General features: G+C 50.5%; 1 protein-coding gene and 1 pseudogene across 1 annotated transcript; both read left to right on the top strand.

Annotated features, from left to right (window-relative positions):
* Window positions 1-5,816: 5,816 nt before the first annotated feature.
* On the top strand, window positions 5,817-8,263 carry LOC131559698 (serine/threonine-protein kinase pim-1-like; annotated as a pseudogene).
* A 23,716-nt stretch (window positions 8,264-31,979) lies between these two features.
* On the top strand, window positions 31,980-42,503 carry LOC131560224 (PHD finger protein 7-like). The gene is made up of 10 exons (XM_058808888.1): window positions 31,980-32,010; window positions 32,450-32,470; window positions 33,088-33,267; window positions 33,368-33,646; window positions 41,043-41,134; window positions 41,220-41,321; window positions 41,612-41,736; window positions 41,813-41,975; window positions 42,065-42,171; window positions 42,386-42,503. The coding sequence occupies exons 1-10, from the start codon at window positions 31,980-31,982 to the stop codon at window positions 42,501-42,503; spliced, it is 1,218 nt and encodes a 405-aa protein (XP_058664871.1).
* Window positions 42,504-70,944: the final 28,441 nt, after the last annotated feature.

The following is a 70,944-nucleotide window of genomic DNA, read 5'->3' as shown; positions in this document are numbered from 1 at the left end:
CTGGGGCTTTGCTGTTGTTTACATCAGACTCAGTCCCTGAGAGGTCTTCAACAACTTCTCAAGAAATCAAAATTAAATTTAAACTCCAAATTTTCTTGAAGTTTTAATGGGTCCCACAGAGGGACATGACTGAGAAAGTGTCCCCAGGTTCCAGTCAGAGCAGAACATTGGAGGCAGTGATGACAGCTGGGGATAAACAAGGCCAAGATGTCTCTGGTGCTGAGCACACCTGGATGTGTTTGAGGAATGCAAAGGGCCAAGGCCTGAGCCCCAGCCCCTGGCCAGGCAGATCCTGTCCCTCCCTTCTTGCTCAGGGCTCTTCCTGGGATGGGCACTGGCATGTGGGGATGTGCAATGGCAAGGGCAGGAGCATGGGGTGGGCCCTGCCAGGCTGCTGAGCAGGGACAAGGAGGCAATGAGGCCTCAACCCTGCAAGGGTCACTTGTCTCCTGCTCCTGCCTCAGATCCAGGCCCAGCAGCCATGGCCAAAGTGCTGCCCAAGTTGGCTCTGGCAGGGCTGTCTTGCAGCTGCTGCCCATCCCTGTGCCCTGTGCAGCCCAGGCTGTCCCACGGTGTTCCTGCCCTGCGCCTCTGTCCCTGCAGGCTGTCAGCATCCCCCGGCTGCCCCACCTGGCTGGCCCCTTCCTTTGCTGACAGCTCTGCCTCCTGCCTGCCTCTGCCTGCCCACAAAAAGCCTGGGGCTAACATAGACTCCTTCTGGTGAATGTGTTGTGCCATAGCCCTGCTCTGGGAGGGAAATTCCTTTCTCTTTGTTCCTAATCTGGGCTTTCCAGCCAGACGTGTCTGTTCTTGCAGCTTTTGTCTGAAAGCAAACTTTGGATATTTGGGAAATTTTGGAGATGGAATTCCATTTCAGCCATGGGTGCCTGGACCAGAATGACAGTTCTTCTCTACAGGAAGGAAAGGGCAGAGCCCCAGTATTTCAAAGGCTGATTAGAGGCAGCCCCAAGGAGGCCAAGGCCAGCCAGACCTGTTTGTCTTGGCTACCTTTGTCTAGGAGCAATCCTTGGATGGAGGGAATTTGGGAGGCCAAATCCCAGTTTTGTCCATGGCCACCTGGATGAGAAGGACAGTTCTTTTCCATAGGAAGGGAAGTACAGAGCCCCAGTGTTTCACAGGTAGGTGAGTGCTGGCCCTTAGGAAGCCAAGGGAACCTAGACAGTCCTGACAGCTTTTGTCTGAGAGCTGTCCTTGGATATAGGGAATTTTGGAGGCAGATTCCCAATTTTGGTTTTGGACACCTAGACTTGAAAGATGCTTTTTCCATGGAAAGAAAAGCTTGGCCCCCCAGTGTTTTGAAGGCAGATGAGAGGTGGCCCCCAAAATGCTCAAGCCATCATGAGCTATCTGTTCTGGCAGGTTACATGTGGGACAATCTTTGGACTTAATCAAATATGGAGGTAAAATCCCAATTTCAGCCATAAACCCTTGGATAAGGAGAGTTCTTTCCCACAAGAAGGAAAGCACAGAACTCCAGGGCTAGATGAGAAGCAACTCTCAACATGACAAGGTCAGCTGGACCAATCAAGCCAAGCCAATCAGAATTTTTCCATTTTCTTGGATCCCTGGGGCCCTGCAGCATCACAATGTCCACTTGGTTCCATGAGACCCTGTAGTATCACAACAGATCTTTGTTTCCATAAGGGCCAGCAATACCACAATGGTCTCCTTCGCTGTTCAGTGGCACAATGGCCCCTTGCTTCCATGAGGCCTTGCAGTGTCAAAATGCTTTCCTTGGTTTCATGGAACAGCGCAATGGCACAATGGCCCCTTGGTTCCTTAGGGCTACCCACGATCACAGTGGACCCTTGGTTCCTGAGGGTGTGGCTGTGTCACACTGGCTCCTTGCTGCCATGAGGCTCTGCAGTGTCACAAAGAGCTCCTTGGTTCCACAAGGCCCTGCAGAGCCCCTTGATTCAACAAGGCCTCAAAGTGCCATAATGGTCTCCAGGATTCCATGAGGCCCCACAGTGTCACCAGGGCACCTTGCCTCCATGAAGCCCTGATGTACGGAATGGCCCATTGATTCCATTGGGCTCCTCACTGTTACATGAGTTCCTAGTTCCACGAGCCCTGTAGTGTCACAATGGTTTCCTTGGTTTCACAGAGTCAGAATGTCCCCATGGTGTCATGGAGCCCCACTATGATCCCCTTGATTCCATAATGCCCTGCTGTGCTACAATGAGCCCTTGGTTAAATGAGGCTCTGCAGTGTCACAATGGCCGCCCTTGGTTCCAGTGAGTCCTGAAGTGTCATAATGGTCTCCATGGTTCCATGAGGCCCCAGAAAGTCACAATGGACTTTTGACTCCATAAGTTTCTATGCTGTAAAAAACAGTCTCCTTGGTTCCACAGTGTCATAATGGATCCTTTTTTCCATTAGGTGCCTGGCCTCCCAAAGCCTCTCAGAGACCTTCTTCCCCCAAGGTCCCCAACAGCCCTTCATGGCCCCTCAGAGAATCTCATGGCCCCTAAAAACTCCTCCTGGCCCCTCAGGACCCCTCACAATTCCATCACAGCCCCTCACAGCCCCTCATGGCCCCTCACAGCCCCAGGCCTGGGGCTCCTCCCAAAGGAGAAGGGGTCGGGCCCTGATTGTTCTCCATTCATTTCAGTCCCTTCACAGCAACGAGTGCAGAAAGGCTGAAATGGAGCCTTTCCCCAGCGTTTCCCTCGGGGTTAACTGCGGGCTGAAGCTCTGTGCTGGCCCCGGCCCCAGAGCCACCATCCCTGCAGCCGCCAGGCCTTTGCTGTCCCCCCGTGTCCATTCCCTGTCCCCGAGTCCCGCCCGGCTCTGGCAGCAGCAGCAGCCGCAGCACAGGGGGCGCCGGCCCGGCCCAGCCGGGGCTCCCGGCCAGGAGCAGCAGCAGCGCCGGCCCCTTCCCGCCTGCTCCTGCCTCGGCTGCCAAGGGCTTTTTCCAGCTCAATTCTGGAGCAGACCAACCAGCACCCACACACAGCCCAGACTGCTCAGGGCCCGACTGTGCTGCCCCGAGCCAGCCCTCAGAGGAAGAAAGGATCAGGTTCCAGCACTGTTTTCAGCACTGTTTTACTCACCCTGAGCTGATGGCAGGAGGCTGCTGCTGCCTTTGCCTTGTGAATTGGAGATCCTGGCTGCTCTTGCCACTATTCTGCTTGCCACTTTAAATTTATCTGTAAAACTGCAATTGCCTTTTTTGATCAGCTCTACTCTGAGCACTTTCATGATGATGAATGTGGGAATCCTTAAAATCAGAGGGTTTTGGGAAACCTGCAAAAGGCGGGCCTCAGAGACAGCAGAACTGTGATTAGAGCTAAGCGGTAGCCATAAGATTTGTTAGCAGAAAAGTTATATTAGAAGTAGAAAGTAAGGACAAATAGAACAATGGTTGGTGTATTAACGCTTGTCTAGAATAAATCCCTAAGCCACAGAGATATTAGGAAGTTCTAAGCTTAATAATGGAGATCTGTGCATTGTGTTTAAAGGCTCACAAGCAGATATTGTATACAAAACAAGCAACCATTGTTTTAACCAAAGGAACCTGTGCTTACAGTGGTTGGATAGAACTACTGTCAATATGCTTTTTCTTTTTGTGATTGGTCAAAAAACTTTTCAACTAAGTTGTAACATTAAGTTCTTTGTCTGCTGCCAAGGACACGAGGTGCTGGCATCTTCCCATTGTCATAACCATGCAATGAGACTGATGCTGGAAAATAAACAGCTCGATACACGTTCCTCAGCAGTCTCCTCCTGTTGGTGATTTGTACATAGCCCGCGGCCAGCAATAGCTGAAGTCAGGCTTTTGGTCCCAGGCATCAGGATTAGCAGATCTTGAAATGCTCACAAATCCCTGAGCACAAAGTCAAGGAGAATTAAAGCCACACAGGCAACATTTGCAGTGCTCAAACACAGCCCTGTTGCCACTGCTGAAATAGAATCAACTGACAGAGGCCATCACAGAAATTGCCTCTTGAGAGTCAAATCAAATGAAAAAATCCACCAGGAGAAAGAGAACACAGAACCTCTTGACTCTCTCCATCGCTTCTTCCAAGCAGCAGCAGCAAATGGAGATGTGCAGAGGTATTTCCAGCTGCTGCTGATCCCAGCTGGAGCCCAGCCTGCTGCCCAGTCCCAGTGGGAAGCTGAGCCCAGCCCGGGGAGCTCCCGCAGTGTCGGGAGCTCAGCGCACACGGGCCCAGGCCCACAGCCCCGGGCACGGCCGCCCATTGCGGGGCAGTGGCGCAGACGGAATGTCCTACGGCCCAAACCTCCTGCTCCTGCCACACAGCACCAGCGCTCTCCCCCTCCTCCTCCTCTCCCAGCACAGCACAAATTCCAGCTGGGAGGAGGCTGCCCCAGAGAGGGCTCAGGCTCCTTCTTCAGCCTCAGCCTCCCTGCACAGGAACAGAGCTCAGGGTTCCCATTTCATGCGGAATCTGGGATGAAAATGGACTTGTTAGGAAGGACAAAAGCAGAGGAAATGGATTGGAAATTATTAGGAAAAATGATCCTTTGTACAGGCAAAGCTCACTAAGTCATTCCCTGCATTTCTCCTTTTCAGATTCTTTCAGTCATCTCCTGAGAGATCCAGCTTTTTCTGGTGCCTTTCATGAACCGACTGTACTCTTGATTTATATCAAAGCATGAGATGTAGAAACATCTGAACTGAACACTGAAACAAATTCTGTCAGCCCATTTTCATCTTCTACATCACTTTCAAGATGTCCATGGGGGTGTTGGAATGATTATCCCACAGCTCTCCATTTCTGGCTGCAGGCTCTGGAGATTCTTTCTCTGCATTCAGTCAGGCTTGCACTCCCTAACAATTCCTGATAGCCCCTCATGTTTTCTTTGGGTAGAATAGTAACAATGAAAACCTTACCAATGGCACAAATGCCCAGCCCACAATGAAAAAAAAAAGAAAAAGCTGTGAAGTTCTTCAAACATTTGTCCTGCTTTGCTGCAAGAGTTGTGCTGCATACATGGTGCGGAAAGCCAAAGGCAGCTGCAGTTGGTGGCACATCTTGTGACAGAAGCGTACCTCATTCTCCAGGAAAGGTTCTTAGAAAGAGCAAACAGGACTGTGGACAAGATTCTGGAAGAACTGAAACAGATTTTAGGAAATGAAATGAAAACAGAAAGAAACAATCTGAGATGTTTAACTCTATTTGTAGTAGTGCTCCCCTTAGCACTACTTCTCCATCCTATTAATTCCAAATGGATCTCACCTCTAAGATCCATGACTTGGCATGTTTTAGACACTAAAATACCATGAGCTATGCACAGTTTGCCTTTCCCTGGTTTTTTTTTGTTTTTTGTTTTTTTGGTTTTTGTTTTTTGTTTTTTTATGGAAAGCAATGCTGTTCAGGTAAATGCAGTGCATGGGTCAGGTAAAAATTTTGAATTCAGTGAACGGGCTCCAATAATGTTTGACCCTCAGCAGGGAAAATGCACAGCAGTGACCGAGGGGATTCCTGTGCCACTGTGCAGGAGTCCAGACTCTGGGTCTTGGCTGAACACAGCAAAGTTCCCATGTTTGGACAGGCTCAGGGGCGGCCCCCAGGGAGTGCGGGCTCAGCGCAGGAGCAAGCAGGCTACGGACAAACAGACACGGGGACAAACGGCCCCAGGGCTTCAGTTGCAACGGCAGCAGCAGCAGCAGCATCGGCAGGGAAAGCAGCAAAAACAGCAAAAAAAAACGAAAGAAGCGCCTTTGTCGACTCCCTCACGCTTCTCCTCTCCCTCTCCCACAGTCCCGCACCCTCTCCCACTCTCCCTTTCCTGGTGTCCCCTCCTCTCCCAGTCTCTCTCTCCCCATGCCTGGCTGGGCCATACCCCCGGCCCACCCCTGACCCCGGGCAGGGCTGCCCGGTGCCCAGCCCCGGCCGCCCCTCCGTGGTCTCGCCTCGGGCCAGCTCTGGCCGTGCCTGCGGTGGCGCTGCTGGGCGGGCATCAGTGCCTGGTGCTGGGGCGGCATCGCCTTCCTTTGCCTCCGCCTGGCCTGAGCCCAGCCCCGAACCCGGCCCCGGCTCCTCCCGGGGCCCGCGGAGCACACACGCGGCGCCGCCGCTCCCGCCGCCTCCGCTGCCGCTTCCCCGGCCCAAGCTCCGCCGCTCGGCAGCGCGGTCGCCGGCCCCGAGCCTCCCGTGCCGCGTTCCCGGGAGCGAACGCCTGGGCATGGCCGGCCCGGGGCGGGTGAGGGGCGCTCGGGGGCCGTTGCTGGCCCCGGGCCGAGCGCTGACAGCCGCGTCCCGCCCGCAGGGAAGACGCAGCAGGGCCTGAAGGAGCAGGACAGGCTGGGCTTGCTGCTGGGGCGCGGCGGCTTCGGCAGCGTCTTCGCGGCCACGCAGCTCTCGGAGGGCGCCCCGGTGAGCGGTGGCCAGCGGCGGGTGCAGGCGGAGGAGGCGGAGGGAGGATGGGGCTGAGCAGGGCGGGCGGTGAGCTCACCCCGCTACTGCCCTTGGCTTGCAGGTGGCCATCAAAAGGGTGCCACAGAACCGCGTACGGCACTGGGGCGAGCTGGTGAGTGAGCGGGACCAGCAGCAGAAGCCGGGGCTGCCGGCCGGGGATGAGCCGAGATCCGGCAGGGTGGAAGCTGCCAGGACACCCCGGGGAGAGCGGGCGTGGGGCCAGCGCAGGGCGCAGAGCATCCCGGGCTGGATGAGGGCTCCCCGAGCCCCGGCACAGCATCAGCCCCACTGACGGCATCGTGCTCCTCCCGCAGCCCGACGGCACCAGCGCACCCCTGGAGATTGTGCTGCTGGCCAAGGTGTCCACTGGCTTCCCTGGTGTGGTCCAGCTGCTGGAGTGGCTTGAGATCCCCAACAACATCGTGATGGTGCTGGAGCACCCAGAGCGCTCTCAGGACCTGCAGCATTTCATTCGGGCACGGCGGTTCCTGCCCGAGGAGGTGGCGCGGGAGCTGTTCCGCCAGGTGCTGGAGGCCGTGTGGCACTGCACCAGCTGCGGGGTCCTGCACCGCGACATCAAACCAGAGAACATCCTGCTTGACCTGGACACCAGCCAGGCAAAATTGATCGACTTTGGCTGTGGCATCTACCTGCAAGACACAGCCTACACTCACTTTGCAGGTGAGCCCATGCAGGGGTGTGCTCCCTGTCCCGGCATCTCATGGCCCAATATCTCACAGCCCAAGCTGGGTGTGGCAGTGGGGATTCCCCCTTTTGCTGCCCTTCATGGCACTGAGATTTCAGCTGAGTGCTTTTGAGCAGGGCTGAGTGGGGAGCCATCTTCCAGCTGTGGTGGCAGCCTTTGCCCACCACTGTGCCCAGAACTGGGGCTGGGGCAGGCAGCCCAACAAAAACACCCGTTGGTGGGGGTAGCAGAGAGGCAGGGGCAGAACATGTGCCCCAGCCGGTTTTGTGTGCAGGTGAGAAAGGGCTTGGACTGCTTCACTCACCTGGTTTGTTTTGGGTTCATAATGTTTTTTGCTGCAATGCAGATAGGGAGGATGAAGGCATGGTTTTTCCCAGCACTGAGTGGGTTCCTCCTTGTCATGGTCAGGCCTTGCCATGGTTTCCACTTTCCTCTTCCATCACCAGTGGCTTCTTTCCCAACCCCAAGTCTTTACACAAGTCCCAGGTGCTGGTGAGAGGGCAGTGGGTCACCCTGTGTGCCACTGGGGCAGCCCCCACATGCCCTGAGATGCTGGGGCCAGGCTCTGGGAGCAGCAGCATCCCCCTGATGAACTCCATCTGTATTCCATAGGAACACGGTCATACAGCCCCCCAGAATGGAGCCACTTTGGCCGGTACTATGGCAAGCCAGCTACCATCTGGTCCCTGGGCATCCTGCTGCACCAGATGCTCTGCGGGGAGCACCCTTTCAGGAGGGGCCAGAACATCAGCTGGGACCATCAGCTCTCATGGCCACAAGGGCTCTCTCAAGGTGGATCCTCATCTCTGGGCACGGGGGGAATCCCAGTGCTGGGAGACAGCAGTGGGCTCGTGAGCATCCTGCACTGGCAGCTGCTGAGGAGGTGGCACATGTCCTGCTCTCCTCCAAAACAGGGAGTTGATGGGAAAGTTCAGGCCGAGCTTTGAGCACATCCAGCATGGCCTGGGCATGGGAATAGTGGGACAAAGCCAACAGGAGCCTTCTCCAACTGCCCAGTGGTTTCTGGTTTCTCTGCCCAGAGTGCCAAGATCTGATCAGGCAGTGTTTATCCATGCTGGACTTGGAAAGGCCCTCATTAGAGGATCTATTCTGTCATCTTTGGATGCAGGATATTTATCTGCCGTAGAAGAAGGGAGAGAGCCACAGGCACACTGTGATGCAGGGCCCTGGCAATTTACAGGTGCACACATGTCTTGGTGATAACGAGCAAAGGAACCCAGACTTTTTTGTCCTGCCTGTGCCACTGCCCAGGGCTCATCAGATGGGAACACACAGCCCTTGTGCTGGAGCTGAGCTGCTCTGCCCAGCACTGGTGGCTGCCATCTGAGCTGGTTTTGCTTGTCCTGGTTCCCTGACAGCTGGGGCCCTGGGCAGAGCCCTGAGAGCCTGATCTGCCCCCAGGGAAGGAGAAGCAGCCCCTGGAGAAGCTGTACCAGGTGGGGCTGCTGCTGCTGGGGACAGTGAGTATGACATCAAGGATGACAACCTCTTCCTGGACCTGGCCACTGGCCAGCTGAAGATGATGGACTTGGGTTCTGGCACCTTCTTCAAAGCCAGGCTCCACAGGGAATTTGTAGATGAGTCCACACACAGGGGGATGCTCCCAGATTTGGGCATTGCACAGCCCGGTTGGGAACCAAAGGTTTCCCCTTTGCTGGGGTGGATGCAGCAGATCCTTCAGTCGGCTGCCCAGCTGCTTTTGGCAGGGCTGGGAGGATGGGCTGGGGTGGGTACGAAATGGGAGTGGGCTCCTGGCCCTGCCAACAGCCCCCAGCACCCCCCATGCCCCGGGCTGGGGCTGGGGCAGCCAGCCCGACACAAAAAACCCCCATGGTGGGAGCAGAGGTGGGACTCCAGAACCTGTGCACAGCTGCTTTGCTGTGCAGGCAAGGAAGGGCTTGGGCTGCTCCACTGCCCTTGTTTGCTTTGGGATCACCGTGATTTTGGGGGGCAGTGCAGGGGGGAAGGGAGAAAGTGTGGGCTTCCCTTACCTGTGGGTGGGTTTTTCCCTGGCATGCAGGGGTTGGGCCTTCCTCAAGGCCCTGGCAGAGATAAGAGTTTTTACCTTTCTTCTTGTTTCCCCTTTTTGTCTGTAATCTATTTTCAATAATTCGTTCATTTGTTTTTGTAGGGGAATCATTCTAAGTGGGCTCCAGCCTTGATCAGGAAGTGCTTGGGAGCAGCTGTGGTGTGGATGGGCTGTGCCCTTAGAAGGCTGAGGCCATGGTTTGGGACCAGCTTTTCTTCCAGCGGGGGATGGTGTGAGGTGGGTCCCCGTTTGCTTGACATGGTGGGATCAGAGCTTTTGGGAGCTGGCAGCGAGCACAGGAGCATCCTGCTCTGGCCAGCTGCTGAGGAGGTGGATGTGCCCTGGCTGGCTGCAGGCTGGGCACATGTCCTGCCCTCCTGCTCTGTGCCAAAGGAAGAAGGCATGGGCAGCTCTGGGCACCGCTCTGAGCACAGCCAGCATGGCCTGGGCACCACGGGCAGCTGGGACAAGGGCACAGGAGCCTTCAGCTGACGGGCGGTTTCTGCTTTCTGTGCTTGCAGCCAGGCTCTTCAGGTGCTGAGGCTGCTCTGGGCTCTGCCAGGGCTCTGCTGGAGCTCAGCACCAGGCCAGCCAAAGAAGAAATCGTGTGACCTGCATCACAGACTTGCTTGAGCATTTTGGCACAGCACAGCTCAAGTGTGCAGAGTGTACACCTCCAAGGTAAAACATGACACCCCCCAAAAAATAAACTTGTTCAATAACTTCTGAAATGAATCTGGGATGACCCCAAATGACATTTTTCAGCTTGCTGAAGCTGTAGCTCAGCCCTTCTTTGAACTGTTCTCTACCTCCCAGCTGCCTTTTACTTCCCAACTGCTCCCTCTTTTCCTGCAGTGAGTTCCCAGCCCATTGCAGTCTCCATCACACTGTTGCCTTCCTTGATGCCCCTCACCCCAAGGAAGGCTGAGCCCCAGGCTTAGGGACTCATCCTGTCACTGGCTGAGGAGCAGTAATGTCTCAGAGGTCCAGTGGGATTTTAGTGTCATTCAGAGCCACTCTCCAGCCCTCAGCTCTCCTCACTGCTGAGCTCCCACTCCTTTTTCCTCATCCTTGCAGCAGGATGAGCTTTGTGAATCCCCTTGAGCCTCCCCACTCTTCCCAGCCCATGTACTCCCCTCAGTTAGGCTGAAGCTGAAGCTTCTCAGTCTCCTGTGGCACACCAGTCCAGTTCCCTGTGCGGGGAGCCCCAGTCCCAGAGCACAGCACACAACAGTGCAGTCCAGGCTGGAGCAGCTGCCCTGCAGCCCTGGCTTGGCTATTTGTGGCAAGGAAATGCTCCCTGTTCCCAGCTGTCCCTGCAGGATGGCCCCAGGGCAGAGCCCAGCCAGGTTCCCACTGCAGCCCCTGGAGCTTGGGGCAGACAGTGCTCCCAGAGCTGAGGTTCCTGGGCAGCACCCGGAGCTGTGCCTTGTACTCTGTGGCCGTGTGTCACAGTGCAGGCTGGCTCATGCTGTGTGAATGTACCAGCCCTGGTTTACTGCCAGGGGCCTCGCCCAGTCACATCTCTCCCAGGGCTGCAGCATTTTACTGGCCAGAATCTAACAAGGCATAGGGATCAGAGCAATGAAAATATCCAGACTGGGTTTTTCAAAGGCCCTTTAGAAGGAAGAGCTTGAGAATAAACACTCTCTGTTTGCCATGTGAGCATCGGGGTCAGTGCTCTGTCCTTCTCCAACCCACTCTCCCCCAGCCAACGTTACAGCCACCCATTCCCTCACACATCCCCCTCGTGCCTTCCCACTGCCATGTCCTGTCAGGGTTTCCCAGCCCCTTGTCCCTTCCTGGCCCCATCCCCTCAGGCTCTGCCCCAGCCCGGCCAAGCTGCCCGGCAGCAGCGCCGCAGCCCCACAGCAGCTGCAGAGCAGCCCCATCCAGAGGCACCTGGGAGCCCTCAGCACTGCAGCCAGCAGCACACGGGCAGGAGGACATGGATGGCGCTTCCTGCCTGGCACAGGGCTTGTGGCCATCTCCAGGCACCGCTCTGGCAGGGATCCCTGCGGCCCTGGCCCCTGCCTACCCACTCTGTCACCAGCACAAAGGCTTCAGCAGAATCACCAAAGGCCAAGGGGCTTCTGGCCATTTTCCTTGCAACACTGCACGCCTGGGCAGCTTGCTGAGCACAAGCATCCTTTTCCCCCTTTAGGGCCTCATCACCCCTCAGCCTGCTGTGCTGCTGTGCACAATGTTCCTTTTTCACCCTTTCCTGCCTCTTGCCCTGCAGACCCCAGGTAGCAAAGGAATGCTCCTGGCAGTCTGTGTATCATAACACATTCTAAAATTTATTTATTTATAATAGAGATAAAAAATGGGAAAGAAGAAAAGAAAAATCTTAAAGAAAAGGAAAACTCCCCCTTGCTCATGTGGTCCCAGCAAAGAGTGCCTCTCAGATCAGCTCTCTGCAGATCTCCTGCAGAGCAGCCAGCAAAGCCCCGACAGACAAAGCCGAGTCTCCCATTCCCTGCGCAGCTGATCTTGCAGTCTCTGGAAGATGGAATATTGCCCACATGTTATTGGCCGGAGGACATGCAGTGTTCCAAATGCCAGCTATGACACGGCACTGCTGGTGTCCTCCCTCAGGCATTCCAGGGCTGCAAGAGAGAAGAACAGAGCCACGGTCAGAAGCTGGAGGTGCGATGAGCCGAGGAGAGCTCCCCTCAAGGGCCATCCCAGCCGGCTCTTGCCATTGCCAGGAGGGAGCAGGGACCAAGGGGATCAGCCCTGCTATAAATGATCAATCGAAAGCCAGATTATCAAAAATGCAAAAATATTTTTTTTATCTTTATGTGCCCAAAATACGATCCTCAAAACCATCACAGCCAAAGAGACAGCGTTGAGCCCGGGATCGGTGCTGGGTAAACCTCTGGATCCGACCTCTATCACATCAGATCCCCCCGTTCATGAGAGTCACTTCCAGCGATGAGATTTTACACAGTTTATTTGCCCGAGGCGAAGGAGTCCTAATTTCTTTTGCAGCTCTTCACATTCATAGTTTGGGTCTTTCACTGTGCAGAGCTGGATAAAGGCCGTGTCCTGGTTGATCGCCAGCGTTGATTGCGTTTGAGGAAGTCATGTATTCACATGTATGTTCTTGGCGTGGCTATCTTGATTGATGTTATTTGCAGGACGATGATTGCTCTTAGGCAGTTTCTGAGGACTCGAGATACCAGTGATCATCTTCTGGAAGCGTGTATTTTTACGCTAAAGTGTTGATCGTTATCTTAGCCCTGTCTGGGAATCCTTAGAATCTGAATAGGCATCCTCTCTAAGGCTGTGTGTGGTCAGAGACACATTTGGATTTCACAATCTTTATAAAATACATTCTTTGATTCTCTACTTCTACCCTCCACCTTTAAGTGTCTCCTACAAAGAGAAAAACTTTATTAGATCCTTATTCCATGTTCTCCTTGTGGGATTCCCTGATAACCAGTATTATTGTTCAAACTAGTTTTGACCTGTTTTTCAAATTTTGCCAAGAATTCGGCAGCGTTGCTTGCACCCTTTCTCTCTCCCAAGCTCATGATCTTGGATGTGTTGTTTCCAGAAGCCAACTCTGGGTCCATGGGTACTATTGCTATCTGCATACCCCGTACCACGGAATTAATCAGTCTAATAGAACAGAATCACAGAATCACAGAATTTCTAGGTTGGAAGAGACCTTTAAGATCATCGAGTCCAACCCATGTTCTAATACCTCAACTTGATCATGGCACCAAGTGCCACATCCAGTCTTTTTAAACGCATCGATGGATGGTGACTCCACCACCTCCCTGGGTAGATGATTCCAGTATTTGACCACTCTTTCTGTAAAATACTTCCTCCTTAATTCTAGCCTGTATCTCCCTTGGTGCAACTTGAGACTGTGTCCTCTTGTTCTGTCTGTTGTTGCCCGGAGAAAGAGACCGACCCGCAGCTCACCACAGCCACCCTTCAGGAAGAGAGTGATAAGGTCACTTCTGAGTCTCCTTTTCTCCAGGCTGAACAACCCCAGCTCCCTCAGTCGCTCTTCATATGGCTTGTGTTCCAAGCCCCTCACCAGCCTCATTGCTCTCCTTTGGACTCGCTCAAGCATCTCAATGTTCCTCCTAAACTGAGGGGCCCAGAACTGGACGCAATACTCCAGGTGAGGCCTCACCAGTGCTGAGTACAGGGGAAGAATGACCTCCCTGCTCCTGCTGGCCACATCATTCCTGATACTGGCCAGGATGCCATTGGCCTTCTTGGCCACCTGGGCACACTGCTGGCTCGTGTTCAGCCGACTGTCACCAGCACCCCCACGTCCCTTTCCACCTGAGCACTGTCCAGCCACACCGTCCCCAGCTTGGAACATTGTAGGGGGGTTATTGTGGCCAAAGTGCAGGACTCAGCACACGGACTTATTGAACTTCATCCCATTAGATTCTGCCCATCCATCCAACCGTTCCAAGTCCCTCTGCAAAGCCCTCTGTCCCTCTAACAGTTCAACACCCATTCCCAGCTTAGTGTCATCTGCAAATTTGCTAATGAAAGACTCTAAACCCTCATCCATGTCATCAATAAAAATATTAAACAGAACTGGCCCCAGCACAGACCCCTGAGGGACACCACTCGTGACTGGCCGCCAGCTGGATGCAGCACCATTCACCACCACTCTCTGGGCCCGGCCATGCAGCTAGTTTCTAACTCAGCAGAGTGTTCCTGTCCAAGCCATGGCCTGCCAGCTTGTCTAGGAGTATGCTGTGGGAGACAGTGTCAAAGGCCTTGCTGAAATCCAAATAAACAGCACCTACAGCATTCCCTGCATCCACTAGGCGGGTTACCTGGTCATAAAAGGTGACCAGGTTGGTTAAACATGATCTACCCCTCCTAAACCCATGCTGACTGGGTCTGATACCCTGGCCATCCTGTAAATTCTATGTGATGGCACTTAATATTAACTGATCCATTATTTTGCCAGGTACTGAGGTCAGGCTGACTGGTCTATAATTACCAGGATCCTCCTTTGCACCTTTTTGTGAATGGGTATCACATTGGCCAGCTTCCAGTCATCCGGAACCTCACCAGTTAGCATGGACTGTTGGTAAATGATGGAGAGTGGCTTTGCAAGCTCATTTGCCAGCTCTCTCATTACCCTGGGGTGGATCCCGTCTGGTCCCATAGATTTATGAACATCCAAGCATTTCAGTAGTTCTATGACAGCCTCCTCTTGGATAATGTGGGGACCATTCTGCTCCCTGACACCACCAACCAGCCCAGGCAGGCAGGTGTCTTGAGGGCAAGTCATCTTCCCACTAAAAACTGCGGCAAAGTAGGCATTAAGCACTTCTGCCTTCTCCTCATCTGCAGATACTAAGTTCCCTCTCTTGTCCAATAAAGAACAAAGGCTGGTCTTACCCTTCCTTCTAGCATTATTGTGTTTATAAAAACATTTTTTATTATCCTTTTCAGAAGTCACCATTCTAAGTTCAAATTGAGCTTTGGCCTCCTTGATTTTTTTTCTGCATGCTCTAGCAGCCTTCTTGAATATTTCCTTAGAGACCTGACCCTCCTTCCAACTCTGATACATCCTCTTTTTATTCTTGAGTTCCTCCAAAACCTTCCTGCCCAGCCAGGCTGGACGTTTACCCCGTTGACTGATCTTTCGGCACACAGGGATGGTCTGTTCCTGTGCCCTCAAGATCTCTGTTTTGAGGCATGCCCACCCTTCCTGAACTCCTTTGTTTTTAAGGGCTGCTTCCCAAGGGACACTCTGAATAAGTCTCCTGAACAGGCCAAAGTCTGCCCTCCGGAAGTCCAATGCAAGAGTTTTACTGGTGCTCTTCCTGACTTCACCAAATATTGAGAACTCTATTGTTTCATGATGACTCTGCCCCAAGCGACCTCCAACCACTACATCTCCCACCAGCCCATCTCTATTTGCAAACAGCAGATCTAACATAGTTCCTCCCCTGGTGGGTTCACTCACCAGCTGCGACAAAAAGTTGTCCTCCATACATTCTAAGAATTTCCTGGACTGCCTCTTTATTGCTGTATTGAGTTCCCAGCAGATGTCTGGTAGGTTGAAGTCACCTACAAGAACAAGGGCTGATGATCTTGAAACATTACCTAGCTGCTTATAGAATAAGTCATCTACCCCTTCTTCCTGGTTGGGTGGATGATAACAGACTCCCAGTAGGGTGTCAGCCTTGTTGGCCTTCCCCTTAATTCTTACATATAGACATTCAACTCCATCTGCCTTAGTTTCAATTTCCATGGCATCGAAAGTCTGCTTAATATAAAGGGCCACCCCTCCACCTTTTCTTCCTTTCCTGTCTCTTCTGAAGAGCTGGTATCCATCCAGTGCAGTACTCCAGTTATGCGAGTCATCCCACCATGTTTCAGTGATGGCAACTACATCATAGCTCTGCAGTTGCACCATGGCCTCCAGCTCTTCTTGTTTGTTGCCCAAACTGCGTGCATTGGTATACACACACCTCAGCTGGGCTACTGACTTCAGCCCTAACTTAGCCTTGCAACCCTTGGGCCTGCTTCCAGTTAGCTCAGCTTCTTCCACTTCCCCCTTCAAACCTAGTTTAAAGCCCTCTCAATGAGGTCTGCCAGTTCATGAGCTAAAAACCTTTTGCCCTTAACAGAGAGGTGTACCTCATCCTGTTCCAGCAGAGAAGATGCTGTAAAAGTTTCACCATGATCAAAGAATCCAAAATTTTGCCAACGACACCAACCCTTAAGCCACTTGTTGATGATGCGGATTCTCCTGTTTCTTTCATCATTTTCCTCCACCACCAAAGGGACTGAGCATAACACTACCTGTGCTCCTGCCCTATCAACTACCTGACCCAGTACCCTGAAGTCCTTTCTAATTGCCTTGACACTTCTTTTATCAATCTCATCACTGCCAGCCTGGAGTATCAGCAGTGGGTAATAATCAGAGGACTGAATCAGCCCAGGAAATCTCTCAGTGATATTTTGCACCCGGGCCCCAGGGAGGCAACAGACTTCCCTGTGGGATGGGTCTGGTCGACATATGGGGCCCTCAGTTCCCTTCAGGAGGGAATCACCTATTACGATTACCCTTCTTTTTTTCTTGATGTTAGAGGTAGTGATCCGTCTTGCAGATGAATCATAACTGGGGGGTTCACTGGGCAGACAATTTTCTCATTTTCTCCTAAATCTTCTAGTTGGGTTTCTAGATCTAGGACCTCATATCTATTCTGAAGTGGTACCTGGTTGGATGATGGGGATGGGGAGGACTTTTTGTTATAACCTCCCCGAATGGGGACCCATTTCCACTCCTCTTCATCTACCAGGTGCCCTTCTATTGCCTGAGAGGGGCAGGCATATAAGTCCTCAGTCTCTTGGTCAGAAGCCTCCCTTAAAGATGGTAGGGCTGAACTCCACCAGTCTATTTCCCTTTCACTTTCCCTGATACTCCTTAACCTTTCAACTTCCTCCCTAAGCTCAGCCACCAGTGAAAGGAGGTCATTCACTTGTTCACACCGCAGGCAGATCTCCTCCACAAGACTCCCTGAAATCACCGATAAGCACAAACACTCTGGGCATGGATGGGTCTGTACAGACACATCCTTTTTGGAGGGCTCAACTTGGTCACTTATTGTCGGGAGTTTAGTTCAAGCATGGCTTAAAGAAAAAGGCCATGAAGCCATGCAATTGAGAGAAAAGTAACAGGTAGTTGTGAAGCAGTTCCAAAAGCAGTTCCCAGCCTGATTTCTATAAACAATTCCTTCTCCGTATCTGATGTTTGTGCTTGTCTGACTGCCTGTTCCTTGACCCTGCCTTGGGATCGATACACCAAATCCCTCTGTCCAATTTACATAATTTGACCCTCATGCCGTTTCTCCAACAGTACCTGCCAGGCTCCTTGATGCACTCCTCCGGGGCTTGGTATGCTGAGGGTTTCCCATCCCCTTGCTCAACTCGGACCACCTGAGTGCAACTTCCACACTCATCTGCGGAGCTCTCGTTTCCACCTCTCATTGTGACCTCAGTGTGCAGACTCTGCATCCCGCATACGACTAGGCTCAGGCCAATCAGGATTCCCACCAGGCGTACTCCTCTGCCCTTCCCTCCTCCCCCTGGGGTGCCACCAGCGGCGAGGAAGACCATCTTCGTGGCAGCAGGAGTATTCTTCGGGGAGCACATTCTCTGACCTAGCCGCATACCTCCTTTTAAAGGCGCCTCACCGTGAAACCTTGACAGCATCTGAGCTGCACGGTACCTTGATTGATTTCCAGCACTCCACATCCAGAACCTCTGCCTTTGATCTAAGCTTTCCATGCACTCTGTTCTGAAAAATCTGAAACCACTCCTGTAAATCTAATTCAATGATTCCTAGGCTTGTGGCTAGGGTTAGGATTTGGTCAGTCAGCTCAAGCTCCTTCTTCAGACACTGAGTGCACAACCCCTTCGGCCTCTGTCCCCTTCTACAGTGTACTACAAACACCTCCTGACAATATTCGCACTTGAAATGTACAAATGGATAGCATACACAGTCAGACAGTATACAACCTATCCGCTCGCCGTTGGTTGGAGTTGGAGTTTGAGTTTCAAGTTGCCTGGGGAAGAAGTGACCCTCCACTTGGGCGCTTCCTCCTGGTGTTCGACTTTCTTCACCCTAGACACGTGTGTCCAGCCTTTCTCCGCCGTCCAAATGGCTGTGTCTGTTGTCAGGAGCACAAGGAAAGGACTTTCCCAGTGAGGAGAGAGGGGTACAGCTTTCCACACTTTCACAAGCACTCTGTCATCCGGTTGAATTTTGTGGATAGCAAATCCCAGAGGAGCACTCTGAGATACTATCCCTTGTTTTCTTAGTTCCTGGAAGTTTTTGTGTATCACAACCAAATACGGTTGAATCTGGCTGTCCTCAAGTCTGGGGTGTCCCACTGGCATCCCATGTTTATATGGCATTTCATATAGCATCTCGAAGGGTGAGAGCCCCATCTCTGAATGAGGCATTTTCCTGATAATAAGCAAGGCTAAAGGTAGGCATTTTGGCCAGGACATCCGAGTTTCTAAAATTAATTTACACAACTGTGCTTTCAAGATCTGATTCATGCTTTCCACCTATCCTGCGCTCTGGGGATGCCACGGAGTGTGGTATTCCCACCGAATGCCTAGCGCCTCTGCCATCTGCTTAGTAATTTTTGACGTAAAATGAGTTCCTTGGTCCTAATAAATGTAATTCACCACCTCATATCAGGGCACAATTTCCTCCAGCAATTTCCTGGACACTGTCTGAGCCATTGTCTGTGGACTGGGGAAAGCTTCCACCCAATGGGTCAATTTGTCCACGATTACAAGCACAAATTTGAACATCCTCACTTTGGGGAATTCAGTGAAATTGACTTGAATCCTTTCAAATCATCGATACGTGATGGGGTGACTCCCGAGGATGGCCTTAGTCTTGTTAATTTCTGGTAAATCAGGCATCCTTGTACCTCTTGTTTGGCCAATTCATAAACTTCCCTGCACCTGAAAAATTTCAAAAATTATTCTGCCAGGGTCTCTGCCCCTCAGTGTGTTCGCTGGTGCAGTTTCCTCAAAATCCTTCTGGTAAAACATTTAGAGACTAGTTCTCTCCCATCTCGTAAATTCCACTTTCCTTCCTCCAGTTTCCCCCCAATCTTCTCATAGCTTTCAATCTCATTTTGGGAGGGTTGAGGAGGGTTGTCTGGGACCTTGAACCCTTCCATCTCCAGGGTACTTACCATCATCAGTGCTGCGGTCTTGGCTTCCTGGTCTGCCAAATTGTTTCCTGTGTTCGGAACTGCATCCCTGCCTGGTGTCCTTTCACTTGGAAAACTGAAATTTCCTCTGGCCCCCTTACTGCTTCCAAAATTTGCCGGATCAGTTGTCCATGCATCAGTCCTTTGCCCCATGTGTTGACCAACCCCCTTTCTTCCTAGATTTTCCCAAATGTGTGAATCACCCCAGAGGCATACCTAGAGTCTGTAAAAACTGTTCCCTTCTTCCCCTTCAGTCCTTCCAAGGCTCTCAGAACTGCATACCGTTCACAAGCCTGTGCTGACCAACTGGCACTCAGGGGACCTGCTTCAATCGCTTTTCCCATTTGTCCATCCATGACTGCGTATCCTGATCTCCTTTACCCATCAACCACCCTGCTTGATCCATCCACAAACCATTTTTCTCCTTCATCTAGCTCTTCCTCTTCTAAATCCTATCTGATCTTTGTTTGTAATTCAACCACCTCCACGCAACTGTGAACAAGCTCCTCTGAAGCTTCCCCAAACAAAAACTGCACAGAGTTCTGCGCAGTCATTGTCCGCAATTCCAAATCCTGTGAGTGAATCAAAATGGCCTCATACTTCAACAACCTTACATCAGTGAGCCATTTATCTGCCTTCTGCTATAGTATGCCCTGCACATTATGTGGTACAAATACTACCAATGGTGCGCCGAAGGTGGCCTTCTTATCTTCCTCTACCAGCAATGCTGCGGTGACTATCGCCTGCAAGCAGGTGGACCAGCCTCTGCTGACCAGGTCCAAAAGCCTCGACAAGTAACCTACTGGTTTCCTGACCCCTGCCCAGTCCTGTGTAAGCACCCCATGTGATGTGTGACTGCTCACGTCCACAAACAACTGAAAGGGTCCTCTGGTCTCTCAGTTTCAACGTGGATTGGCTCTATGTCCAACCTCCCAGCTTCCCCGTGGACATACCAAAACTTTGGATCTATTTTCTCCTCATCCTGGACAGTGAGTTTATACATCCTCACCCTGAGCTGGGAATTCTCCACTGCGAAGCTGATTTCTAGGGCAACCATCATGTCTCGCCCCAGCAAATTGAATACCGTATCCCATATCAATAATATGTTTCCTGTATGTTTTTTGTTCTCCATTTCTATTTCTACATCTTTTATGATTGGGACCTCAAAGAGTTCCCCTTTTGTCCCGATTACCATCATGGAATTGTCGCTCAGGGAGCACCCCTGCAGCAGCTGCTGCACAGCTGTCTGTTCTGTCCCTGAGTCTACCATAAACCACATCTCCTGCCTGTGGGGTCCTACTTTTAATTTTATCAAGGGCTCCCTCGGTGTTCTGGACCCCAAACTGAAAAGCCCCTGGCACCCCTAATCTTCCTGAAACATTGCCTGGTCCTTGGCTTTGTTGGGACAATTCCTTCGGATGTGTCCCTTTTGCTTACAGTAATAGCACTCAAAATCTCTCCTCTGATCATTTGATCCTTTCCCTTGGGAAGAGTTCTGCTTCTTTGCCTGCGCCTTCTTTGCCGTTTCTCTGTCCTGCTCCTGTTTTTGTGCTTCCCTTACCGCAGCTACCAATATCTTAGCTTGAATCTTCTGTTTCTCTTTGTCTCATCTCATGTAGACTTTTTGGGCTTCCCGAAGCAGTTCCTGCAACCCCTTGTCCTGCCAACCATCTGTCTTATCTAGCTTTTTCAGAATGCCTTCCCAGGATTTTGCCACAAACTGAGTTTTTAGCAAAACCGCCCCGATTGGAGAATCGGGATCCGTCCCTGAATACATTCTCAAACACTTGCAGAGCCTCTCCAACCATTCCATGGGAGTTTCACCTTTCCCCTGGCACTCCCTGAGTACCTTGCTCATGTTCTGTCCCTTGGGTACGGCTTCCCTGATACCCTGAATTATCATATTTCTCAAATTTATCATTTTCTGCCTCCCCTTCTCCATCTGGGCATTCCAGAATGGTTTCTGGTTTGGCCATCTCTCATTCCCGCTTTCCCCAGTGGTGTTTCTCTTTTCCCAATCTATGATCGCGGCTTGTCTGATCATGTCCCTCTCCTAATTGTTGAACAGCGATCTCAGGATCACTTGGAGATCCTCATAGGTGTAGGTGCTGGTCCCTAGAAATTCATCTAGCCTTTCCACCACCCCCAAAGGATCATCCATTAATTTTCCCATCTCTTTCTTGAACATTCTCACATCTCTGGTATCAATTGGCACATGTATGAAGCCGATCACTCCAGGAGCCGTCGGCACCTCCGTAAAGGGAAGAAGCCAGGCTTCTCTTCCTCATCCCCACTGTCTCCCATGGTTGCCCTCCTCGTTCACTGCCTCGTTTGATGGGCCAGGGGAGAGCTGGTTTTGGGGATGGTTACCTGTTTTGGGAAGGGTTGGCGGCAGCGGTTGCTCACATGGGAGCGGAGGTGCCGCCGCTTGTTCACATGGAGGAGAGGCGCTGCAGCTGGCCCCGGTGGGAGCGGCAGTGCCGAGACCTGACCCAGTGGGATTGCTGCCTCTAGAGGCAATGCAGGCATGGGTGGTGCCTAAGCCAGTCCGGGCTGGGGCAGAGGAACAAGGTAGAGAGGTGGAAGATTGTCAAAGGGTTCCCATTCCTTTCCCCTCTTTGCCGCGTGTCGGAGGGTTCATACTGGGTATAAACTCATACAAGCGTACCTCCACATCTCGGCATACTCGATTTCCTCAAAACCCTGCGGGCGGCAATCAAATACGTGATCATACAAGGACTCGCAAGTCCATGCCTCAAACGTGCTGAACACCACCCAAACCACGTATTTTCCAATCTCCTTCCCTCCCCATTTTTCCATACAAAAGTTTTCTCCTTGTGTAAGCATTCAAAAACACATAATCACAGGGATTATATGCGGTGCTTTTTATTAAAGAGCTCTGGGAATCGGGGTATTACCCAAATCTGATTCCGACCATACATCCAAAATGATCATGTTTTTACACTCTATCATTACATACCTTTCATGTTAATTATTAAACTTATATTGTTCTATTGTATACATAAATTTAGCCCCTCTCTGAATTTCCAACATAGTTTCTCATTATTCTTCTTATAGTTATATAATAATTATATTTAATTACTAAACAATCATCAAGTCTAACAATTATATAATTTTTCATACTGCTTACGCAGGTGCAGTTGATCTGGGAAAGCACAAAGCCTAACATTTTAGATTCTATCTTTAACTTTTTCCAGGGCTCCACTATCATTCTCCCTGCTTTGAAAGCATTTTCACTTCACTATAGGTGTAAATGTTTTCATTTGATACTGTCCTTTATTCCTCAGTTCGTACTTGGTTCTTCAAATCCAGGGTTGATGTAAATGTTGTCGTGGATGCTGTTACGAACTGGAGAACCAGAAGATGGTGGGCGTGGATCTCGTGTTAGTGCCTTCATTATCCTCTGGTTCCAGGACGTTTTCTTCTGTATCTCTCCCTTTAAGACGCTGTAAACTAACCAAATTGCTAAGAATACAGTTAGTAAGATTATCACACTCTCAATGATAGATTTAATCCATGAACTCACATTCCACCCTAATCCTTTAAAGATTTTTCCTAACTAGCTTGTAGCCAAATCCTTTTGCTCTTCTTGTGCTTCATGCTCTATTTGTTTCAACTGATTGATGTCATATTCTACATCTGCAGTTACATTTGGGATATGAATGCAGCAATGATCAACTCGTCCCTTTAAAAATCCACATACTCCATGCTCTTTCAGGAGTAACATATCTAGGACCAATCAATTTTGTAAAGTCATTTTTGTGGTGGCTTGTAATTGTATATTCAATTCTTTAAATCCTTCCCAGGTGACTTTTGCCAGTCTATCTACCTGACCTGTAAGTTTGTAGAGCATCTCTCTACTCTGATAGTTTGCTATAGGACCAAGCAATGACTCTAGGGCCCATCCAAATTTCACTCCACTAAAGGGTTTTTGCCAAGTGTCATCTGGATCTTCATTGTCTAGAACTTCTCGTCTTGCTCTTATCTGCAGAAGTTCGTGTTTTCCATTAAATGGGGACTTTTTCCAAATTGGACATAAGATTGGGAGGCCTAAAGTAATCTCCTTTACTTTCCCATCTACAGGCAGATATATTGTCCAGGTACCATCACTTGCTGCCCACACAAATTGTCCTGGACCTCGGACTGTAACCCTGGTACACCCTGTAATTACTCTATAATTCACTCTGCCTTGTTTATGTTTAATCTCTCTGCAAGCACAACCAGTTTGTAGGGCTATTGCCAGGGGTGGCATCTGTTTTATCTCTTCATCATCCGAAGTGCAGTCGTAAGTTTTATTACATGCCCACCAACTTACTTTGTCTGCCCTCGTTCTGCTACTAGTGTCAGTGTTCGTTATTGCTGGATCTGTTTCATTCTCGGGGCCTTCCCACTTAATACACCAAGGGGTGTTTGCCATATATTGGAATCTTTGAAGAATACTCACAGACCACACACTGTCCCAAGGTTCTATCTGATCTTTCCTATCCTTGGCCTCACATTCCCATACCAGAGTTGTTTCTGTAACTTGCCTCAATTCGGGTACCAGTTTACATGTAATTGTTTTGTTCTTTTGTATTTCAGGTAGTTTTGATGTTATGATTCCCCAATTTACTGGGTCTCCTGCTGCCTTTGGTATTGGCAGACAGGCAGTTATTTGGCTGGTGTTTTGCATTTTGGCAAAATCTTTGACTAATCCGATCATTACATTCTCAGCCCGAACTGCATTAGAAACCTTTATCACTTGTGTTTCTGTTTGTACCTCTCTCTTCATTCTAGAATGAAGAGTGGTTGGTTGATCATTTTGCATTCTACATCCCAAAGATATTAATAACCATAACGTTAGCACAATTACTGATAGCATTCTGAAAGCCATTGAACACGTCTTATCTGCAGCCTTTGTTCATTCCAGAGTTTATACAGTCCGTGATCCAGGATGGACTTTCTTCACTCGGGTATAGTGGATCCAGGGTTCCACGCCGGCTACTTTGACTGCTGTAAAGGTGGTCAGTAGTACCTGATGGGGTCCACTCCACTTTTCTTTCAGCGGTTCCTCATTCCAGTTCTTGATGTACACCTCGTCTCCTGGATGTATGTTATGTACTGGGTTCTCGAGAGTCAGTGGTCTGTTCCACACGAGGATACTCCGGAGCCGAGCTAAAGTTTTCCCAAGAGACAGAACATAATTATATGCTTCCTGATTTCCTGTGATATGTACATTAGGGTTAGGCTCAGGAGATTCATATGGTTTCCCATACAATATCTCATAAGGACTGACTGACATCCCACTCCTAGGCTTTATCCGAATCCTCAACAGTGCTATTGGCAAAGCCTGCGGCCACTGCAATTTGACTTCTTGGCATATTTTAGTGATTTGCCTTTTTAGTGTCTGATTCATCCTCTCTACCTGTCCACTTGACTGGGGTCTCCACGGTGTGTGGAGATCCCAATTTATCCCCAGCAATCTACTTACCTCTCTTACTACTGTAGCTATGAAATGGGGTCCCCTATTTGATGATACCCCTAGGGGTACCCCAAACCTGGGAATAATCTCCTGTAGTAACCACTTAACTGTTTCCTTTGCTTGGTTCGTGCAACGGGGAAGGGCTTCTGGCCACCCAGAGAATGTGTCAACCCCCACTAACAGGTATTTGTATCCTCGAGTCCTTGGTAGTTCTACAAAATCTACCTGCCAATAGTCTCCTGGCTCTATTCCTATCCGAATTCTTCCTAGCTGTGCCTGTCGCCTGGCTACTGACTTGTTTTTCAAGCAGATATCACATTTTGACATTACTGATTTTGCCATTGTTAACATCCGTACTGAAATTAAACTCTGCTTTAGCAATTTTACCAATGCCTCTGCTCCCCAGTGACATTCGTTATGTTTAATTTGTAGAACTTCTCTCATTATCAAGGAGGGTACCCCTATTTGTCCTTGTGCAGTTACATACCATCCCTCTGAATTCTTTTGTGCATTTAGCAAACGTGCCAGTCTCTCATCTTCTACTGAATATTTTGGTTTTGGAGGCAAATTGAATTGGGATACATTAAGCCTCAAAGGTATCAATGCCATTGTTTTTTGTACCTCTCGAGCAACGTGTCGGGCTGCCCAGTCTGCCTTTTGATTTCCCTCACAGATTTTGGGGTACCCTGATTGGTGTGCTTTGCAGTGAATGATTGCTACTTGTTCAGGTTTTTGTACTGCCTTTATCAATTGCAGGACTGCATCCTGATGTTTAATGTGTGAACCCCGAGAAGATAACAGTCCTCTTTCTTTCCACAGTTCTCCGTGTACATGCACCACTCCAAAAGCATATTTTGAGTCAGTCCAGATATTTACCTTTTTCCCTTCACTTAATTCTAGTGCCCTGGTTTAAGCAACCAGTTCTGGCCTCTGGGCAGATGTATTTGGTGGTAATGCCTTTGCCTCCACTACTGTATTGACTGTTGTTACCGCATATCCAGCGTATCTGATTCCATTTTCCACAAAGCTGCTCCCATCTGTAAACAGCTCCCACTCCGGCTGCTCTAGTGGGACGTCTTTCAGGTCTTCTCTTGCTGAACAGGTGTACTCTATTGCTTCTACACAGTTGTGTTCTAATGGGTCTTCTTCAGTTGTGGTACCTAGGAACAAAGCTGGATTCAAAAGGTTAATTGTTTTTAATGTGACATCATCCTGCTCAGTCAGGACTACCTGGAATTTCATCATCCTGCTGGGAGATAGCCAATGGCCCCCCTTTTGTTCTAAGACAGTGGTTACCATGTGTGGTACATAGACATCTATGTGCCTTCCCATAGTAAGTTTCCTGGCTTCTTGTATCAGGATCACAGTAGCTGCGACTGCCCGCAGACATGGGGGCCACCCAGCACTTATGTTGTCGAGTTGTTTGGAAAAGTAGCCCACTGGCCTTTTCCAGCTTCCCAGACGTTGTGTCAGGACTCCTAGTGCTAGGCGCAGCCTTTCATGTACAAACAGCTGAAAATCTTTAGACAGATCAGGTAACCCTAATGCTGGAGCAGTTGTCAGTGCTTCCTTTAATTTTAGGAAGGCTTCTTTCTGTGGTTTGCCCCAGGTGAATGGCTGTGTCTTCTGAGCTTCATACAGGGGTTTCGCAATCAGTCCATAGTCCATGATCCACAAGAGACACCATCCTGCTATCCGAGGAAGACTCGCAGCTCATGTAAATTCTGGGGCTCTGGAATAGCACAAATAGCTTGGATACGGTTAGTACCTAGTTTTCATTGCCCTTGTGAAATTTCACATCCCAGGTGAACCACAGTCTGTTGTGCGATTTGTGCCTTTCCTCTGGATACTTTATAGCCTCCCATCCCCAGTGAATTTAAAATCTCAATGGTTACCTTTATACAGGTTGCTCTTTCTTCTGTAGCTATTAGTATATCATCAACATACTGCAACAATAAGTATTGGTCTCTTGGTACTTGCCCATTTTCAGTCCAAATCTCCAGTTCCTTTGCCAGTTGGTTTCCGAATAGGGTCGGTGAGTTCTTTTTGTGTCCAGGTGAGCTGGGTCTTTCTTCCATTCCCTGGGTTTTCCCACTCAAAGGCAAATAGTTTCCTACTTTCTTTGTCAAGGGGGATGCAGAAAAAGGCATCTTTTAAATCAATTACGGTAAACCATTTATATATCTCCTTTACAGATGTTAGCAATGTATAAGGATTTGTTACCACTGGATAAATGTCCTTTGTTATTTTATTTATTGCTCTCAAATCCTGCACTAATCTATATTCACCATTTGGCTTCTTTCCTGGAAATATTGGTGTATTAAATTCTGATTCACATTCTTCTAAAATTTGGTATTTCAAGAATTTCTCAATAATCTTTACTATTCCTTGCCGTGCTTCTGGTTTTATGGGATATTGTTTGACTTGTACAGCCCTTGCCCCTTCTTTTAACTCTACATGCACTGGTTGTGCAATTTTAGATTTCCCTGGTATATCCGTCTCCCATACAGAGGGAATCACTGCATCTGCTACCTCCCTAGGGATAGAGGGGACAGGTTTTTCTTTGATCATTAATATCTGTCCCGTCTTTGATTCAGGTATTTTCATTATAAGTTCTCCATTTTCAAAGGTTATTACCGCATCAAGTTTTGCTAGCAAATCTCTCCCTAAAAGCGGAATTGGACACTCAGGTACATATAAGAATTCGTGTGTCATGACCTTATTTCCAAAACACAAATTTAGGGGTTGCAGGAAAAGACCGTTTTTCCTCTTTCCCTGTAGCGCCGACTATTGTCGTTTCCTTGTCCCCAATTTGTCCTTCCAAATCATTCAATACAGAAAAAGTAGCTCCCGTATCTATTAGAAATCTGACCTCTTTATGCCCTAACTGTATATTTACAACAGGTTCCTTAACTTGTTCTCCCGGTTCTAGGTCTAGTCAGCTGGTATACTCCCCCAGGACCATCTCCTTGGTAGCCTGCTGGAACTGATTGCCCTGGTCAAACTGGTTATTCAAACTTGGGCAATTTCGCTTCCAATGCCCCTCCTGCTTACAATATGCACATTGATTCAGGCTTAACCCCTGGGTAACTGGTCTCCTACCCCGACCATTCCTGTTATGCCCCCTGAAATTTGGGTTCCCTCTCCCCTGTATTACTGCCAAAAGATTCTGCTGCTGCCTTTTACTAGCTTCTTTTTCCCGATTGTTATATACTTTCCAGGCGACCTCGAGTAACTTATCCAAATTCCTTAATTCTTCCCCTTCTAATTTTTGCAATTTTCTACGAATGTCATCCTGTGATTGGCCCAAGAATATGAGAGCAAGCTGAACCTTTGCTTGCTCTGTATCTATTTGGAGGTCTGTATATTTCCTTGCTACCTCCTTAAGCTTCTCCAAAAATGCAGTGGGAGATTCCTTCTTTTCCTGTCGAACCTCATATAGTTTGGACCAATTTATAGTTTTGGGCACAGCATTCTGAACTCCTATTAGGATCCACTCTTGGTATTTCTGTACTCTCCTCATATCACATGATAAATTAGGGTCCCAATTTGGATCCTCAATTGGGAAATTCACATCTAAGTTCCCTGTTACCAGCCCATTTCTAATATCTTCTCTTGCCCTCTCTTTGGCTGCCTTAAGTACCATTTCTTTTTCAGTAGAATATATCAGAGTATCTAATATCACCTGTATGTAATCCCAGTCAGGATTTTGCGTTTTCAAAACCATTTTTACTACACGTGCCACTTTATCAGGATTTTCTCTATAAGATCCGTCTGACTGTTTCCAAATAACTAAGTCTGACGGGGAAAAAGGCACTTTTACAAATACTGGCCCTTCCACTCCGACACCTTGTCACAAGGGGGCAATCACAGTCCATTTTTGTTTCCTTATGCCATCTCTATGCACAACTGGAGCAAGCTTTGCCCGACCCCGGGTTCTATGAGCTATTGGGGTCACTGATTCATTACCATCGCTACCTTTTTCACTCACATACCTCTTTCCCCTTTCTATCACAGTTAGGTTTTGCTCATCTTCCAAGGAAGAGGGATCGGGTGATGATGGGAGAGGAGGATAAAGAGGGAAAGGTCTACTAGATGAGACAGGTTCAGGGGTAGGTGGGTGAGGAGCAGGTAGTGGGATAGGGACAGATGAAACAGGTGGGATAGGGTTAGGTTCTCTTGTTCCTATTGGCGCTACTTGTAAATCAATATCTGTATAATTTTCCCTACTCGAGCTTTCTCTTAACGCCAAGTGTTCTAAACAATGTTCCTCACAAACCCCACACTTTGCAGATGTTTTAACCATTAATAATCCACATTCATTCTGCCATTCTGGCTTTCCCCGTAAGCAGAAAAACAGATCAACATATGGGACTTCATCCCATTTTCCTTCTTGTTTACAAAACGACATTAACTGCGAAATAGTGTTATATTGCAGAGTACCGTATTTTGGCCATTTTTCACCATTCTCCAAGGCATATTCTGGCCACCATGAATTACAATAATCAATCAACTTAGTTTTACGTAATCCTTCCCCAAAGTTACCTTGTTTCCAATGTGCTAATAAGCACCCCAAAGGAGAATTTTGTGGGATAGCGGTGTTACTGCCCAAAATCCCTTTAAGTTTCTCCATTTCAAAAATACCACAAATGCCGAACCTGCAACACTTTCGCGATTGTCTTACGGAACGGCGCCTAGGCTTACACCAACAGGAATTCCTTTAGCCCAACCAAGCGTAGCTTTCGCTGCGACTTATTGGCAGGCATCCAAACCAAAGTAAAAAGCACCTTACCTTTCTCCCGGGGATGTTTGTGAGCGGCGGAAGCGTTCGCGGCCGATGGGCTCCCTGAGAATCCCTCGGTGCCGGCTGGAGCGTGATCGAGTCACGATCTCGCTCAGCAGCACACACAAGGGTCCCATCTTCGGGTCACCAAAATGTTAGCGTTCAAAAACACATAATCACGGAGCGATTATATGCGGTGCTTTTTATTAAGAGCTCTGGGAATCGGGGTATATTCAACCCAAATCTGACTCCGACCATACATCCGAAATGATCATGTTTTATACTCTATCGTTACATAACTTTCATGTTAATTATTAAACTTATATTGTTCTATTGTATACATAAATTTAGCCCCTCTCTGAATTTCCAACATAGTTTCTCACTATTCTTCTTAAGGTTATATAATAATTACATTTAATTACTAAACAATCATCACATCTAACAATTATATAATTTATCATACTGCTTACGCAGGTGCAGTTGATCTGGGAAAGCACAAAGCCTAACATTTTAGATTCTATCTTTAACTTTTTCCAGGGTTCCACTATCAAGTACATTATATGAACATTTCACAATGTGCTATTTCACGTAATTATCTGAGTTATTCTCATAATTGTCACTTAGTTACACAAATAAAGGCATTAGCTACTTTTGCAATAATTAATGTTGTAATACACATCACATTGTCTCTATCTTGATCTTTTGTGAGAGCCTAAACTATAATATATTTATCATGCTATAAATATATATTCTACACAGGGATTAGGTTAAAAAGGCTGACAAACTGTGGTCTATCAAAAGCAGTTAAAAAGTGATTACAAACTGTATCATATCAAAATAATTTGCAATAACCAATATAGTAGTGAAAGCCAGTGACTACACTGTCATTCACAACAGGGGGAAGGTGTACTGAGGAGTTTATTTGACTTCTCCTTATCCTGCTCTGATTTTGTCAGCAATAAATTCAACTCATATCTCTAATTCCGAGGCAGTTTTACCAGTGACAGGATTTGATGAGTGATCTCTCCTGGACCTTGTCTCAACCCAGGAACCCTTTGCTCAATTTTCTCTCCCATCCAGGTGCGGAGGGCAGTGAGAGAGTGGCTGTGGTGGGTGCCGGGCATCCGGCCACTGTCCATGCACGGCAAGGCAGGGAGGAGGAGGAGGAGGGTCCAGGTCAGGCTGTTGAGCAGATTGGTGTGGGATTTGCAGTAATGCTGGAGCTCTCTCAGTCCCTTGGGCACAGGGACAAAATTATATATTGCTGCATTTCCAGACTGGTTTCCCCACAGCTGCCCCTGCAGGGTGGGTTTCTAGCCTGCCCTGCTCTGAATACCATTAAAGGCCCTCGCAGAGCCACTGCTTGGGCTCCCATCAGGGTTTCTACTTTTTGCAGAGCTGAGGAAACCACAGGCAGGCCTTTTTCCTGCAAAGAATTCTTACATCTGCAGCAGCTCTAGAGCTGCCAGAATCAAAGCCAAGGGGGCAGGGGGACCCTCAGGTGCTGGCTGCCACCTGGGGCTGGCCAGAGCAGGGCTGGGCAACGGCCATCCCTGTGCAGTGGAGCTTGGCCATGGCTAGGACCCACCCTTGGATGGCCACTGGCTTCAAGGAGCAGGAGTTTGGGAGCTCCTTCCTGACCAGGGCTCTATTCCTCAGCTGCTCTTGCCAGCTCAGATCCTGCAGGGGATGAGCAAGAATGGAGAAGTCTGGAGCCCCCCGGAGCTGCCATCCCCCAGGACAGGACCCTCTTGTCCAGCATGTGTCCCCTCTGGGACCGGATCCCCCCAGGACAGGAGACCCCTGGATGTGCTCCCCAGGAAAGACCCTTCCCCCACCACCATGTGACACTCAGCACAAACAGCCTCTTCCTTCTGCTGCAGGAAAGTGAAAATGTTGGGGAGGCATAGCCAGATACCCTCACACCTCACAGCCTCCCCAACCCTCCCTGCAAACCCCTCAGTCTTGCTTGCCCCACCCTGGGATTCCCCCAACCCATTCTCTGCTCAGGGCCTGCTCAGGATCATCAAGCCACATACTCAGGGGGTTGTGAAATTGAGGGATAAAATTATGGAAATGGAAATGAAGAAAGGGCAGAGTCACTGGGTGTGTGGGGACACCGACCCAGTGTCCCTTGGAATCTGTCTGAGGCAACCCCCAGGCCTCCGGCACCTTGTGGGGGATGAGCTGGCTCTGGGTCACCCCAAAATCTGAAGCACCCCATAAAGTAGCTGAGACCCACGGGCTCACCCAGCCACTGCCCATCCCTGGCACCCTCATTCCCCTGGAAAACCATGGGACCCCCATCCCTTATGTCCCACCCTCTCTGCAACCCCCATCTCAGTACTGACATTGCCCAGGATCTCCATGGTCAAGCGCCCCATTCCCGAGGAACCCCCTCCTGTTAATTCCAACCCCTGAATTCTCCCTTCCCCCAGGACCTTGGTTCTCTCCAGGACCATGGCCTAAACCATGACAGACCCCCATTCCCAGGGACACCATTCCCCTGGGATCCCTCATTCCCCTGGACACACAGCCCTGGCTCCTCAATCCTCAAACCCTCTGAGCCCCCCAGTCCTGCAAACCCCATGTCCCACCATGTCACCCCCAGCCTTGTCCCCATCCTGTCCCCACCCTACCCACAGCCTGTCCCCAGCTTGTGGCCACCCTGCCCCCACCAAGGGCTACCTACACGTGGGGACAAAACGTGACCTTGCTTCCTTCCACTGGATTCAAAGAGAAGCCAGCCAGGGGAGCGGTTGCCACAGCAATGAGTGACAGCCAGTGCACATGGCTGGGGACACCGGGATGGCCGGCAAGGTGACGCTGCTCCTGTGGGGTGAGTGCCCCAGGCACGGGCCTGACACCCTGGGGATGGGGAGGGCAGGGGGTACAGGGGGGCTGCAGGGTCCCCTGAGGCCCCCAATGCCAGCAGAGCCAGAGCATGAGGTGACCGGAGCCATGGGGTGGCCGAGGGGATGGAAACAAGGGACAGGAATGTAGGGACAAAAATGTTGGGGCAAGGATTTGCAGAGGCCTCATGGGCCTGGTGGGGGTGACCTGTGCCAGCATGGGGTGACCATGGCGTCCCCAGTTCAGGAGTGTCCACAGTGTGACCCAGTGTCCTGCCTGAGCAAGGAGTGCCCGCAGTGTCTCTGTCCCCAAGGGGTCTATGTCACACAAGGGCACTTTGGGGACAGCCCCCATCCCCCATACCCCATGTGGTGCTTTCCCCAATGGTGCCACCCCCATCCAGCCCTGTCCCTTCTCCCTTCCAGCCCAGACCCTCAGCCTCACTGGTGAGTCCTCGGGGGATGCCATGGCCCCACCCTGCTGTCCCCAGCCCCACACTGGCCCTGGCAGGCTGGTGTCTCCTGTCACCCACAGGTGCCCAGACCACCCAGCTCCTGGTGGAGCCTCCCTGGAGGCCAGCGGTGCTGTGGGACCGGGTGACACTGACCTGCCAGGGCTCGGGGACTGCCTGTGCCACCACCCGGTACAAGAACAGGCAGTGCTGGTGGCAGGAGGGACAGCACCGCCTCAGTGTCACCGAGAGAGGAACCTACACGTGTGACAGACTGAGAACCGGGCTCAGCCTCCCTGTGACAGTCTTAGATGATGAGGGGGATCTTTAAAGATCAGCATGGCTCCTGAGAGGACAGGGTGAGCTCCGCTCCATGAGTGGCCTCACATCCCTCGTGTGGCAAGGGCCTGTGACCTGCACACAGGGACATCCCAGTGCACCCCAGAGCACCCCAGAGCACCCGGATGTCCCCAGTGCTATTGGCACCCACCTCAGCCCGGTCTCATCAGTGAGATGTGACCTTCCTGTCCCACAGACCCACTGGTGCTGCAGGTGCCAGCACAGGCACTGCTAGAGGGGCACACCTTGACACTACACTGCCAGTGCCGGCAGGACAACCATTCACCAGGGTGCAGTTTTACCGAGAAGAGAAGGATCTCGGGAGGTCCCTAAAGGGGACCACGCTGTCCCTTTCACCTCTGCAGCTGCACCACAGTGGCCGCTACAGATGTGAGGGCTTGGTGGGGTCCTGGCAGTCACGGCTAGCAGCACCAGTGACAGTGAAAGTGCACAGTGAGCACCCCTGTGGCTGAAACTCCAATATCTTGACAATCCCAAAGCCACTTCCCAGCAGACTCAGAGTCACAGTCCTCACCTCCCCTCACCTTCCCAGAGCTCTTCACGGTGCCGGTGCTGGAGGGTCCCCCCGAGCTCACTGTAGGTTCCCCCCTGACTCTGAGCTGCCTCAGCACCCCCAGCCCCCTGCGTCCCCGAGCCCCTCTCCTGCATGTGTTCTACCAGGACAGGCAGGTGGTGGGGGACCCACAGGGTCCCCGCAGCTGCTGGTGCCCACCATGGGGGTGTCCCAACTGGGGAATTATGTCTGTGAGGTGCAGTGTTGGGGCAGGGGCCGTGTGGAAGAGCAGCACCCGGCTCCGCGTCACGGTGCACAGTGAGTGAGTGGATGGGCACGGGGAGCCCCCACAGATGCCTCAGGTCCCCCACCCTGCCTGGAACCCCCCAGCCCTCCCTGACGCCTGCTCTGGGCCACCCAACCTTTCCCAGATCACTCCCTGGCTCCCAATATCCTTTCTCAGGTCCCTCCCTGGGACCTCCAGCCCCTACATGGGTACTCCCATCCTTCTCTGACACCTTTGCTGTCTCCTGCAATCCTTGCTGCAGGTCCCTCCCAAGGTTCCCCTATTCCTGGCTCGTGTTTCCCTCCATCCCTCATTGGGTCCCTGTGGGAACTCAGCACATTCCTGATGTGCAGAGTTACCAAGACAACCCTTGGGGGGCTCGGAGGTCCTGGAACGTTGCCAGAAGTGTTTGGTGGTTAGACTTTGATCCTGCACAGGAAACAACACCTATATGAGGATGGGAGGATCACACGGGGATAAATGCTGAAGGGATAGATTAATTATAATGTGAAAACACAAGTTTTAGAATCCCCATACAGGGGGGTTCTAGGAGACAAAATGGAGGAATTAGGGCGTGTCCTGAACTTCTTCTTCTTCTTCTTGTCATCCATCTTCGGTGGTGTCCTGGTTTAGGACAAATTAGGGGAAATCTCCAAAAGGGAGCCCCCCAAAACAAAACAAACCTCCAACCACCCCTCCCCCAACACCGGGTTCGGGAAGGAATTTCTCGGAGGAGCAAAGTGGAAAACAAAACCTATTTATTTACAAGTAACAAAAGAACACTCCCCAACACAAGAAAAGAAAAGAAAACAAAACAACAGACTGTGTGTTGAGAGGGCGCGGCGCTTCTCTGCAAGCTTCGGGTGTCCTGGACGTCTCAGGTCAGGTCCGGAGCCGGTCCAGTATCTTCAGGGGAGGGTAAGAAAGAGGGAGCAAGAGAAAAGAAAAAAAACAGCACAAAAAAGCAGAAAGCAAGCAAGCAAAGCGGCTAGCCAAGCCAAGCAGCAAAAGCCAAAAGCAAAAAGGCCTGGTCAAACACTCCCTCCTCTCTTCCCCGCCCTGCCGCAGCAAGACGGCCGGGGGGGGGGGAAGAGAGAAAAGGCACAGCTGCCAGACACAACACACGATATTGGGATAAAGGCTGTCAACCCACGACACTCCACCCCTTATCCCATATCGTGAATATACAATAAAAACTTTCATTTCACTTACTCACACCTTTGACACTTACGCATTCCTCTCATCTTACTTGCTCAGACCTTTGACACTTACAGTTTCCTTCTGTCTCACATTCAACAAACAATGACATTCATATATGAGTCTCATCCCACAATCAGGTCTCCCTGAGGTACACACCGTGTTGTTCCATCTTTCTGCATTATCCACCATGTATAACCTGGTCCTTGAGCAAAGACAATCCCACGGATGGGTTTGTCTGTACTCGAGGCAGGGTTGATCCATACTGTCTTTCCCAACAAACCTCTGACATGGGCCACTGGGGCTTTATCCCCATCTACTATATTAAGGAGCTCACACTGAGCAGGACCCGCTCGGTTGGTGGAACCTCGAGTGTTAACTAACCAGGTAGCCTTTGCCAAATGCTGCTCCCAGTTTTTTAAAGACCCCCCACCCAATGCTTTTAAGGTGGTTTTTAACAATCCATTATACCTTTCCACTTTCCCTGCAGCTGGTGCATGATAGGGGATATGGTATATCCACTCGATGCCATGTTCCCTAGCCCAAGTATTAATAAGATTGTTTTTAAAATTAGTTCCATTATCCGACTCAATTCTCTCGGGAGTACCGTGCCTCCAAAGGACCTGCTTTTCAAGGCCCAAGATAGTGTTACGGGCTGTGGCATGAGACACAGGGTAGGTTTCCAACCATCCCGTGGTGGCTTCTACCATGGTCAGTACATAGCGCTTGCCCTGGCGGGTTTGAGGCAGTGTGATGTAATCAATCTGCCAGGCCTCCCCATATTTGTACTTAGACCACCACCCCCCATACCAGAGGGGCTTCACCCGCTTGGCCTGCTTGATGGCAGCGCACGTCTCACAGTCACGAATAACCTGAGAGATACTGTCCATGGTTAGATCCACCCCTCGGTCTCGTGCCCACTTATAGGTGGCATCTCTACCCTGGTGGCCTGAGGCATCATGGGCCCATCGTGCTAAGAATAACTCTCCCTTATGCTCCCAGTCGAGATCTATCTTCAACTCCCCTATCTTTGCAGCCTGATGTACTTGCTGGTTGTTTTGCTGCTCTTCATTAGCTCTACTTCTGGGGACATGGGCATCTACATGGCGAATCTTCACAGGTAACTTCTCTACCCGAGTAGCGATATCTTTCCACTCTTCCGCAGCCCAAATTGGTTTTCCTCTTCGCTGCCAGTTCGCCTCTTTCCATCTCTTCAGCCATCCCCATAGAGCATTGGCTGCCATCCAGGAATCGGAATACAAATAGAGCCTTGGCCACCTCTCTCTCTCTGCAATACCTAGGGCCAGTTGAATAGCTTTGATTTCAGCAAATTGACTGGATTCACCCTCTCCTTCAGTAGCCTCTGCAACCCGTCGAGTGGGACTCCACACAGCTGCTTTCCACCTCCGTTTCATCCCTATGACATGACAAGAACCATCGGTGAATAGAGCATAACGTGTTTCTTCTACTGGTAACTGATTGTATGGCGGAGCTTCCTCAACCCGGGTCACTGGCTCTTGTTCCTCATCTGCGACACTAAAGCTTTCACCTTCAGGCCAATTTGTAATTATCTCCAGGATCCCAGGGCGATTTAACTTCCCAATTCGAGCGCGCTGCATAATGAGGGCAATCCACTTACTCCAAGTAGCATTGGTGGCATGGTGGGTAGAGGGAACCTTTCCTTTGAACATCCATCCCAACACCGGTAGTCGGGGTGCCAAAAAGAGTTGTGCCTCTGTACCAATCACCTCCGAGGCGGCTTGGACTCCTTCATAGGCGGCCAAGATTTCCTTTTCTGTTGGAGTATAGTTATCTTCAGACCCCCTGTAGCTCCGACTCCAAAATCCCAATGGTCGGCCTCGGGTCTCGCCAGGTACCTTCTGCCAAAGGCTCCAGGACAGACCATGGCTCCCAGCTGCAGAGTAGAGCACGTTCTTCACATCTGGTCCCGTCCTGACTGGACCAAGGGCTACAGCATGAGCGATCTCCTGCTTGATTTGCACAAAAGCTTGCTGCTGCTCAGGGCCCCAATGGAAGTCGTTCTTCTTGCGGGTAACCAGATAAAGGGGTCTCACAATCTGACTATACTCAGGGATGTGCATCCTCCAGAAACCTATAGCGCCTAAGAAAGCTTGTGTTTCCTTTTTATCAGTTGGTGGGGACATGGCAGTGATTTTATTAATAACATCCACAGGAATCTGACGCCGTCCATCTTGCCACTTCACCCCCAAGAACTGAATTTCTCGGGCAGGTCCCTTGACTTTGCTCTTCTTAATGGCAAATCCAGCTTCCAAGAGAATATGAATTATCTTCTCTCCTTTCTCGAACACTTCTATTGCCGTGCTCCCCCAAACAATGATATCATCAATATATTGCAGATGTTCTGGAGCCTCACCCTCTTCTAGTGCAGCCTGGATCAGTCCATGACAGGTGGTAGGACTGTGTTTCCACCCCTGGGGCAGTTGGTTCCAGGTATACTGCACTCCCCTCCATGTAAAAGCAAACTGAGGCCTGCATTCTGCTGCCAGAGGGATGGAGCAAAACGCGTTAACAATATCGATGGTCACATACCACTTTGCTGCCTTAGACTCCAGCTCGTACTGCAGTTCCAGTATGTCCGGTACAGCCGCACTCAGTGGTGGAGTCACTTCATTCAAGGCACGATAGTCCACAGTCAGTCTCCATTCTCCGTCAGATTTTCGCACAGGCCAGATAGGGCTGTTAAAGGGTGAGTGGGTTTTACTGACCACCCCTTGGCTCTCCAGCTCTCGGATCATTTTGTGGATGGGGATCACGGCATCTCGATTCGTCCGGTACTGCCTGCGGTGCACTGTTGAGGTGGCAATTGGCACTCGCTGCTCCTCTACCTTCAAGAGTCCTACTGCAGATGGGTTCTCTGATAGTCCAGACAAGGTGTTCAATTGTTTAATACCCTCTATCTCCACTGCAGCTATTCCAAAAGCCCACCTGAATCCCTTAGGATCTTTGTAATAGCCATTCCGGAGGAAGTCTATGCCCAAAATACACGGAGCCTCTGGACCAGTCACAATCGGGTGTTCCTGCCATTCCTTCCCAGTCAAGCTCACCTCAGCTTCCAACAAAGTCAACTGTTGTGATCCTCCCGTCACTCCAGCAATGGAAACAGGTTCTGTCCCCACGTGTTCCGATGGCATTAAGGTACACTGTGATCCAGTGTCAACCAATGCTTCATAGTCTTGTGGCTCCGATGTGCCAGGCCATCTGATCCACACCTTCCAAAAAACCCGGTTCTCCCGTGCCTCTTCCTGGCTGGAGGCAGGGCCCCTCTAAGCCAGATTGTCCTTCTTTCCTTGGCCATATGCCTTAGAAGTTCCTTCAAGGGGATCGGACATGTCATCGTCATCATTATACTTAACATCTCGGCTACGAGCGACCGGAGCTGCTATCCTTTTGGTGATACTTTCTCTTTTCTTCAAATCACGCACCCGTTGTGCCAAAGCAGCGGTGGGTTTTCCATCCCATCTCCTCATGTCTTCTCCAGACTCACGCAGAAAAACCCATAACTCAGTCCGTGGGGTGTACCTTCTCTCCCCATCAAAGGAGCGCCAGCGTTGGACACCAGGACCTCTAATTCGTACAGCTGAGATTTGAATAAGGTCCTCCTTAATCTCTTCCCGGAGTTTCTTATGATTCTCCTCAATTTTATCCTCTAGTTTCTGCAGTCGGGTTTCCACTGCTGCAATTCTGGCATGAGTTGGGCCATGCACAGCATCTGCATACGCTCGAAGCTTCTTTGCCATATCGAGCACAGTCTCATATGTATCATCCCGCTTCATTATTGCTAGGGCAGAAGCGTATTCAGGTGGCCCAAGTCGCACAAGTTTCCTCCACATTACAGGTGTGCATGGTACCAGGTCCGGATTTCTAGTTGTTGTATCATCTGAGAAAATGAGCTCTGCCACCGCCATCTCTCTCAGGCGTTGGATCCCCTGTTCTATGGTCTTCCACCGTGTCTGCTGCATATAGAGATCATCCGTACACAGGTATCGTTCTGCTACACTTCTTAGGACCCGTTCCCAGAGGCTGTGAGGGTTAGCCCCCCTCATCATACCTTGATCGATGACAGGATCATGTGACAGGGATCCCAAATGCCTCGCTTCAGTACCATCCAAAATCGTAACCTCCCCTGCAGCATCCCAAAGGCGGACTAACCAACTAATTATAGATTCGTCAGGTTGTCATCTGTAATCCTTTCTTAGGCCTCTGAGGTCCTTCAGAGAAAAGGAGTCAATATTAGCTCCAGATTCTGTGCCTCTTGATGTGGCCTCTGATTTTGGTGAGGGTCCTTCTCCTGCATCATCATCCTCATCATCCTCCACCTTTCGATCGGTCTTGCCTTTACACTTTCCACCTCTTGTATTAGCTGCAACAGCCATGGTTTGGGGCCTACTGTCTGATGCAGCTGCTAGCCTGGAGCCTGGGATGTTAGCTGCAGCCTGGGTCACTGGGGTAGTAACTAACTTATCTCCCTGTTCCCTTTCTGCTATCTGCTGCTCCACAGTATCTAGCAGAGTACGGTAAACAAATGCCAAGGCCCAGCTCACTGCAGTAATCCTTTCTTCCTTAGTATTACCATGGCACTTCTCCCTCAAATACTTTGCCACCTCGACTGGATTCTGAATTTGATCAGATGGAAAGTCCCAGTCCATAGGATCAGAAAATTCCTTTAAAGTCTGGCCCATGTCCTCCCATTTCCCACTCCAGTCAAGATTTTTCCTGCTTTGTTTTACTCCTAAGTCAGGAGTGTCTCTAACCCCTCTAGAAATCTCAGTCTTCATTTTATACACACTCCAGACAGTATAGAAAAGGCTTAATAAATTAAATGCCAGAAAGATGGATTCTTTCAAACTCAGGGGAAATTCAGTATTTTCTAATAGAGATGTCAACAATTTGGAGGACAAGAAGGAAGACAAAGGCTGAAAAGCCCCTTCCCCTTCTTCTCCCCAAACAAACTGAGTAAACAACCATAATAACAGTCCATACATTCCTGAAATAAAGTCCAGCATTTTTATCCGACACATCATCATACATAAGACCAGCACAATGACTATTCTGGTTAGTGCCCCCCGCTTACAAAAGCTACTTATTAGGGCCAACATCAGAGCTATTTTTGGGTAAGGAAATAACCCTAGGGACCACAAAAGTATTAAAACTTCAAAAACCCCTAGGGACCAGAACGACCGGCAAGCTTCCACTCCAAATGACATTATGAATCACCAATATGCCCACAAAATAGCCAAAACCAAAATATTATTGTTATAGGTTTTTTTTCCACTGTTTTTTGGCCTCCCTTTTTCCCGGCCAACGCACCAAAAAGTATATTGTCCTGGTTTAGGACAAATTAGGGGAAATCTCCAAAAGGGAGCCCCCCAAAACAAAACAAACCTCCAACCACCCCTCCCCCAACACCGGGTTCGGGAAGGAATTTCTCGGAGGAGCAAAGTGGAAAACAAAACCTATTTATTTACAAGTAACAAAAGAACACTCCCCAACACAAGAAAAGAAAAGAAAAAAGAAAAAAACAGACTGTGTGTTGAGAGGGCGCGGCGCTTCTCTGCAAGCTTCGGGTGTCCTGGACGTCTACAGGTCAGGTCCGGAGCCGGTCCAGTATCTTCAGGGGAGGGTAAGAAAGAGGGAGCAAGAGAAAAGGAAAAAAACAGCACAAAAAAGCAGAAAGCAAGCAAGCAAAGCGGCTAGCCAAGCCAAGCAGCAAAAGCCAAAAGCAAAAAGGCCTGGTCAAACACTCCCCCCTCTCTTCCCCGCCCCGCCGCAGCAAGACGGCCGGGGGGGGGGGAGAAGAGAGAAAAGGCACAGCTGCCAGACACAACACACGATATTGGGATAAAGGCTGTCAACCCACGACACCAGGTGAGGGCAAAGCAGCCCTCTGACAGCCTGGCCCAGGGGCTCTTGTGGTAGCAGGCAGCGTGGGGATCAGAGCAGAGGCAGGGGGAGGGAGGAGCTGCTCGGCCATGCTGGGGCTGGGAGCCTCCTTCCTGCCCAAGTGGGGCCCAGCTGGGCCAGGGGGCAGCTCCTGGGACAGCCGTGCCCACAATGGCCCCTGCTCTGCAAGGCCTCCAGCCCTGACCATCAGCCAGGCAGGGACAGAGCAGCCTTGGGGCCGATGCTGCTGCAGGTTCAGAGCCCCGCAGAGCTGCTCATGCCCGGTGCCATTGGCTCTGTCCCCTGCAGCCTGCATGCTGTGTCACCGTGCCGAGGCTGACCCGGACATGTGTGGTGACAAACTGCAGAAGGGTGGGCTCTGTGCCCACGTGTTCTGCATGGTGAGTGGCTCCGGGCGCTCTCTCCACCTTTGCAATGGGCAGCTCCTGCCGCCCTCTCCTCATCAGCTTCTCCCCTTGGCTGCAGTTCTTCACCACTCTACTATTTCAGCAAGAGACGGACCGCAGGGGACTCATGGGCTTTCTCCCTCGAGATCTCCTAATTGCAGTGCGGCGCGCGGCACAGAAGGTGAGAGCCTGACAAGAGCAGGGAGATTTGTGCCTGGCGAGGTTTGCCAGAGCTTAGCCCAGACTGCAGGAAAGAAAGGCCGGCCCAACAGCTGGGACAAAGTCTGGCTCTCAGCAGCTCTGGCACAGAGGCCCTGCCACAGGAGCCTCCCTCCTCCAGCTGGCGGCTCTGTGGGCTGGGAGCCGGCAGCGGCCACGTCCTGCGCCCTGCCTGAAGCCCTGGGGCTGCCTGGGGAGGCCTCGAGGCTGCTGCTGCTGCTGCTGCTGCTGCAGCTGCTTGGCTCTTTCCAGCGCTGCTGCGTCTGCGGCCAGAGCGGGGCAACCATCATGTGCTGCAGGGAGCACTGTGACAGATGGTTCCACCTGCCCTGTACCAAGGAGGGCGGCTGTGTCAATGTATACGTTACTCCGTTCAGGTACCTCATCTCTCTTTATGGCCACCCCTGGGGAATGATCCAGCATTTCTCACTTTCCCCATCCCTTTGCCCCCAGCTCTTTCTGCCCTGAGCACTGTCCAGAGCAGGAGGTGGAGGCGACTCCTGAGCCGGACACCGTTTGCCTCATCTGCCTGGAGCCTGTGGAGGACAGAAAGACCTTCACAACCCTGGTGTGCCCAACGTGCAAAAGGGCCTGGTTCCACAGGGACTGCATCCAGGTAGGAGCCCTCCCCTCAGCCCCGGGGCACAGCAGGTGCTCAGCAGCAGCAGCAGGGCCTCACTCACCCTGCCTGTGTTTGCCCTGCAGGGACAGGCCTTGCGCGCTGGTGCTATGTATTTCCAGTGCCCCCTGTGCAGAGACAGAGGGGAATTCCCTGTTGAAATGTTCATCCTGGGGATCCAAGTCCCCTTCAGGTTGGTGTCCTTCTGCCTGGCCCACCAGCCAGGAGGGTGCAAGTGCTGTGCTGTGCCAGGCCCGGCCCCAGGAGCCCTGGCCCTGCTCTGTCCTGTGAGTCTGGGCTTCAGCTTCACCCCCAACTTGGAAAAGTGCTGGAGAAAGAGCTGGGACACCCCGGACCTCCGTGAGGGAGAGCAGCAGAAATTCATCATCTCTTCCTTTCTCCATCAGACAGCCAACATGGGAGGACAACGATGCCTTCGCAGATCTAGGAGCGAGGCACGGCCAGTGCAACGCCAAGGATTGCCTTTACCCCGGAGGCAGGGAGGAGGCAGAGGAACAGGGGTAAGTTGGGAAGCTGCACCTGGGGCTCTGCAGGGAACCTGTGTCTCGGCAAGGGCTCAAAGTGGGAAGAAGCAGAAGCGCTTGGCTAGACAACCACGTGCTGGTACACTTTGTTCTCAGTGCTATGAGCTTGTTTGCCTCCCCAGGCCCTGGCAATTGCTCCTGTGCTCCTCCTGTGCTGCTGAGGGCACCCACAGGCGCTGCTCTGGCCTGAGGAACAGCACACAGAGATGGGAGTGTGACAGCTGTGCTGGGCTCGGAACATGTATGAGTCAAAGTCCCCGGTGTCCCTGGGCTGGGGGCAGTGCCCAGGCCGGGCTTGGCAGAGCGCAGCATCCACTGCTGGAGGGCTGGGGGCACTGCTCTGGCCTGGCCTGGCCGGGGCCTGGGTGATCTTTGACATTCCTGCTTGCCCTTACAGCCTCCAGGGATGAGTCAGAGCTCAATGGCCCCAGGCCAGCCAGACAGTCAGGACTGCAATCTGCTCGTGGCTGGTCAGAGGCCATCAGCCCCAGCTCCCACAGCCCTGTGCCATTGGTGCTGGTTTCCCCACCTCCATCTCCAGAGACGGGCAGCCACAGCAGGCCCCAACACGCAGCATGGCAGCAGGCGCTGCCATCTTCCTCACTGGACACCAGCAGCATCAGCAGATCAAGGGCAACGTGCAGCACGTCCCCTGACCCTGAGGACAGGGTCCATTCCAGACATGCTGGGCCCGGCCGCAGGAGAAGCTCCTCTCGCTGGCAAAGTTGCGCCCAGAGTCCACCTGTCCGGTCCAGGAGTCGCCGTGACAGGAACAGTAGGACAGGGCCAAGGGCTGAGCGGCCCAAGCAAAGGGAGACACCATCACGGACATCCCCCAGACGCAGGCGCTCCCGCCAGCAAGGCTGGGCCCAGAGTCCACCTGTCCGCTCCAGGAGTTGCCATAACAGGAACAGAGGGACAGGGCCAAGGACTGAGAGGCCCAGGCGAAGGGAGACATGGTCAGAGCCATCCCCCAGACGCAGGCGCTCCCGCCAGCAAGGCTGGGCCCAAGTCCACCTGTCCACTCCAGGAGTCGCCGTGGCAGCAGTAGTGGGACAAGGCCAAGGGCTGAGAGGCCCAGGCGAAGGGGGACATGGTCCGGGCCATCCCCCAGACGCAGGCGCTCCCGCCAGCAAGGCTGGGCCCAGAGTCCACCTGTCCGCTCCAGGAGTTGCCATAACAGGAACAGAGGGACAGGGCCAAGGACTGAGAGGCCCAGGCGAAGGGAGACATGGTCAGGGCCATCCCCCAGACGCAGGCGCTCCCGCCAGCAAGGCTGGGCCCAGAGTCCACCTGTCTGCTCCAGGAGTCGCCGTGGCAGCAGCAGTGGAACAAGGCCAAGGGCTGAGAGGCCCAGGCAAAGGGAGATATGGTCAGGGCCATCCCCCAGACGCAGCCGCTCCTGCCAGCAGCGCCGGGCCTCGACTCAAACTGTGCGGTCCAGGAGTTGCCAGGACAGGAGCAGGAGGACAGCAGCGAGTGCTGAGAGGCCCAGGCGTAGGGGGACATGGTCGGGGACATCCCGTAGGAGCAGCCGCTCCCACCAGCGACGTCGGACCTCAACTGGGACCTCCAACAGCAGCACGTAGCACTGTCATCTTTTCTTTCTAGGCCGTGTGTTCCTTGCCGGAAGTGAAGGTGAGAACGGTCAGTGCAGGGACCCTGAGATGTGCAGCTCTGTGGGCAAACCCTATTAGCTCTTGATGTTTCTACTGGCAGGAAGAAGTCTGGGCTAAATACCTTGATTTCTGTGTAACTGTGTATTCAGTGAAAAGTCACTTAAAGATGTGGCTAATTAGAAAGGACTCTTGTTCCTTCCTTTAGACTTCAACCTCAGATGTTTCCCCACTGCTTACCCTTGATAATGAACCACTCCTTAATAGGCTTGGATATGCTTAGGGAGACATTCAGAGCAAGGTGGCTCTTAGGGAAGCTGTGTCTGAAAAGGACATTTGCTGTGTTGCTATCCTTGAACAATCTCATTTCAGTAAAGCCAAAAAAAGAAGAAAGAGAGTGAGACACTGCCTCATGTGTCTGAAGACAACTCCTACACCATTGCTGCGGAATTGAAAGAGGCCTTTCAAAGAACAAACCAGAATAGACGGTATTTCCTCCGTCTATTCTGGTTTATTCTTTGAAAGACCTTCAAAGAACAAACCAGAACAGACTGAGGAAATACCCTGGGACAAAGAGGATGCACAGGACTCTGCCCAGATGACCGTTTGGGACCTTTGCCTGAGGATGATGCAGCTCAGGAGATGAGTTACTTCAAGTTTTCTTTCTTTGGAGTCACAGAGGAGCTGGGCATCAAAGAAGGTAACAGCAGAACCCATCTAACAGTGCCATTGCTAAGGAAGAGCTTCTGGCAGGCACTGTAGGGCAATATGGTGTAAAAAAGGTCAGGATGCAGGGGATTTTCAGCAACAGAAGTCAGTAATTAGGCAGAAGCATTTTGATCTTCATTTCTGCTTGCCAGGGTTGTGGTAGATTATTGAGAGGTGCCTCATGCTTGCATCTCAGGAATTCTGAAAGGCATGCTTTGAGAAGGCATTGGGGGTTTTTGCTGAGTGGTGAAAAAGCTTGTTCTCATGCCCTGAATTCCTCAAACAGGAAAAAAGGTGACACAACAGTCATATCAAGTTTCATAGGAACTCACAAGGCTTTTAAGGAAATGTGCGGTAATGTAGAGGGAGGAGCAAAGTCCGAGAGCTGGCCCCAAGATCCATGAACATTCTGTTTGTTACTGAATTCTACTCTTGGACCTTTAGAAAAAGGAAATGGAATGACACATGATCATTGGGGTGTCCTAACCTTAGATAAAATGAGGCCGTCTGAAATGAAGATGAAACAACATTAACTTGAGTCCCAGTCATGTAGGAGAGAAAAGAAGAAGTTACCCAAAATATTAAAAAACCCAACACAACAGTACAAAGCAATGAGCCCCCCAGACTTGAGCTGAACTGAGAAGGTATTCAGTGTCTTCTGAATGCAATGAGAAATGTTTAAGAATACATAAGGGATCCCTGGAACAAAGTGGAAAATACTGGAGCAGAAATGTAGCTTAGAAAATCTGGCAGGGGCAGACTCTGTCCTTCCTAAATCTCTCTTCTCCACTGTAAGTATTTCACTTGAAAGGAGGCATTTTTCCTGACAATTAGAGGAATAATCTGGTTTTGGCTTTTTTTCTCTATTGGTGCTGTCATTGCAGAGCCTCACGCGCTTGGGACAATAAAGCCGGTAAAAGCCACATGGCAAGAGGATCCACGTTTCCAGGACAGCAGTTCTGAGGATGAGGATGAGCCTGAGATGTCAGAAATTGAACAGGACCAAGAAATGCAAGTTCCATTTCTCTTTGTTGTCTACTTGGCTGTAGTAGTTGGATGCTGTGGGAATATTAATAGCAGCACTCAGGGAATGGGAAACTGACATTGCACACCTCTGAGCAATGAAAGTCATCTTGGAAAACCGTTTGTGCTGAACAGAGTCAAAACTCCCAGCAACCCATTGGATGTGAATGTGAATATGGAAAGAAAGAGCAGAGCACAGGAAATTAACTGGGTCATTTTGGTTTGACCAACTCCAAACTGAGTTTGGCCAAAAGCCAAAGACACAGTCAGTTTTCTCTTTAAAAGAGGATTTGGAAAATAAAAAGATTTATTTGGTTTCTAGGGAATAAAGCTTTTCAATGTATGGCATTTCTCTGAAGCACTACAGGATTAACTTGTGTTCATGAAATTTGATAGTACAATTTAGGATGCTCAAATCCTTTTGTCCTTTTCTAGGTTTCTTTCTTTACCATGCACAGGAAGTGCTAGAGTTTTTTTTTTTGTTCTCCAAAGATGATGAACGCCTAAGAGGTATGATAGAATTTCTTTACGCTCTTTTATATTTTTTTTTCCTTTTAAAGCCTTCCTGTAATTCAGTGAGGAGGAAAAAATGCTGCCTAGTTATCAAAGTTTTCTAGTCAAAATTTGCCACCCTCACTTGTGATCCATGTTGCGATAGAATCCCGTGAGAAAGTCCTGGCAAAATAAAAGTCAATCAGATTTCTGGCTTTCTTTTCTTTCAGACAATTACCGAATAGGAATCTGGACTTTTAGACTTTACCAAAAACTTAGTCACTTGGCAGCTTACGTAGACATTTTGGGTCCTTTCAGGTATTTAAACATCTTTATCTTTTTCCTCTCTTTCTGGTGTTACCGTTAGGAATGTTGAGTGTTCTTGTCAGCCACATATGTCCCTGTGGTTCTTTGTTCTAATGAATCTGTGGTTTCGCTTCTGAATCTAGTGAATTTTGTATTTAGAAACAAAGAAAACAACATCCAAAGGAAACATGCACAGTCCCCAAAACCTGCACAGGCCACCAAAACAATTGCTGGTTAGATTTTGTAGAATAGAATCTTAAGACAAGCATAAAGGATGTGCCTTCCATGAGACTGATTCCATAACTCTGCTGAAATGCACTGCTGTGTTCACACAGTTCCCGGCCTGCAATCTTCCAGGCAGCCTGATTTACAGGGTGTGTTGAAATGGAGAGCTCAGGCCTCAGCAGGCCTCAGTTCTCAGGGAAGATGTGGGGTGCTGGTGCTGAGCTTCTAATGCAACAGCTGCAATTTAAGTGCAATTCATATTGCAGCATGTTGAGGAAAAGTGCTGCTGCCTTTGATTGTTCTTAGCACACCAGGCTGCAGTAGGGAACATTTCTGCTGGAGCCAAGGTGTGGTGGGGGGCAGGAGAACAGGAAGGATGTGAGAATTGATTTCTGATTTTAGTGCTGTGTTGGTCAAGATTGTTAGAAGCAGCAGCACAATCACAAGTGTTTAAGGCTATTAATTGGTTGTTTCTTTTGTGCAGAGGATCCACAGTTATTTTATAGATTAGTAGAAGTCAGTGAAGAAAAAGAGGGTTAGGAAGACAGACGTAGATTATTGCTTGAGGTGAGTATGGAACATCTGTTCCCTGGTAAGTCCAGGTGAAAACTGAGCATGGGGAGGGATTGCAGGTATGAATGTGCATGCAAAATTAAGTCAGGACCTCGAGAAGAGCTTTAAATTTGTGATGAACAGGGAAGAGAAGATTTTAGTGTAGCGGTGTGTATAACATCCTGTTGTGTGGTCCAGTCAGGTAAACCACTACATCTTTATATGTTACAGGAACAGCTACTTAAGTGTATGTAAGGATAGTGAATGTAGAGACTTCTCCTCATAGTGGATTCAAGAACTTCTCTTTAGAATTTGTTAGATTTTCATTATTTTCTGGAACGCCAAAGGAAGCATTAGCATACCCTACAGGAAGTGCAAGCAAACCAATAAAGTTTTTACTGATTAGAAGCGAATCACGTTTGTTCCTTGAAGGAGTTGCCAAACAAGGTTACTTTCAAAATGCTTTCAAAGGTCCAACAGGGATCAATATCAGCAAACCCTGTTAGGTCGTGTTTGGGAGCTGGGGCTGAGGCTCTCGTGCCCTGGGGAGCCACGGGAAGGCTCCAGGCCTGAGTGTGCGGCCAGGCCGGGGCCATTGAGCTGCAGCCCACCCCTGGTGGATGCAAGGGCAAGCAGGAATGCCAAGGGACCCCAGGGCCGGGCCAGGCCAGGCCAGAGCAGTGCTCCCAGCCCTCCAGGAGCGGACGGGCTCTGCCAAACCCAGCCTGGGCACTGCCCCCAGCCCAGGGACAGGCGGCTGCTTTGTCCAAGGACTGGGCCCAGAGCAGCAGAGCTGTCACAGCTCCAGCTGGTTCTGGTCTGCGTGCGGCCCAAGCAGGGCCCGTGGGTGCCCTGGGCAGTGCAGGAGCAGCACAGGAACAGTTGCCAGGGACTGGGGAGGCACAGGGCTCAGCCTCTGCACGGCGACACAGCATGCAGGCTGCAGGGGACAGAGCCAATAGCACGGGGCATGAGCAGCTCTGCGGGGCTCTGAGCCTGCAGCAGCATCGGCCCCAAGGCTGCTCTGTCCCTGCCTGGCTGATGGTCAGGGCTGGAGGCCTTGCAGAGCAGGGGCCATTGTGGGCACGGCTGTCCCAGGAGCTGCCCCCTGGCCCAGCTGGGTCCCACTTGGGCAGGAAGGAGGCTCCTAGCCCCAGCATCGCCGAGCAGCTCCTGCCTCCCACTGCCTCTGTTCTGATCCCCACGCTGTCTGCTGCCACAAGAGCCCCTGGGCCAGGCTGTCAGAGGGCTGCTTTGCCCTCACTTGGCTCCCTGGCACCAGCGCCATCCTGCTTGCTGCCAGACATCGCAACTGTAAGCAGATAGTCCCTTTCCAGGAATGACGCAGTCACCTCCAGGTGCTGATCCTCTCTTTCTGTGGGATAAACAAGAGCTTGGGGCGCGGCCATAGCAGGGCTTCCCTCAGCTGTCGGCGCTTCCAGCCCGGCTCTGCCAGGGGCTCTGGCAGTGCCACGGCGCACGGCAGCTCTGGCATGGCAGCTCTGCACTGCAGCCTCGGCCAGCAGCCAGATCTGCGGGCTGGGACTCCGCAGCGGCCGCACGCTTCTCCCAGAGCCCGAGCAGCGGCGGCTCGCTCCCAACACCGAGCCGGGAAGGCGCCGAGGTACAGCGCGGGCTCGGCTCTGGGCACGAACCTCCCCGCCCCTCACACCCGCCCGCCCTTTCCCGCCCTCCGGCCCCGCCGCGCGGCGCCCGCACTGTCATGGCGGCTCTCGCCCACAAGGCGGCGCCCTAAGCCCTGCAATGGCGCCGCGAACCTTCTGGCGCTCTGGAAGGCGCGGGCCTAGACCTGTTGCAAACTAGGCCCTACGTCTCATTTCCTGAAGAAAACATGTCCTGTCATGCCTGGGCTGTCCATGCTTCCAAGCCTGATCAACAGGAAGAGACATTTAACCTGTGACACACATAGCAGCCTACAAGCTCGAAGTGATGGCCAGGTGTTAGAAAAGCAAAGTAGTTGTTGCTAGAATTGTCTTTAAGACTCAGGGCTGGGCCCGTTTCACTGATCTCAGACCCAGAGGGAGGTTGACAAAGCTTGGGAAGAAGGATGCCCACTGATAGTGGACACAAAGGATGCAGAATTTAGGGGCCATAAGGACATCTGCTAGAACTGCCAAGTTAAGGAAAACAGTCCTAAAGTCGTCTCAGCAAATATGCTGAGATGAGCACCAGCTGGGTAAAAAAGAGTGTGATGTTTGCAGGCAATGGGACTTTGGCACCCAAATTATCCTGGGCCTGGCCATGGGATGGTTCTGGTCACCAGAACACATGAAAAGACAGCATAATGCAAGCCCTGGGTATTGTGCTTCATAGAACCCAGACAAAAAAGCTGGGAAGACTGTGCTGGATTCTTGTGTGGTATCTACCCCTTCGGTTCCTTCTTCTTCTCAAAATATATTGTAAGCCTGATTAAAAAAACTTACTTAGAGCCATGGTCAGTGCCATATTCTGAAAACTTACAGCTGACTTACAGGTTTAGTATCTCACAGAGCAGGTTTGAGGCCCTGGAATTGGAGGGACAGACAAGTGATGAGGTGGGCAAAAGTCCTTCTGGAATAGAGGAGCACCTAGGGCAGGTCAGGCAACACCATGCATGGTGACCACCTCTGTTCCAAGGGAAGGCAGGGTCCCTTCAGGCCTTCCCAAAAGCATCGCAAGGGAAGGTTTCCATCTCCCCTGCCCTGTTTCCTTGACTTTAGCTGAATCTTTCTCTCACTGAAAGACAGGAAGCTCAGGTGTGTTAGGAGAATACTGTGAGCATTGGCAGCGGTGAACAGTCAGTGTGAAAAACGCCAATCACTTGTTTTTAAAATTTTAAAAGTTTAATAGTAATAAAATAGTTATAAAAATAGTAACACAATTAGAGTAATAACAATTTGGATAAATTGAATTAAGACAATATGAGACAATAAAAACAAAGACTTATGGATATCCGGGTACCTTTTTTTGGGTATCAGGAGCCTGAAAAAGGACCCCCATTAACAAAGGATTAACCCTTAAGAACAATAGCCTGTTGCATATTCATGCATTTCATACATGATGCATAACTTCCATTCAAATACAGGATTCTGTCTGGTCACTGTCAACTTCTTCCTTATAATCCTAACAGCGCCTCCAAGGTGAGAAGAAGTTCATTTTTTCTGATAAGAAGGCAATAAATTCCCTTTCTCTGAAAGATTTAGGTGTCCTGTGGCTGCTATCTCGCTGCAAGCCCCTTCTGTTAAACAAAGCATCTTACATAGCATAGTTTCTATTTTTATAACCTAAAACTATATTTAACACAGTGCTTAAGAAAATTAATACAGCATTGCTTTCTAACACAACACATATAATATTCATTTTAATATTTGCAAAAAGCCAATCATAAAATACATGCATTTTTCTCAATCCTCACTCCTGTTCTTTGTAAATCATTTGGCTTGAGCAATATTTTTTTTCTACTTATATCTTCTGGACTATGCTGGTAAAATAAAACACGGGATTACACAAGAAAGAAATATAAAAAGAGTTGTAACACAAATGAAAGATCTTAATTTCTTCTAATACATTACCCCACCAGCTAGATTTTAAAATTGTTTTCTAATTTTTGGACTGGTACCTGGGTTATTGTATGCGTATATATTTTTCTTTCTGATTTCTTTTGCTTTTGCTAGAATGACTTTTCTGTGGTCATCAATTTTCAACGATCTGATATATTGAACTTTCCACAAACACCCCCTTCTTTGGCCAAAAAATAGTCTAAAGCGAACCTTTCTGATACCCTACAGTCTTTGTTTGGCTTAGCTGACTTAATATTAACTCTAATGCCTGGGCAGCCTTATTTGCTATCATTTCTGTAACTGCTTGGAGTCTTGTAATACAATTCAACAGATAATTTGGAGTCAATACAGAGTTAGATTGCTGTGCTGGTTTTACCTTTTTGTTTATTATTTGGGGTTTTTTTCCAAATCTTGAACCGTATCTTCAAGATTAAATTTAAAACAAATCCATCTCTCTCCTTTTGGACATTCAGTTCTAAATCTATTGCCACTTTTTCTTAAGTTTCTTGTAATCTAATAATTTACTCTGTTTTGCCTACAAGTTCTTAATTTGTTTGGGTTATAACAGTGGCTGTTGACATAGGTGTGTGTAATAAAGGAGGAACTTTGGTTTCTTTCTATGTGATGCTTTCTGTAGCATTTGTGACACAATCCTGCTGGTATCCCGAAAGGGAAAAGACAACAAATGAGTGCCAGAAACAGGAATAACAGAGGGCCAGTATGGCTTATACTCCCACCTCCCATGCCTGTGAGGCTGCAACCCACAGCAGGTGTATTTGATCTTTTCGGTGGCGAAATACAGAGGCCAATCTGGTCTTGCCCTCTATTTTCTTGTCACTTTCTCTTAACTAATTGCTAGGCAAATTGTTTTTGACACTCTTTAACTGTGGTCTCTTACTGTTCCACAGGTATCTCTCATTTAACTAATAATTCCCATCCACAAAACAAAGTCAGTACTTTAACACTTTTTGCAATAAGAGCATAAATTTTGCGCATCACAACACTAATTACTCTTACAATTTAAGCATTTACTTATAACCCACCTAGCATGTCCAGTATTGGAATGAATCAAGTAAAGTTTACTAATGGAAATAGTAATTCCCCTTCTCCCTTGTACAATTCTAGGGCTAAGGTCAGAATACAAAAACATTCTTGATCTTTCTATCTGAGGTATTCCTCCCCCAAGGAGATGTTTTATTCAGGTAGTGCTCAAAACCAGTGATATAAGCATTATCTTTTCTTAATTCAGTGTAATTCTTTGTACAATTCTTGGATCATTTGGGTTTTCTCAAACCATTACCACTCAGTCCCCATTGGAAAGTCAGTTCAGTATCACGTGGTTTAAATGTGATAGTCCGTTCCTCAAGTTTCTTCACAAGTCCTTTGATTCTGCTGGCATGAATTCACTCTCTTTCCGTGATTTTGATTGTTGCTTCAGTAGTACGTGGAAAGGACTTCTTAATAGCATAGTAATAAAAGAAAGATAATACTGCATTAACTTTTACTATTCGCTTTCCTTCTAAACTTTCTGGGTTTAGCTAAAAGCTTTCTCTACAGCAGCCTCTTCTTCAGGAAAAAATCCTTCTCGTTAATGGCAAACAAAACACAAAAAAGAAAAAAAAACCAACAAAAACTTCTTACTTAAGAAAAACAAACCGCTATGTGAGGTTTGGAGAGTCATCAATCTCTGCTTTGATTTTATCTTTGAGTGCTAGCCCCTCTCCCCCTCTCTTCACGGCCTTGCTGTCAGTGCTGTTCTTGGCCCTTCCCCCGGTGCGGCCCCTTGGCTGCAGGGCCGGAGCAGGGGAGAGCAGCCACGGGCATGGGGACCCTGGGGGCTGCCCTGGGTCTCTTTTGCCCTCTCTCTCTCTGTCTCTCTCTCTGTCTCTCTCTCTCTCTCGGCCCACTTCCCGGGCCCACGCTGCCATCCTGGGCTCGGGACCCCGACAGTCTGGGAGCCCCCCGGCAGTTCCGGCACGGAGCCAGCCCGCTCCTGGCCGGCAAACCATCCTCTGCTATCAAATTGTGAAAAACGCCAGTCACTTGTTTTTAAAATTTTTAAAAGTTTAATAGTAATAAAATGGTTAAAAAGAATAGTGACACAATTAGAGTAATAAAAATTTGGACAAATTGAATTAGGACAATACGAGGTAATAAAGGAAAGAGTTACAGACATCCAGGTACCTTTTTCTGGGCAGCACGAGCCCGAAAAAGGACACCCGTTAACAAAGGATTAACCCTTAAAAACAATAGCCCATTGCATATTCATACATGATGCATAAATTCCATTCAAACACAGGATTCTGTCTGGTCAGTGTTAACTTCTTCCCTCTAATCCTAACTGTGCCTTCCAGGCAGGAAGAAGTTTGTTTCTTCTGATAAGAGAGCAATAAATACTTTTTCTCTGAAAGATCTAGGTGTCTTGCAGCTGCTATCTCACTACAAGTCCTTTCTTTTAAACAAAGCATCTTACATAGCATAGTTTCTATTTTAACAATTTTTATAACCTAAAACTATATTTAACGCAGTACTTAAGAAAATTCATTCAGCATTGTTTTCTAACACAACACATATAATATTGATTTTAATATTTGCAAAAAGCCAGTCATAAAATACATGCATTTTTCACACCACGTGAGCAGGGACACCAGAGACGCCGTGACCGGGATGTTGTGCCCATGTGAGCTGAGATAGCAGAGATGCCATGACCGGGATGTTGTGCCTGGCTGGAACCCTCAGTGCCCGGCTGGAGGGAGCTGCTCTGGAGCCGCAGGTTGTGCCGGGGGCGGGCAGGGGCCGCAGCCCCGGGCAGGGGCCGGCCATGGACACTGGCCCGGGGCCGGGCAGGCGCTCGGGGCCTGCTCCTAGCGGGGCCGTGCGGGAGCCGGAGCAGCGAGAGAGCCCGGGCCGAGCATCAGCCCCGGGGCGGGCACGGCTGGGAGGGGGCCCGGCCCGGGGGTCCCGCCGAGCCCCCCTTGTCCGGAGCCGCGGCTGCGGCAGCACCGGGGGCAGCACCGGCAGCTTTGGGGCGGGGAGGAGCCGCGGGCGGGCATTCCAAGGGCTCCTTCGGGCAGGATTTTGTCCCGGTGCGGGGCAATGCCCGCGGCTGGGCGGGCTGGGGCCGCTGCCGAGCGCCGCTGCTTTTGCCCGGAGCCCCCGGGCAGAGCTCTCTGCTCGGGGCTGGGAGAAACACGGTCACTCTCCTGGGAAAATTCAAAGAGTTTAATAAAGGTTAAGGGGAGCATGGAGCAAAGGTTATTACGGCCGGGTGCATCTTGGCACTGAACCAAGACCACCCTGTTATCTTCGGGATATCCCTTAAATACCTTTTCCTTCCATCAGCCTGTTGCATATTCATGGACACTCCTGCATAGTAAACTTTTTTCCCAAACTAGTTTCCATATTCCAAGAACTGTTTAGCATGGCTCCTCCTCGGTTCCACCTTTTTAGAGCACGCACATGCCTTGGTTGTGGTTTTGGTCCTTTTTTATCATCATCTTCAGTTTTGGCCGCAGCCCACACTGCCTTCAGACAGTGAGTGCTGATGGCTGGCACATCTGTACCAGGTGTCTTCGTCCCATGTTCATTGGATGTTATCCCATCCAAGCAGGCATTGTAACACAAGGATACTTATATCAGCTTTTTCACTGTTATGTCTAAGCTTGTAATTACAACAGAAATAAAAACTGTATCTTTATAACCAAGTTATTTTAACACACCCATGCAGAATCCATGTTAATATTTGCACAAAGCCAACATTACAATCTGTATCTATAGCCAAGGGTGCCAAGGGCCGGGCACCCCTCGGCGGCTCAGGCCCGGCAGAATTTTGGGGGTCCCGGTGTTGGTGTCAGCAGAGCCCCATCGCTGGGCCGGGGGTGCGGGGGCCCCTCCCGGGGGGAGTTGGGCTGCCCGGGGCAGGCGCTGCAGCATCAGCCCGTCAGCCCGGAGCGGGGGGATGGCCCGGGCCCGGCGGGCTGGGGGCTGGCACAGCGGAGAGGGGGCACCGGAGCTGGGGGAGCCTCTGCAGCCTACAGGGTCGGACACCCCGATAAGGGGGAGCCCAGATAGGGGAACCCCGGCAGCCGGGAGATGGTGGGACCATGGACAAGGGAGAGCCATGGTGTGAAAAATGCGTATTTTATGATTGGCTCTTTGAGAATATTAAAATGAATATTATGTGTGTCATGTTAGAAAGTTATGCTGTAATAATTTTTTTTAAGCTGTGTGGTAAGTATAGTTTAGGTTATAACATAATGTTAAAATAGAAACTATGTATGTGAAATATTTTTTTAAGAAAGGAATGAGGTACTCACACCAAAAAGGAGCCCTAGGGCACTTAAATCTTTCAGAGAAAGAGAATTTATTGCTCTCTTATCAGAACAAACTAATTTCTTCCTGCCTGCTCAGCCATGAAGACGCCGTCAGGATTCAGAGAAAGAAGCTGACACTGACCAGACAGAATCCTGTGTTTGAATGGAATTTATGCATCATGGATGAGGTGTATGAATATGCAACAGGTTATTGTTTTTAAGGGTTAATCCTCTGTTAAAGTGTGTCCTTTTTTGGGCTTATTTTGCCCAGAAAAAGGTACCTGGACATCTGTAACTCTTTGTTTCTGTTGTCTCACATTGTCCTAAATCCTAATTGTCCAAATTATTATTACTCTTATTATATTGCTATTTTTATAACCATTTTATTACTATTAAACTTTTAAGATTTTATAAACAAGTGGTTGGCGTTTTTCACCCTTGGGTACCCTGGGCCCTGAAACGGGGACCACGCACAGGCGGCACCCCTGGAGCCCCTCTGACCCCACCTGGGGAGCCCAGGGAAGGAACCTCTGGCATTGCCAGGAGCCCCAGCATCCCCGAGAGAGGGGACACCAATATACACTGGGGCTGCAGGAGCCCAGACAGGAGGGAGCCCCTGAACCCCAATGTAGGGAGACCAGAGAGGGGAACTCCTTGGTGGGTGTTTCTTTGCTGAATCTTGGTGGTTTGGGGTTTTCTTGCTGAATCTTGGTGGTTTGGGTTTTTTTGAGGGTGGCTGAATCTTGGTGGTCTGGAGTTTTTTATGGACATCAGACACCTGGTGACTTCTAGAGATGGACTCAGGCAGGAGGAACAGCCAGTCCCCAAAATCCCACTCTTGGCATCCCTCATCCCCCTCTGCAGTCCTCCCTCTAACTTAACTAAGCCTTTGTGAAGAGCCCAAAGGGATGGAAGAGCCTAAAACGCTGCTGGAGTGCCTGAGCTGCTCCCAGCTGTGGATGTTCCTGTCCACAGACCTCTCCTGGTCAGTGCCACGGGGGGCTGGGAAGGAGTTTAGGGGATCCTGAAAGGATTGGAAGAGGTTTTGGTGGCTCTTGGCTCCATTTGTGGTGCTGGGAGGGTGTTAAGTGGGCTTTGGAGGGGTCTGTGGGAGAGTGTTGGGAGTTCTGGAATGCCAGTGTGGCTTGGAGAGAACTTGGGTGGGTCTTGAGAGAGGTGGGAAAGAGTTTTGATGGATCTTGGGGCCGTTTCTATTGCACAGAGTGGTTTGGGGTGTGGGGGGCAGCAGGGATCTGTGGAGTCGTTTGATGGAGCTGCAGTGGCTGTGCGGCTGGGAGGGGGTTTTAGGGCAGCTGTGACCCCCCAGACCCCCAGAGCTGCCCCCAGACCCTGCCCACAAGGTACTGCTGGGGACAGGGGTTCCGTGGAGGGGTTTGTGTTCCTGGCACCATGGGAGTGAGGGGGGATCCCCAGGGGCCATGTCCGACCCTCCCATGCCGGTGTCACCCCCTTGGCCCTCCCCACAGGGCTGCTGCCCCAGCTCTGCTACCCCAGAGGGAATTTGGGGAGGGGGCAGAGGGGGTGAGCAGCCCCTGCCGGGGGATGGCCCCGGCCCAGCCCCTTTGTTCAGCACCGAGCTGGGGTGGGGCCGCAGGAGGAAGAGGCCGATGGGAAGCAGATCCTGCAGCTGGGACAGGGCTTGGGGTCAGGGCAAGGTCCTGCCCTGCAGACCTGGCTCAGGTGTGACCCTGCCCTGGCAAGGGAGCGGGACATTCCCATCCCCACGGATCAGGGCTGGGAGCAGCACTTGGAGCACGGATGTGGAAATACTGGGAGTGACTGGGAGCTCACTGAGAGGGTGAATTATCCCCCCTGCTCTTCTCAGGCCACCCTGCCAGCTGAGAAATGCTCCTTGGGCCTGGGCCTTGGCCAACAGCCCCTGGGCTCAGCTCCTCTGCAGCTCATCACAAACACTGTCTGCTCCAGGCACTGCTGCTGCCCAACCAGCTCCTGGTTTCTCTAGGAGCAGCCCTGGGAACTGTTTTTGTTCCCTCCGTGGCACAACATCCCTGTTCTCACACTGCCAAAGAAAGCTGTTGGTGCCAAGTGCGGCCAGGATGAGCCATTGCTGGGACTGAAGCCCCTCTCTTGGGGCCCTGCAAACAGCGCTCCAAAAGGAGCCCTTGGAGCTCTCCTGGGCCAGCCACTCCCTCTGAGTGGGGCCTCTCCCAGCCGGGAACTCTCCCGTTTGCTGCACTCGGGGATCCTGAGCAACGACGGAGCCTGGGCCGATCCCCCCACTCCTCCAGGCTCAGCACTGCACCCTCTGGGGAGATGGCAAAGGATCCACAGGGAGCATTTCCTGCCCTCAGGGGAATTTCTCACAGGTGCCCTGCACTGTCTCTTGGTGTCTGTGTGCACACAGGAGTGCCTGTGCTGGGGAAATGTGGCAGAAATGCTGCTCTCTGAGGGGCTTGAGTGCCTTGGATAGCTGAGTCAGTCAGACATCCAGATATCAGTAAGTAAGGTTAAGTCACAAGGTCTAAGCTAAGTTAAATGCTGCTAAAAGTTGTTCTTTTGCTAAGGGTTTAAGTTTAATTTAATTTATTAGCTAAGTTGAATATTAAATGTTATTCCTCTCTTAAATTGCTAAGTCCTATGTTTTAAGTTAGTTTAAATACTAAGTGCTGTTCTTTTGCTAAATTGTGAAGTTGAAAGTATCAGTTAAGGTTAAGGTATAAGTTAAGTCCTGTTAAGTTTAAGCTCTGTTAAGCTTTTAGGCTGTATTCCTTTTATCCCTGCCCTCACTGTCCTTGTGTCACACACACATACGCATGCACAGGGGCAGTTCTTGATTCATTTCTGGTTTAATTGCCTGGATTTTGTTTGGTTTTGTTGTTGCTTTGTTTCATTGATGTGCCTGAAGTGTCCAGTCAGGAGCAGAGTGACTCTTGCCAAGGAACTTTGTGCTGCTGTCCCTTAATATTAAATCTGATTTTTGCTGCTTCCTTGCAGGGGATTTTTTCAGCACTCTCAAGGCCTTGTTGGCAGCAGGGTGAAGGAGCCCTGGCCCAGGCTCTGGCCCTGGGTGACACGGGGACGCTGCTGGGGGGGTCCCTGTCCCCCTGTGCCACCCCCAGGGCCCCGTCCCCATGTCAGGCTCTGGGGTTGATCTCATGGAACATCCTCTGGGGGAGGCTGCGGGGCCGGGGGCGGGGGGACCTGGGGGGACAGGGGACCCCAATGTGCACGAGCAGGGTTGGACTGCTCTGGGGGGAGCTGTGAGGGGGGCCGGGGCAGAGTGACCTCCCCAGTGACCTCACACAGCCCCGGATTGTCACACTGACCCTGTGAGGTCACACACAGCCCCTGTGATGTCACACTGCCCCTCGGATGTCACACAGCCATCTGTGATGTCACACAGCGACCTGTGATGTCACAGAGCCCTCTTTGTTGTCCCACAGCCACCTCTGTGATGTCACAAAACCAACTTTGATGTCAAAAACTCACCCTGTGATATCACAGTCTGTTCTGTGATGTCGCAGCCTCTTCTATGATGTTACTCTGACACCCAGTGATGTCACAACCCACTCTTTGATGTCACAGAACCACCCTCTATGACAGCAGAATCCACACTCTGGCCTCAGACTCTACTCTGTGATGTCACAGCCAGCTCTGTGCTGTCACAACCACCTCAGTGATGTCACAAAACCCACCCTGTGGTGTCAAACTGACACTCTGTAATGTGATAGCACACGCTTTTATCTCACAGAGCTCTATGGTGTCACACAGTCATGCCATGATGTCACAGCCAGCTCTCTGATGTCACATAATCCCCTATATGATCTTGTAGCTGCTTGTTGACCTCACACAACAAACTCTGTGATGTCACAGCCCAATCTGTGACCTCACAGAGCCCACTCTGTGCTGTCACACAGCCCCTTGCTGACATCCCAGCTGCTCTGTGCCTCTGTGACACAGCTCCAGAGGAGCTGCTGTGACACAGCCCCCTCGGGGACATGCCACAGCCCCTGCCAGTGCTGAGCCCCTGTGAGCTCTGTCTGTGCCCTGCTGGTGTCCCTGAGGGGCCCTGGCAGCGTCCCAGCCCTGCTGGGCTGTGCACAGGAGCTGCTCCTGGCCAGAGCTGTCTCTGCAGCGCTGCCCTTGCCAGGAGCTGCCTCTGGGCCAGGAGCCCGGCCCAGCTCAGCAGCACAGACACAGCACAGGGACTTTAATGACCCTCTGGGGCTTTGGTGCTCTTTGCATTGGACTCAGTTCCTTAGAGCGTGCTCAAAAAACTTCTCAAGAACTCAAAAAGTGATTGAAACACTGAAGTTTTTTTGAAGGGGTAATGGGTCCCATTGAAGGACTAGACTGAGAAAGTGACCCCAGGTTCCAGGTAGAGCAGAACACTGGTGGCAGTGATGACAGTTGGGGACAAGCAAGGGAAAGGTGTCTCTGGTGCTGAGCAAACCTGTGCCTCCATCCCTGCATGCTGTTGGCATCCCCTGGCTGCCCCACGTGGCTGGGCCCTTCCTTTGCTGACAGCTCTGCCTCGTGCCTGCCTCTGCCTGCCCACACAAAGCCTTGAGCTTGATATCAAAAGGGTTAATTCAATTTTTACTGTGCCTGTGAACTTTCAGCACAGGAACAAGGGATGCAGGAGCTGCTTACCCAGCAGGAATGGGTGGAAGAGTAGATGAAGACATCTGGCTCAAGAATGCAGTGATAGAAAAAGCAAGGACTGAATCTGGGAACTTGGAGTGGGTTTTATGGAAATGGGTAAATTTTAATATGCACATAGTGACTGTATATAAGCTATACACTAGTAGAATCACCTGTCCATGTAAGTAGTTATCACCCACTGCACCTCAGGCCTGAGTAAATGCTCTCTTAGACACCAAATTAGACTTATTCTGTTATTTTGGCCATTTGGTGACAGCAGAGGCTCACAGAACCAAGGATGCAGCTGTGACACTTGGAACCCCATGGAACAAAGGGTCTGTTGGGATGCAGTGGAACCACAGGGAACCAAAAGTCCATTGTATCAGAGCAAGGCCTTATGGAACCCAGGAGATCATTGCTGACAGTATGGAAGCTCATGGAACCATGGGTCATTGTGACAGTGTGGGGCTGCATGGAACAAAGGGTCCATTGTGACACTGCAGAACCTTTTGGAATCAAGGTGGTCATGTTATTCTATAGAACCTCATGGAACAAAGGATCCATGGTGACACGGTAGAACTCAGACCATTGTTGACAGAGTAGAAACTTATGGAACCAAATGTTGATTGTGACACAGTAGGGCTTCATGGAACCAAGGGTCCATTGTGGCTCTGTAGGGTTACACAGAACCAAGGAGACCATTTGGACATGTGGAGCCTCATGGAACCACCTGGCACTGTGGCACAGCAGGGCCACATGGAGCCAAGGGGCCATTGAGACACTGAGGAACCTCATGGAACCAAAGTCTACTGAGATGAAGTGGAACCTCATGGAACCAAAGGTCCATTTTTACACTGTGGAGCCCAGTGGAGCCAATGGGACCATGGTGACACTGTGGTGCTCCATGGAACCAAGGGGCCGTTCTGATGCTGCTTTGCCTCATGGAACCAAGGGGCCACTACAGCACTGCAGGGCCTTGTCGAACTAAGGCAGCCTTGTGACACTGTGGGCCACCTTGGAACCAAGGGTCCATTGGGATATTACAGGGCCTCATGGAACCAGAGAGACCATTATGACCCTTCAGAACCCATTGTTACCAAGGGACCATTGTAGCAGGGCAGGGCCTTACGGAATCAAGGAGACCACAGTGACACTGTGGGGCTCCACAGAACAAAGGGGCCATTGTGACACCATGGAACCAAGGAGACCATTCCTATGCTATGGGGCATCATGGAACCATGGAGACCATTGTGACACATGGGGCCTCGTTGAACCAAAGGACCATGGTGGCACTGCAGGGCCTCATGGAAACAAGGGCACAATAGTGACATGTGGGGCTCTAAAGGACCAAGGGGGCATTCTTAAAGTGCAGAACCCAGGAGGCCATTGTGACACTCTGGGGCATCATGGAGTGGAGGGTCCATTGTGACACAGAATGGCTGCATGAAACCATGGAGGCCATTTTTACACTTTGAGGCCTTGTGTAGCCAATGGGCCATCGTGACACTTTGCATCCCCATGGAACCAAGGAGTCCACTATGTGACACTATGAGGCACTGTTGGGCCAAAGGACAATTGTGGCACTGTGTGGCACCCTGGAACCAAGGAGAAAATTGAGACACTACAGGATCCCATTGAACTAAGGATTCATGGAACAATGTGGGACTCAAAGAACTAAAGGTTCATTGTGACATTGCTGGGCCTCATGGATTATTGTGACACTACATTGTGAACCATGGGCCTTGGCAGGACCTTGTAGAACCAAGGAGACCATTTTGAAACTGAAATATACTCTATTAAAAAAAATGCAGAGAGAATTGTTTTGTCCTGTTTTCTTTTCCAGTTTATAGATTGATGTCAGCAATATCCAATTGATATTGACCCCCAGCACCTTCTAATGCAGACTAAATAAATATAAAAATCAAGGCCCTTCATGGTTGACAATCAATAAGACTGTGTTCCCACGCCCTCCGAACCATTTCCCTTCTCCAGGCCCTGGGACTTGTATGGATCAGGAATGGTGTGGCCAGCAGGAGCAGGGCAGGGATTCTTCCCCTGTGCTCAGCACTGGTTGGACAGCACCTCAAGTGCTGTGTCCAGTTCTGGGGCCCCAATTTAGGAAGGACATGGAGAGGCTGGGGGGGCTGGAGCGTATCCAGAGAAGGGCAACAAGGCTGGGGAGGGGTCTGGAACACAAGAACTTTGAGAAGCGGCTGAGGGAGCTGGGATTGTTTAACCTGGAGGAGAGGAGGCCCAGGGGAGACAAGGCAGTGTCAGGGCACAGGTTGGACTTGATGGTCTCCATGGCCTGTTCCACCCTTGCTGATTCTGTGATTTTCTCAAAGAGCCCTTGGAGCAGTTGCAGGAGGAGCCCTGGGCCTCCTCTTCAGAAGCTGCAGCAGCCCAGGTCCCTCAGCTTCTCCTGCCAGCCCCAAAGCCCATCCTGTCAGTCCTGCAGAGCCTCTGCAGCTCCTCCTCACTGCCCAGAACAGGGAGCCCCAGAGCCAGACACAGCAGCCCAGATGTGCCCCCCTGGCCTGAGGTGCCTCTGGCAAGGGAGACGCACCAGGCACTGCAGGAACCTGCAGACAATTCTTGCAGCACTTGTAGGAAGATCCTGCTCCCCAAGGGATGTTCCCATGGAGCCAAGTCAGGAACTGCAATGAGGAGTGGGGCCAGAGAGGAAAGGGCAAACAGGGATGGGCTGCTTGCATGGGAGGGAACAGAGGTCTGCATTTCTTCCAGGAAAGTGTAAAGAAAGCATAGGTGAAGCAAAGGAAATGCTGAGGGCAGTTTGGAGGTGGCTGCCAGGCAGCCCTGGCTCTGAGCAACAGCGTCTGCAGTGGGACAGGAAACACCCAGATGATGGGAACAAACTTTCTGGCTGACTGCAGAGGCCAGGACAAAGCTGAGTGGTTTCCCTGGTGTCCCCCAGCCCTTGCTGGCCCCAGGGGCTGATGGCATTTGTGCTCCCTCAGGTTCATGTCCCCACAGCAACAGCATGGGGGTGCTCCCCCTGCTGCATGCAATGCAAACAGGGGCTGCTGAGCCAGTGCTGCCGTGTCTGTCCCTGCAAGGATGGGGCACCTGTGTGAGCTGGGGGAGAGGCCAGGGCTGCAGAGGGTGGATGTTGTTGGCAGCTCCATGAGGATGCTCTGGGACGCTGCCCTGGGCTGTGCAGCGCACTGGGGATGGATCAGCCCCTGCTCTGCTGCTCCTTCCTGTCTGCCCCAGGGCCCTTGCAGAGCCCCAGCCATGCTGTTTGCCCCCAGCCTGCCCACGGCCAGCCTGGGGTTGCTCACGGGGCTTTTCTGTGCTGAGCATTGGCCTGGCCGTGTTCTTGAGAGAGCCTGGGCAAAGAGCCTGGAGCCCCCAGGCCCTGGGCTGAGGCGTCAGCGCTGCCCCAGCAGTGCCCATGGCCTGTCCCTGCTGCAGCCCCGGCACTGCCACCCCCAGGGCTGTGCCTGGCCCCGAGAGCACTCAGGCCCTACAGCAACACCAGAGCCACCAGGGCAGCAGGGCAGGGCCACGGCAGCAGCACTGGCAACACCAATTGCTGCTGCTGCTGCTGGGCACAGCTTCTGGGCCAGCACTGATCTGCCCCCAGCTCTGCACACAGACATTGCTGCTGCAGCTCCACAGAAGGCAACAAAAGGGCATCTCCGGTGAGAGCTTTCCTGGGAGATTCTTTAGTTCATTTTAAAGCCACTGAGAGCACAGCCCCTCATTGAAACAGTCTCTGAGCACAGGGAAAGTAGACAAACAAAATGAGAAATGCACTAGCAATGATATTTGTTTGTTGACTATATTGTATAAGTAAGACACATAAAAAGAACGTCCAAAATGAAACCAACAAGGAGTATCAAAGATGACTTTCATTACAAATGATTAGCAAAAATTTTCCAGCAGTTTAATGTTTCTGAAAGCATCCAGTCATCAGTTTCCTCACTGCAGCCTTGAGCTCCTGGTTCCTCAGGCTGTAGATGAGGGGGTTCAGGACTGGAGGCACCACCGAGTACAGAACTGACAGGGCCAGATCCAGGGATGGGGAGGAGATGGAGGGGGGCTTCAGGTAGGCAAATATGCCAGTGCTGACAAACAGAGAGACCACGGCCAGGTGAGGGAGGCAGGTGGAAAAGGCTTTGTGTCCTCCCTGCTCAGAGGGGATCCTCAGCACAACCCTGAAGATCTGCACATAGGAGAAAACAATGAACACAAAACAGACAAATGCTAAACAGGCACTGACAGCAATGAGTCCAATTTCCCTGAGGAGGGATTTGGAAGAGGAGAGCTTGAGGATCTGTGGGATTTCACAGAAGAACTGGCCCAGGGCATTGCCACGGTCCAGGGGCAGGGAAAATGTATTGGCTGTGTGCAGCAGAGCATTGAGAAAGCCACTGGCCCAGGCAGCTGCTGCCATGTGGACACAAGCTCTGCTGCCCAGGAGGGTCCCGTAGTGCAGGGGTTTGCAGATGGACACGTAGCAGTCGTAGCACATGATGGTCAGGAGGCAAAGCTCTGCTGAGATGAAGAACATAAAGAAAAAGAGCTGTGCGGCACATCCTGTGTAGGAGATGTCCCTGGTGTCCCAGAGGGAATTGTGCATGGCTTTGGGGACAGTGGTGCAGATGGAGCCCAGGTCGCTGAGGGCCAGGTTGAGCAGGAAGAAGAACATGGGCGTGTGCAGGTGGTGGCCGCAGGCTACAGCGCTGATGATGAGGCCGTTGCCCAGGAGGGCAGCCAGGGAGATGCCCAGCAAGAGGCAGAAGTGCAGGAGCTGCAGCTGCCGCATGTCTGCCAATGCCAGCAGGAGGAAGTGCCTGATGGAGCTGCTGTTGGACATTTGCTGGGGCTGGACATGGGGACCTGTTCATGGAGAAAGGGACAGTGAAGAGTCAGAGGAGACATCTGAAACCAAAATAAAAGCCATTTCTCATACACCCTCCACTTTAACATACATAGACACTGTTTTAAGAGTTGTGAGGTTTTCTTTTTGAGCTCCCTGCATATCTGTCCAGCTCTTCTTCAATATCAGATACACCCAGCATTTCTGCTGCCCTCTGGTAGAACAAAGTGAGTTCCCTGCAGCCAGATTGTAAGTGCAGACTGGGAGCAGATGATCTGTCACTTCATTCTGTTTTGAGTTTCTCTGGGCTTTTAATTTCCTAAATGGAGAATTTTCACACTCCCAAGTTTCTCTTACCAACCCCCAGATACTGCTGAGAGCAGATGGATCCACCACAGCCCAGCTCCACATTTGTAGCCAAGGACTCACATTGCTCATTCCACCAACTCAGCAGCACTTTCAGTGTCACAACAGCTCTGCCTTTCCCCATCAATCTTATAACACAAAGTTGTTCTAGGACAGGTTTTCATCCTGGATTGAAGCTCCCAGCTTGGACCGAAATCTCAGAGAGACTCCCAAGTGTCCTTATGATGGCACTGGATTGAGGGAGATGCAGCTCCTTCCCTGGCTGCACTGACAGCATTGCCCAGAGCCGGGCACTGGGGACAGGGTCACTCTGAGCCAGCTGTGCCCCCTGCCAGAGCCTGCTCCCAGCCCTGTGCTCTGCAGAGGGAACTGGGCCCAGGGCTGCAGAGCTGCCCCACGGCTCTGCTGCAGCTCTGCCTGCACAGGAGGGGCTGCACGCCTTGGAGTCCTGGCCCTGAGGGCAGAGGCTTGTCTGGGGCACAGGAGGGAGGGGGCTTGTTCAGATGGAGGGGCTGCACTGGAGGGGCTCCTGTGGGCATCTCTCAGCTCTCCCTGCCACAGCATTTCTGAGTTTTGTTTCCTCTCATTGCCTGATTTTCTCTCCGCTTCCTGGAGATTTCCCTACTGCAGTTGTTTCCCTGCTCCTGATCTCTCTGTGGCAGCACTCACAGACCCCAAATCTCTGTACCCTCTCCTTGGCCTGACAAAACCCTGCCTGTTTGCTGGGCACTGGCTGGGAGCAGATCCTGTTTGCAGCTTGGAGAAAGGACAGCTCAGACTGAGCCTGAAGGTTAAGAGCAAAGGTGATGTTGCTGCTGTCCTTGGGCACAGTGGCCTAAAGCACATTAGGGATCTCCTGTTAACCTATTGGAAGCACATTAGGAATCTCCTGTGAACCTATTGATCACAAAAAGTAACACTTCGGATGTATCAGGCACTTGTCAAAATTCATATTAAATACTTCATAATCAACCTTTAATATTCATCCCCACTACCTTTCATTCTGCAATAGTAGGAAACTGACTTAGACTTAGAAAGTTTCCTCATTTTTATCAAAATTCTTGACTTGGAAATATTCTATGACTGATCAGAAGCCCTCAGCATGTCAAAGCTTCACGAGCATTTCACCTCCCCTGCACCAGAAATACCCAGATTTATACTCACAGAGTCTGTAGGCATTGGGATGTTCCAGCTTTAGGAGATGGCTCCAGGAGCTGCAGCTGCATTGTCCTGCAGTCAGAGGTTCCTGTGCCAAGGGCTGGCAGTGATTCTGCCCCAGGCACTTCTCAGCACCTTCCCAGCCCTGACTGATTGAAGCACTCTGTGCCTCTGTGCTGTGCCCGGGGTGGCTGCAGGCAGTGCCCCAGCCCTGCTGGGCTGGCAGAAGAGCTGCTCATCAAGAGAAATATGCTTTTGAAGCTCTTATTGGTTACCAGGAGTCCAGCCCAGCTCAACAGCAGAGACAAAGCACAAGGACTTTAATGAGCCTCTGGGGCTTTGTGCTCAGGCCCTGAACATCAGTCTCTGAGAGGGAGCTGAAGAAACCTCTCAAGAACTCCAAGTCAGAATCACACTCCAAAGTTTCTTGGACTTTTAATGGGTCCCACTGAGGAACACAACTGAGAAAGTGTCCCCAGGCCCCAGGCAGAGCAGAGAACTGGAAGCACTGATGACAGGTGGGGACAAAGAGAAGCCAAGTCTTGGTCCCCTGGGGCACAGCAGGGTCTGTGCCACCAAGGGCTATGAGGAGGCACCTTGTCCTGAGGCCCTGGGGGCTCCTGGCACAGCCCCAGCCAGGCTGGGCACTGTCAGCCCCTTGTCCTGCCCTCTTCATTCCCCCCCATAGCCCACATCCCAGTGGCCTCAAGGATCTGCTGGAAGGAGTCCCTGGGGAGCCTTGCTCAGGAATGGCCCTGGGGGCTCCTTCATGCTCACAGAGTTTTTCAAAGGACTTTGGGTTTTGCTTTTGCCTTGGAGTCTCTGAGAGGTTTGTGCAATCATGGCCTCCAATTATCTGCTTTAATTAGTCCCTGGAGAGGCTTTCTCAGTAACAACACTCAGTGGAGCTCATTAATACTACAGGGTACTTCAGTCATTTTATGGTACTTGGTGTTTCACTTTTGATACTGACTCTGTGAGAGGTTTGTGCAATCATGGCCCCAGTTATCTGCTTTAATGAGTCCCTGGAGAGCTTTGTACTGAAACTTAGCAGGGCTCATTAACACTTTGAGATACTCAAGGTTTTTAAGGTACTTTATCGATTTAAGAATACTTTTAGGTAATTTTAAGGAATTTCCTTCCAAAATTGAGTGTCTGAGAGGTTTTTGTGCCATCCTGGCCTCCAATTCTCTTGTCCAAGGTGCCCATGAGGAGCCTGTGTTGGGTATCTTCCCCCTTTCTTTTTTACAATTAAGATGGAACTGAAAAAATTTTGTAAGACTTTCTAAAAGCATCCAAACAAACATGGGACAATTAACAATACAGCAACAACCACTAAGAAAATGAATAGCCCTGTTTTAGATAAACATCATCCAACCCTTTTATCCCTTGGACTGGAAGAGTTTATTGAACCAGTCTTTGTTTTCCACTTGAAGCTTCTTGAACTTTTCCTTCAGTACCTGAATGCTCTTGTGGATTGATTTGCTGTGGATGGAGAGGTTCATGCAACACATGCCCTCAGAGTCTACACAGCCATGCCCATGTGCCCAGAGTAAAAACGCTATCGCTATTCTGCAAGGTGGCATGTCTGATGGACTCTGTGTCTGAGAGCAGGCCACTCATTGTGAGGGAGGTAGCATTGGTTTGCTTACTTAACAGGCACCCAGGATGGTGTGATTTTCCTAGAGCTTTATCTGCAGCCACCCAAAGAATTTCAAATTGGGTGTGCTACCATCTGATACCTGGATTAAAGCTTTCAAAGCCATCTCTTTGATATCATTCAATACTTCTCTGGCGATACCTACTGCTTGATCATCTGGTAGGCTGTGTTTTCATTCTCCAGCTAGATAGTTGATTTTCAATTCCGCCCTTGCTTCATTATTAGCATAGTCATTGCTATTAGCGTAATAAACACTTCCACCCCTCTTCCCACCGGGTGTATTCTGTAGGTGACAACAACATAATATATTTTAAATCATAGGTGGTTGAGACATGTGCTGTAAACATGGCCCTCATTAGGTCATTAAAGCAAGGTAAGTCCTTCCTATGGTCTTTAGATACAAAGATCCTTGATTTCCCTGCAAACCAGTAGCTGATACCTGGGATTCTGCCCCCTTTTTTCATAACATAACAGGGCAATGAGGAACTTCGAGGCTATGTGCCAGTCTCCTTCCTTAACTGGAGGCATGGTCCAGTGTGGAAAGGGAATGATTGACAGTGAGGGCAGGACCCGCAGTTGTGTGGTTGGAGTCTGGAGCTTTTTTCAGGGCAGAGGTGAAAGTTGTGGTAGCAGGAAGTAGAGGAGCCAAGATGGTGGGAGGGTGGTCAGGCTCCTGAGCCATATTTTGGCTCGTTCTGTCTTGAGTCTCCAGGGCATGATGCTCCAAGACAGCATGGCCATTGCTATCTTGGACCATCATTAAAGGTTTGATAAAGGCAGGTTTGAGGGGAGTTCCCGAGTTAGGAGTTACCAACGGATTGAGTTTTCAACACCCTGCTTGCTGGTCAAGTGTGGTGTGGAAGATGGGGAGCACGCAGGGTGCAATGGGGTCCCTTTTGAACAAAAATTATACAGATCAACTCCCACTGAGTCGCAAAATTCAGTGGTATGGATTTCATCAGCAGAGGCATCTGGAAAATTGTTAATGATCCACCTCATGATTGATTTTAATTTGTTCTTTGAATGACTCCTAGGACTTGAAACTTACGCCCAGTTCTTCCGGGGTAAAATCTGGCTGACTCTGAGTACAGCTGGGCTAATTCTCACATTGCTGATTTGCAATGGTCCCTTGGGACCATGCAGCCCAACAGAGCCACAATTATGTCCTTGGTTCCACGAGGCTCCACAGTGTCACAATGTCCCTTGGATCCATGGTGCTCTGCAGTGTCACAATGGCCCCTTCATTTCACAAGGCTCCCAAATGTCACATTGGTCTTCATAGGAAGAAAGCCATGGAGCCCCCATGCTTCAGAAACTGATGCATGGCAACCGCCAGAGGCCAAGGCAAGCCTGACCTGTCTGTCCTGGCGTGTTTGCTTGGACCAACCCTTGGATATTTGAAATTATGGATGTGGAATCCTAATTTCAGACATTTGTGCCTGGAGAAGACGGATGTTTTTCTTCCATAAAAAGAAAAGCACAGAGCCCTTTCCAGTGTTTGCAAAACAGGTAAGTGCTGGCACTCAGGAATCAAAGACCAGCCAGACCTCTCTGTCCTGGTAAATTTTTTTTGGCAGTATTCCTTGGATACACAGAAATTTGGAGGTGGAATCCAAGTTTTGGCCGTGGATACCTGGAAAAGATGGAGAGTTCTTTTCTATAAAAAGGAAAGCCCAGAGCCCCAGTGTTTCTGGGGCAGATGGGAGTGGCCTTCCACATTCCAAGGTCAGCCAGACCTGTCAGGTGAACCCTGGGAGTCCAAGGCAGCCACACCTATTTCACGTTCCCTTGGTTCCACAGGGTCCTGCAGTATCACAATGGTTCTCTTGCTTCCATGATGCCCTCTGGTGTCATAATGGCCCCTTGGTTTACACAAGTCTTTAAGGATCTAAATGGTCTCCATGGTTCCAAAAGCCCAGGCTATCATAATTATCTATTGGTTCCATGAAGCTCCTCTTTGTCACCATGGCCCCTTGGTTCTATGGGCTCCAGTGGTACCACAATGATCCCCTTGGCTCCACAAGTTCCCATAGTGTCACAATGGCCCCCTCCCTCCATGAGGCCCTGCAGTGTCAGAATGGTCTCCATCATTCCATGGGGCCTTGCAATGCCACAATTTTCTCCACGGATCCATGGTGCCCTGCTGGATCACAATGACCCTTTGGCTCCATGAGGGCCTGAAATGCTACAATTGTCTCTTGGTTCCACAAAGCCCGGTGACTTCACATTGGCCCCTTGGGACCATGCAGCCCAACAGAACCACAGTGATGTCCTTGGTTCCATGAGGCTCCGCAGTGTCTAAATGGTCCCTTGGATCCGTAGTACTCTGCAGTGTCACAATGTTTCCTGCATTTCGGAAGACCCCAAAGTGTCACAATGGCCCCCATAGTTCCTCAAGACTCCACAGTGTCATAATGGCCCCTTGGATCCATGGTACTCACAGTGCCACAATGATTCCCTTGGTTCCACAAGTTCCTACAGTGTAACAATGACCTTTGTCTCCACAGCCCCCCACATTGTTACAATGGTCTCCATAGGAAGGAAACAACCGAGCACCGGGGCAGATGAGAGGCAGTCACCAGAGGCCGAGTCTCGCCACACTTGACTGTATTGGCAGATTTTGTTTTGGAGAAATCCTTGCATAAAGGGAATTTTAGAGGTGGAATCCTAATTTCAGGCAGAGAAGCCTAGACAAGAAAGAGAGCTCTTTTCCATAGGAAGGAAAGCACAGAGCCCCAGTGTTTCACAGTCAGATGAGAAGTGGCCCTTGACATGTCAAATTCAGTGGGACCTGTCAAACAGCCTCCAGGAGGTCAAAGCAGGCAGACCTGTTCCATGGTTCCTTGATTTCATGGGTCCCCACACTATCACAGTATTCTCCTTGATTCCATGAAGTCTTGCAGGGTCACAATGGCTTCTTGGTTTCATGAGCCCCAACAGAGTCACAGGGTTCCCTTGGCTCCATGCGGC

Source organism: Ammospiza caudacuta, chromosome 7 (genome assembly GCF_027887145.1).
Source record: "Ammospiza caudacuta isolate bAmmCau1 chromosome 7, bAmmCau1.pri, whole genome shotgun sequence".
NCBI classification, from domain to species: Eukaryota; Metazoa; Chordata; class Aves; order Passeriformes; family Passerellidae; genus Ammospiza; species Ammospiza caudacuta.
This window is presented reverse-complemented; position numbering and strand designations above follow the sequence as displayed.

Coding starts and splice junctions, on each gene's coding strand:
- LOC131560224 (XM_058808888.1), top strand. CDS start 31,980: ATGGCCGGCAAGGTGACGCTGCTCCTGTGGG. Junction 32,011..32,449: donor GGTGACGCTGCTCCTGTGGG/GTGAGTGCCCCA, acceptor TCTCCCTTCCAG/CCCAGACCCTCAGCCTCACT. Junction 42,172..42,385: donor GGGATCCAAGTCCCCTTCAG/GTTGGTGTCCTT, acceptor TTTCTCCATCAG/ACAGCCAACATGGGAGGACA.